Below are 72,089 nucleotides of genomic sequence, written 5' to 3'. Positions count from 1 at the left end.
GATAGAGGTATGTGTGATACAAATAACCAGCTTCTGGTCAGCCACACCGTACATCATCTTGTTGTTGGATGCAAAGAAGTTTGTCAAAGTGTAGATGCTTCCACGCTTGAGCTCATTTTCAAATCGGGTAACACGGTTTTGAGCAATGAACCCCTGGGCGACAGTGCCCCAGAGATCAGATAAAAAAAGATTAATCCAGCTGAATATTTAAAAGTATGATGTGATAATTCATATTGTTGTCTCTAACAAATATATATGCAGAAGACACAGTGATGCACATTGTATAGATAGATATTGAGCACGTTAATTAAAAGAGGTATGTTCTGTTAGTGATGAAATAAATAGTCAGAGAAAGTCGAAAGAAAGAAGGATGAGACAGTGACATATACTTGTTCATCAATCATCAGCATCTCAATCCCGATAAGGATGCCTCCTTTGGCATGTTTGCGAGCTTCCCAGAAATGGATTAGCCGAAACTGCAACTTTGAATCACCTGGTCCTGCTGAAACTTGAGTGAAGAAAAGTGGAGAAGGAGCTTGAGCGATGGTGACTGACGTTTGGTTTACCATGGTGCTAGGAATGGATTTAAGTATCTGAGCAGAGATTGTTGTGTTGGGGTATATATATAGTCTGAAGAGGGAACATAGAGAGTTGGGATGCGTTTCGTCTGAGTGAGTAATTAGGTAGGGTATCTTGAAGAGGCATCGATATCTTCAAGAGTATGCAAGGATGTGGAGAGTTAAACGCGTGTTGAATTGATGTTGTATTGAAGTGCATTGAAGTTCCACCATTGTCGCCGGAAGCGTATGACCTGAGGAGTTGGAAAGACGACAGAGATGACTTTAGGTGATTAGGTTAACGGGGATAGCGATAGAAGAACGTTGGGCCAATTAAGGCGAAAACATAATGAGCTCGGTAGTTTTATGAAGTTGGAGGGTTCAAGGCCCATAAAACAAAAACCCTTGATGCCATGTCTAAATGATTGGTTCTAAATATTTTGTCCTACGTGGCATGCCTAAGAAAGCTTCTAATTAGTTAATTTTATTTATAGTAGATTAGGTTAACGGGGATAGCGATAGAAGGAACGTTGGGCCACTTAAGGCGAAAACATAACAAATGAGTTCGGTATTTTTATGAAGTTGGATGGTTCAAGGCCCATAAAACAAAAACCCTTGGTGACATGTTTAAATGATTGGTTCTAAATATTTTTTTCTACGTGGCATGCTTAAAAAGGTTTCAAATTAGTTCCTTTTATCCCCTAGACTATATTTGCGAAGTGATTTTGCCACATGTCATTTTTACAATCAATTTCCCAAAACAAATATGACATGGCTACTGAAATTGATGACATGGCTTCCGAAAAAATATGACATGGATAATTTCATTTAATGTTGATTTATATTTTGGCAAACTTATTAGAATAGGGTAGTAATTCATATATTACATTTAATATCGATATTTCTTTTTGGTAAATTTTTTTAAAATATGGTAATAACTCATACATTATCTATAAAATAAATATATTCATATATAACATTTTAAATTTTGAAATATTATTATTTTTGTATAATTATACAATTTGTATTACTAAAACTTTCAAAAATTTATACTATTTTTTTAAAATTTAAATATCTAATCATAAGATCATTAGTTTTTTATATATCTACAAATTTTATAAATATTGTTTAGGCTAAATTTTTGATAATTATACAATTTTATATCATTTTTATTAGTTTTATACAAATTGATTTAATATATATCAAATCTATATTAAATATTAGTAAAAAAAATAGTATAATCTATAATATTTAATATTTAATAAAATTTATTTTTAAATATAAGTTAAGTTTAAAAAGTTAATTACTGCACTTGGTGCTGGAAAACATGTATGAATGGTGACCAGGGAACGACGAGGAATAATGCATTCCCTAACGTTCCTAAAAAAAATTACCATTCACAAGGAATAATAATTTCCTCTCATTCCCTTTCATTCCCTTTTTTGTAGAGAATTAAAGAACAAAATTATTCCTTGTCAAATTTGATAAGGAATAACCATTCCTTTTCATTCCTGGTATTTTATTCCCGTACATTCCTTTTTTATTCGTTCCTCTTATTTCCCGGATGGTCACCAGTCGGACCCCTAGTTTATAGTTGACGAATTCACTCGTTTCAATAACTGCATCGTTGCTATAGATCTATAATGGCATATATATATATATATATATATATGTCCTGTTTCTTACAATTAGAAAAAACAATAGATATAATAGTTTCTGACTTTATTAATCGTGAAACCTTACTGAATTACAATCCAAAATATAAAGTGGAAGGTTCGTTAGTTTGCGTAAATGGACTTGTATCCACCAACATGTATATATATATATATATATATATATTATACGGCAAATGTTTTTTTTTTGGCGTCTATTGTGCAGCAAATTAAAATGATGTATCTTCAGGTTCATGAACTATCCAACATGGAACCAAGAGCACCATTATCAAATAACAATGGTATTCGGTCATTGGAGGATTTCCAAATGGTTTTCAAGCTTAAAAGACTGGAATTTTTCTCCAACTGCGACTCTCTTCGGGTAGCTTGGCTCAGAAACAATATTTTCAAGAGGTGTTTCTGGTTAACTGCTGATTCTCCTTGGTTTTCAGCCACAATTATGAGTATGCTTCTATAGAGATAAGGACATTAGTTACAAATAAAAATAACTTCCATATTGTATTTATCCATCTTTACATATTCTCCTTAGTATTATAACTCTATTTCTTGTATTTATATGTTACTTTGTACATCAATACAACATACACTTTCATATTCATTACAACTTAAAGATGTGCTGCCTGATTTTTGGAGATGTCAGGTTAAGGATGGCCATTCTGGATCTTTCTGATTTGATTCTTGGACTGAGCTCGGGCCCTTAATATCTATGGTAGGAGAAAAGGGACCGAGATCACTTCGAATCAGGAAAAACGCTCATATTGTTGATGCCACAAGAAATGGTTCATGGTGTTTTCCACCTGCAAGAAGTCAGGAAATGATTATGTTCCAAGCTGATGTCTCTACTATTTCAATTCCCCTCTGCTTCCATCCAACGGCACGGACTGCTACTTATGGCTCCAAGTAGACGGGAACTATGGAACCTCTTTCTCCTCCAAGGTTACTTGGGATCATATCCGAGTTACATCTCCAAACGTATCATGGTATAAAGTGATATGGAAGGAGCACATTCCTAGAAACTCTGTTGTGTCTTGGTTGGCATTATTGAGAATGCTCCCAACAAAGGACAGACTCCGAAGATGTGGAATGAATGTCTCAGATATTTGTGTGCTTTGTAACAATGGGATTGAAACTCATCACCACTTTTTTTTTGAGTGGTGTACTACTCAGCCATATGGTTTTACCTGTGTTTTTTGAGTGGTGTACAATCTTGCTCAAGCTTCTCTTGCAATCAACAATTTATCTCCTGTGGAGGGAGAAAAATGCAAGAATTTTCACTACAACTGTCTCGTTTCCGGAAGCTCTTCGCGTATCACTCGACCGACTCATCAGAGACCGCTTGCTCTACATTCTCTCCATACCGGTAACCCCTTCATCTACTCGCTCTCTTCTGCAATTTTACTTCTCATGTTCTTTGTCTTTTTGCCTTAAGGGTTGTTGTCGTTTTTCTATATTTGCTGTAATAAGTTGCTGCTGCATCATTGTAAAATCTTTAACTGGTATAAATTTTAACATTTTACCAAGAGAAAAGAGCACCATTATAAGTAAGATACCCATTTAGTCTATCACTAATTTATAATCATCTAATCTATTAAAACTGAAGTACAATTAGTATTTAACCCTGATTTTTCCTTAATATTTACCATTCCATGCCATTGATTTAAACACAGCCGTTTTATATATTTTGTATTGATTCAATATTTATTTTATTAAGATTTTGACGAGAATAATCTAAACCAAACGATCTCAACGCAGTGAGAACAAAAAAAGACACACAAACAGAATCCGATCATAGGGGAGTTTCGAGAGAGAGAGAGAGAGGAAACAGACTTCCTCTTGATATCATGTTCATCTTCTGCATCCCTCTCCTCCATCTCTGCTTTCTCGCTTTCGCTTTGGGTCCTTCCTCTGCTTTGATTCCCATCGCAATACTCACTATGATATATTTCCATGGCACTTATCCAGTTATCTGATAACGTTAAAGAATGAAGCTTGGTTGACTTACATCACTTTCAACCACACGAAGGCTACTTCCACTTAGATCTCTTGGCCAACTCCATCCCTCCTTTCAAGTTCCATCTCCCTCTCTCTCTTCCTTTATCTTTCAGCCTTTAATTTCACATCTTTTTCTGAAAGTCAGCATCTTTGCTAGGTTATGTGAATTGTTTTTGTTCATGGGTCTGGTCAAAGCTTTGATTTTTTTGTTCAAAGCCATGTACTTTCCGTTAATTGATCTGAATGATTCACGTATTCATTGGTTTAGACCTCATGTTGTATTGTTTATGCAATATAATTCCTCATATTAATGGTTATAAAAACATAAGCTTCCAGTGTTCGAAAGCTGCTTCCTTTTTTTTTGCAGGAATCGAGCAAAGAGCGATGTATCGTTCCAGATGCTCCTGTTCGAGCTCAAAAGTTGCGCCAAGGTTCGTTTTGTGTGTTCTATGGGGTTTGCTTTGAATATCTTTTCATATTTTGTGAAGGATTCTTTGATTTATCTGCTGCAAAGAAGTGTTGTTTTAGTCAAAAGTACTGATATTGCATTTAATTTATCGGTTGGAACATCTCTAAGGTATCAGAGATTCTTGAGGAACTGAAGAAAGATCCAGAGAGGCATGGTGGGCCACCAGATTGCATTTGCAACTTAAAAAGCTCTTTCATTGATAGACTAAATTGCTTGTGTCGAGCTTTGTTGTTCATGGATATGTATTGATTGGTTCAAAGCTCATGTTGTGTTGAATCAAGTATTAACTGTGGTTGTCTATCATTGCAAGTCTATAGGAAGCAATCTAATTAATGATGCAACGAATATAAAAACATAAGCTTTCAATGTTCTAAAGCTTCTCCTTTTGTTGCAGTAATTGCGCAGAGAGTGATACAACTGTTCCAGATTCTCCTGCTCGAGCTGAAAAGTTTGCTGAAAGGTACATTATGTGTGTTCTATGGTTTGTTTTAGATGTTTTTTCATAGTTTCTGAAAGATACTTTGGTTTATCTGCTACAAAGAGGTAATGTTTAAGCAAAAAGCATTGATTTTTGCATTTATTTTTTTTAGTTGGAACCTCTTAAAATATGGGGAGATTCTTGAGGACTTGAAGAATGATCCGAAGAGCCATGGGGAGATTCTTGAGGACTTTTCTCTTACCAAGCTACCTAGATCTTTCTCTTAGCATTATCTCTTTAAAGTCTATCTTAAAAACACAAGCTATGTTACAAAAAAAAAAAAAAAAAAAAAAAACACAAGCTGATATTTGAGTGCTATCTTATTTCAACTTGTAACATGCATATTCCTTTTCACTGGAAGCAGCCAAATTCAGACTATGCACGCTCTGCCTCACAGGTTTCTGTATTAAATAGATGTAAAAACTAACACATTCTCAATATATTTTAGTGACAGCTGCTCCAAAAATTATTTAAATAACCTTGATTACATTTTGGATTGTATATATTTCTGTAAGAAGTTACTGCAAGTTTGTACCTTAAAGCAAGTACACATGAAAATTCTTCACGTCTATATAATACATTTATACTAAACTAAATTCAATGAAATAAATATATAATCAGAAACTACAAAAACTATAACAATTTGAAACAATTAGCTGGATGACAAACATGTAAACTATAACATTATTATGTTTGAGAAAGTCTTATTAACATTTGAAAACATGGTTAGTATTAAGAAAATATGTCGTTAATGATCTAGAAACAAAATTTCTATGTACATAAGAGTATAAATATAAATTAACCATTGAAACAGCATTTTAATTACAACCAATAGCACTCCTTTTTTCACTCTTAAACTTAATTAATTTTAAACATAATAAATATCAGTTTCCATAAAAATATATATTCAATATTTCTTAAAAATTTAGCTACCAAATTTATTTAAACGATTGCAACATTCTATTTACTAAAAAAATGTCTAAAATCTAAAATTCAACTTTGCATAAATGAATAAATTAGTGTATAAATAAATTTTAAAATAAAATGTATTTAAACTATAAAAGATTAAAATCATTTTTTACATTTTGAGGTAGATTTTAAAATTAATAATATTTAATCTAACTTATATCTTAAATTGTAATAATATATTTAAGAGTTTTTTATATAAATTAAATATGAATAATAGTTACGCGGAACACGGATCAAACTGTATAATACACACTATTTTGTTTCCCACTCTAGAGCTATAAAATTCATGTTCGTAAGAAATGAGAAATACAAATTGACAATTTAAACAAATAAATTAAATTTACAAATGCAAATAGTACTATTATTATGTTTAGAAATATCTAAATTTACAATTTGTTATATACTACTGTTAATTTATTCACTATTAGTTATATAAAAATGAATAAAAAATGAAACGTATACCCGTGCGGACGCACGGATCAGAATCTAGTTTTCTTTTAATTTGAGAAAGTAAGTAAACAATTTAACTCCATTAATAAGCTATCCACCCAAATTCTGATGATTATAGTATTCATATATTTCTATCATTGCTTTGACTTTCTCAATCTCTCATCATAGTTTCTTGTCGGAGCGACTATTTTCTTTTAAGATTTTAATTTTATTCCATTTTCAGTTTTTTGTTTAAAGTGGTGAAAAATTCTCTAAAAACTCTTCACTACAGATGCTCTAAGATATAATTCTGAAAACAAATATATTTTTTTCTTATAAAACCGTTTCTTAGATGTATAGTATGATGCATAAAATCAGAAAAGAAAATCATTAAAAGATTATAGATTCAACTCTAAAAAATTAAATTAGCATATAATTTTTTCATATTTCAGTTTAGATATGTATTCTTATCAGCCTAAACTAAAAAAAAAAAATATTTTTATATGTTTTACCAACTAAAATATATATAATATCAGTCAGTTCTGGTAATAACGTATTTAGTGCTATATAATAGATTTCTCTCCAAATGGTTGTTACATGGTTCACCTGAGTTTAAAATGTTTTTCGGCTAATATTAGGGATAGCAGTATCACCTGTTACCAAATTAATAAGTAAACTAGAGCTTGACCCGTGGTATTTTTTTTATTTTTTTTTTAAATATATATTTTTATCTTATATAAATGAAATATATATATTTAAAATTATCTGTATTAAATAATTTTTGTTTACCTTTTGAAACTTAGCTACACCGGTCCAACCTTCTATAAGTTCTTGGATAATCGTTTTTAGCATTTTAAACAAAATAATTTTATAGTTAATAATAAAAAAATTATTTTATTTTTTGATCCGTGAATTGTATCATCTATACTTTTAAAATATGACTCGTATGTTCGTGCGAATGTATTTTTTATGGATCAAAATTTTAGTGTAAAATAAAGTTGTTATATTTGGCTTTGGCAGTTTGTCAGAAACCTCCAATGGACCTGCATTCAGCATCTGCCTAGATTATTCAAGGATCACGGCAGTGGCATTCTCAGGCTACAAATCTTGCTCAAGCTTCTCTTGCAATCAGTGTTTTTAAACCCAGATCGAACCGGCGGTCAGACCGGGTTGAACCATGAACCGAAAATAATTTGGGTTGGGTTAATGCTGAAACCCAACTAAAATCGAACAAGTTAAAAAAACCCTATCAATCCGTCAAAACCCCGGGAACCGGCGACCCAATGAACTGGACGAACCCGGTTCATATATAAGCCAAAATTTTGTTAATCAAGCAATTAATTTTTCTTATTTTGTAAGTAAAAATAAGATTTATTAAATATTAATAAAGTATCGTCTCTCGTCTTTTTCTTTTGTCGTCTTTACAACTCATAAATTACAAGATTTATAAAGTTTAATATTCACGTCAAGATATTCTTTTTGTCTACTTCTCACTTTGTTTAAATTTTATTTCATGATCACTTGTTTTGAAGACTTTAAATAATTGATACGTTTGTGAAATTTGTATTTCATAATCTAATTTTTACCTAATGTGTATATAATTGTTTTTTAAAGGTGATGAAGATTTAGAGTGATAAGATTTTCGAATAAAGTTTAAATGTGCTTTTCATATTGATTTTAGATTTTAATTGTTATTTTTAATTTTTCTATACATTATGGCTATTTAAACATTTTATTTGTGATCTATTTTTTTTAAGAATATGCATATTATTTATAAAATATCATTAAATTTAGTTTAATCTAAGTAAATCTGATCGAATCTGGTTCAGACCCGGTCAAACCACAATGATCCATGACCCAAAAAAATTCCGGTTCACTAGCTAGCCGGTACGGTTTTAAAAACACTGCTTGCAATCAACAATTTATCTCATGTGGAGGGTGAAAAATGCAAGAATTTTCACTACAACTATCTCGTCTCCGGAAGCTCTTCGCGTATCACTCGACCGACTCATCAGAGAACGCCTGATCTACATTCTCTCCATACCGGTAACCCCTTCATCTACTCGCCCTCTTCTGCAGTTTTACTTCTCATGTTCTTTGTCTTTCTGTCTTAAGGGTTGTTGTCGTTTTCTATATTTGATGTAATAAGTTGCTGCTGCATCATTGTAAAATTTTCAAAACCGATATAAATTTTAACATTTTTCCAAGAAAAAAGAGCACCATTATAAGTAAGATACCCATTTAGTCTATCACTAATTTATAATCATTTTCTTTTAATTTGAGAAAGTAAGTAAACAATTTAACTCCATTAATAAGCTATCCACCCAAATTCTATGATTATAGTATATTAATATATTTAGTTATCGTTTATAAAATGAAAAATAAAAATTATATCATATTATTATCTATTATATAATCATAATCAAATTCAAAGAATCTATTATATTGAGCTAAATATGATAAAATTTTATTAAACTGATAAATTTTTATATTTTATTTTCATAAGTATAAAATATTATGTTCAAAAATATAAATATAATACATTGTTAAGAAGGGTAAAGATTAGCAAACTGTATAATACATGTATAAAAAATTAACATGTATTTCATTAAAGCTAATAATATAAAATCTTTATAACTACTTTAATCATGATATCTTTTCATTTTAAAATATAAATATAAATATATATATTATATATATTTATATGTTATATCTTAAAACTCTAATAAATCAGTTGAAAAATATTCTTAAAATATTCTTAATTTTCAAAAAATTTATGTAAATATTTTCACTAGTTTCCTAATTAGCAATGATATATTATTAAGCATTAATATATATTAAATTATCGTTTATAAAATGAAAAATTAAAATTATATCCTAATTTTATCTACTTTAATCATAATCATCATGCTAGAATACAATTATTATTTTGAACAAAATATGATAAAAATATATTAAATATATTAAATTTGATAAATTTATAAATGTTATTTTCATAAAGTTAAACTATATATGTTAAAAATATAATACGATGACGTAATGATTTAAAATTAGCAAACTATATAATACATGTCTAAAATTAATATCTTAGACTTTTGTATATCCAATAATATTTCTGACCAAAAAAATATATACAATAATATATTATCTAATATGAATAAGCATAAAAGATATTGGTAAAAATAAATCTCGTTTGAAGTGCGAGTTATAATTTAGCATAGATTATTTACAAAATAATTTTTAAATATGTTTTCTCATGAATATATTAATTTGTTTAATAACTAAACGCAAATACAATAAGATAAATATATAATAAGAAGTGATAAGTACATGTTAAATAATTTATTAATTATAAAATTAATGTGTTTCAAATAGTTATATAAACATTTAAGTATGTGATTAACATTAAAAATATATACTACTAATGATCTAAACAAATATCTATATATATAAAACTGAAAAAAAAAACCATACGGTCAAGATCTAGTTTTTGTTTTAAGAGAATTTCAAACTCTGAAAGAGTGTTTTAACTCATTTTCATGTCTCACCTACCAGTTACCACAACCACTGCGGTTTAACCCACCACTTAACCACTCGCCTACCACTTAGTTACACGGGCCGCTGAGAATTATTGATACATGTGGCTTCGCTTGTGCGTGTGGTATAATGATTAGCTTTAGTCTTTCTACCATTTATTTGTAATCCTTTAGACGTACGTGTTTGACTTTTGAGCAACAATTTAAGCATTTTATTCATTTCGGTTCTCAATTCAATCGGTTAAAAATGTTCAACTCACTTTATAATTAATTGTCAAACATTCAGCGATAATTTTGAGCAAATAAAACATGTATTCTCACTAAAATCAACAAAAGGAAAGTGTCAGTGATGAGATGAAAGCAAACTAGCTGGGGTCAATTTGGACACCAAGTAGGTCTCCGACATCTATCTAGGCTGTAAACGATTAGAGATATGCAAACAAAAAACTAGTTGTGTCGGGTCTCAGGCTCACCACACAATAAACAAGGCTGGACACAACCCCGATTCTTCATTCTGAGCTTGTGGACAGTCGATCTTTTACCCTTAACTAAGTGATGAAAAGCAAAAAAATGTGGCATACTTTGAAAGAACCATACAATCTTGCTACAAATCTCTTTAGTGTTACTTATACGAATTTGCTCCATGTCTTCAAAACCGTAAAATTATCCCAACATTCTGTAATAGAATGTCATAGGATTCTATAACTTTCATCAGTGGGCTCGCGAACGGAATGTTAGCAATCAATTTGTTTTTCTTTACTTGATGAGTTCAACAGGTCTATATTTGTAAAATATATGAACGTCAACATTTTGTCATGTACCAATATTTTGACTTACACCAACATTTTTCCGATTTTCTCATAATATCACGCATCCTCATGTGTGTGAGACTGTAACACTTCTACAGAAACTCTTAAAATATTAGTAAATTTCCACCCGTATGTGAATTGAACGCCCTACTAATTCCAGGTACGAACATGCTATTTGTAAAAGTTCTTCGCATTTTCACAACAAATAAAAACATCCAACCCAAACTTTGACACTTTAAACTGTCCAATAATAACATTTACGTTTCATGAGAAAAATATAACATAAAAAATGAGCTTACGTTCTACCCCAAATTAATTAATTACCACCAAGCTACGTTGTGTGATGAAAAATGGAGAGCTTCAACCATACCGAGAGTTCTTCACATTTTCACCACAAGCACTATTGACAAATCCATCAGGTGAATAACTTCTATCTAACTCTTCTCATGAGAATGATGCCATTTTCCTTTCTTCATATCAACAGCTCCACCACATTTTCGGATTTCTTTCCTTCATGGACTAGCGAAAATGGAAAATATTTTTTTATAGTTTTAAAGTTCTAAAATATCTCAAATTTAAATCTTAGAATATAAAATTAACGAAGCATCTTAATTCAGAATTAGTTTATGAATCATTTGGTTCACTTTAGATAACTGATCAACTAAATATAAGTATAGAACTTGCTCACCTATTCAAAATACAAACTTCATAAGATTTGAGTAGAGCTGAACTAATTCATGAGTTAAAAATCTCATTTTCATACTCATGTAGGACATTAATGCTTTTGGATATAGTTAGTGAAAGAAATATATTTCGAGTTTTGCGAACATTAAATTATGAGTATCTTAACAATAAAGTGCATACAAATATCCAATTTCAGGAGAAGGAACATAAATATCTTACTTTTCAAACCCTTTTTAGAGTGAGTCAACATTTCAATGTTATGCAAATCATCAAAATCAACGAATAGTAGATCGAAAATAAAATAATGTAAGGACTAGATACACGTGTCGACGTAGTCTGGTTTCACGTGTTGAGCTAATCACATCAGAGGTAATTAAATGTTTAAAATATGATTAACCTAAAGAACAATCAACACGTAACCTGCTAATTTTGGATGCTTTAGACACACAAGCGTCGTGTCACTTCCTCAGAGATTTGAAGTCCTCAAAAGCCGATAATGTTTGCACTAAGAGAACTATAAGAACGTATAATCATGTTCCCTAATTAAAAAATAGTCCATGTTTATGAATCAAGCTGTTGCCACGTGTTTTATTTGTACTTTATCACTTTTTATCAGATTTATCGTTATATGTATATTTTCTGGTAGGTTTTCGTTGTTCCCAATATATTAAATACAGTATATTTGCCGTCAAAAAAAAAAAAAATACAGTATATTTTAGATTTTTGCTGTAGCGTTAATTAGATTGTATAATTCGCTGATCGAGTATGATGATAAAACATTAATAGTTATCTTTATTTCAACCATTTTTAACGTCAAACTATATCTCGATCCGTGCAATCGCGCATGTTTTTGTTTTCATTTATTCTTATATAAATATTTTATTTTCAATTTTAAATTGGTATATATTATAATATATATTGTCTATCAATTTTTAAACATAATAAGTTTACTGTATATTTTTCATTGAATAGATGGTTTCAAATTTTCACATGTATTTATATCTTTTTCTATATATATATTTTCGGATTATTATTTCACTATTAAAATCATAACTGTATATATAAAGATTAGTAAAATATTTTTTTATTATCATATTCAAATATATTGTAACATTTCACAAATTTAGAAAGTTTTTAAAAATTAAACTTTTCGCTTCATAGATTTATATTATAGAGTAAATAATTAAATATTTACTTTTTATTTAATTTTTAAATTAAAGTATATAGTTTAAAATTTAAAATTTGTTTTCGTTGGTTTAAGGTAGTAAAGATTAATCATTGTTAGATATGATTTTTGTTATTTAAAAAAAAAATCTTTATAATTTTAAAAGTTAACATCGACAAATATTTAAATATTTAGCATATAGAGGTATAGTATTACAACATTAAATTATATCTATTTAATTTATACTATCTATAAATCCAATGGATCATCTACTGTTTAAATTTAATTGTTGATATCACAATTAAAATTTCTGGTATGCCCAAAATTTAAATGATAAGATTAGATATTAAATGTAATATGACTTTTTATAAATATGTTCATTAGATTTTTTTTTTTTAAATCACACATGAATCAAGGTTGTGACCAGGGGCGGACGCAGTAAGGGACGTACGGGGTCACGTGCCCCCGCCTCATTCTTAATTTTCTTTAAGCAATTAAAGTTAATCAAAGCCAGTGCCCCCATCTAACTATAAAATATAGTGAAAACAAATTATGTGCCCCCGGTTAAATGCAGTTCTAGATCCGCCACTGGTTGTGACTTCTGTTTTAATATATAACTAGATTTTGATCTGCTCTTAAAAGGGCGAGTATATTTTTTATTGAAATTTAATTTTTATATTTGTGTTTTTAGTTATATATATGTTTTTTTGTATAATATTTATCTTAAATGATTAATAAGATGTTTTAATAATTGTATTAAAATAGTTGGATCACTATGTCAATAAGTGACGTGGCTGTTTTAATATTATTGATATAAGATGGATACGTAAGATCGACAGTACATTTGTGCTATCAAAACGCGCTTCCAGTGTCGCGTACGTGTGTTACATATGGATGCGTAGTTTGGGATACAGTGTAAATATTCACGTTGTATTAATATATAGTAGGAGTTTGATTATTATATCCAAAAGGTTAACTAAAATGATGATTATACGGTCTAGTATAGTCTAAGTCTATGGTTTTCCAGGTTGGACTTGTTAAGTTGTCGGCCTGATAACAGGACACGATAGCAAAATTAGACACACATGTGAGATCTTGTTCATTAACAGAATTTTAGTTTAGATTTTTGGATAAATTTTATTCTTATTACTGATTTATCATGGTAAATAATACTGTCGTGGATTCGAAAAGTTAGTATATACTATTATAGTTTACAAGTTTCGAGTGTCTACACCAAAGCCATAACGAAATTATATAATACTCATAAATAAAATTAAATGATTATTGCGGTGGACATGAGAAGTGAAACCCATATCTTAAATGCACTGATATTGTGATTAGAAAATATTTATTTGAATAAAAATCTATATATATAAAAATATGTTTGTGTCTCTCAGATGATGCCAGCTCATTAAGTCATTTTACGACGTGCTGACATGTGTCGAAGTCATTCTCTATGCACCGTATCATTAAACAATGGCGTCATGTGCTTTTCTGTTTAATGTTTTATTGGGTCTGGAATTGTGATATTATCCGGCACGAAAACCCACAACGCTGTCACTACAAGAAAATATGGAGATTTTGATGGCCGAAATCGTCAGAAATTCGTCGGAATAGACAGATTCCGACGAATTTCCGACGAACCTGTCCGTCGGTATCGTTTTGTCGGAAAAAAAAAATCGTTGGAATTTCGTCAGAACTTCCGACGACTTTCTGACGAATACCGAGAAACGTCATTCTGACGAACTTCCGACGATATTACGATGCCGACACACGAGACCAGAGTTCATCGGAAAAACTAAGTACCGACGGAGAACGTTCCTCGGACAATTCCGACGTAGTGGATTCCTCGGTGTATTCCGACGGATATTTGTCCGTCGGAATATTCCGACGAATATTGGTTAGTCGGTAAATTCCGACGGATATTTGTCCGTCGGTATATTCCGACGACCATTGTCCGTCGGAATATACCGAATTATATAAATTTTAAAAACGAATTGATTTTGCAATTTTATATATTTTTTTATATTAATAAATTAAAAAAATCAGAAATTTAAAACTAATAATATTATATAATTTAAATTCATACAAACCGAAATAGAAAAAAACATTCAGAAAGTTTAAAATTCATACAAACCGAAATAGAAAAAAAAAACATTCCGAAAGTTTTAAAAAGCCGAAAAAAACTAAGATGAACTCGAAGACATCAAGCGATCTAGCTTCTGCATTATCTCGGTGTTGAACTTCTTCTGGGATGCCAACACAGCAAGGATAGTGGCATTCTCCGAACGGATCGTGCCATTCTCCGAAAGGATAGTGGTGTTCTGCTCCTCCAATGCCCCAATCCGTTCATCTTTGTCATGTAGCTCCTCGAGAATCATGGGATCGGCATACGGAGCTTGCGAAGAAGATGCCGGATACGAAGAAGCACGGCGGGCCAACCCAACTAAACGGCCTCCTTTCCTTTTAGGAACCGCCTACAAAAATATTTAAAGTAAGTAAATAGGGACAAGTTAGTAATCGACATTATAAAAAAAATATATTAATAAAAAAAAATTACCTTTTCAACCATCTCATTTATTTGCAATAGAGACAAGTTGGTTGAAGCTCCCGTAGAGTCGCCGTCATCAGAGAGAGGCTGAGATTGAGAAACTATTTCAGCTTCCATCAAATCAACGACACCTTTGATCTAAAAAAACCGCCATTATTAGCCAAGGAATATATAAAATATTTATTTAAAAAATATAAAGATAAATAATAATAAAAAACTTACAAGTTCATCCTCCTTAGTAGACATAGAGCAAGTGCCGAGGTTGTGCACATACATACCTTTCCCGCCACGATCGCTCTTCCGGTTCTTGGAGTTCCTAGAAGACGTCTCTGCAGTTTCTTCCTTCTCCCAATAAGCTATCAACTGCTCCCACACCGTCCCGTTGATGAACCGTAGCCTCTTGTTCTTCTGCCAAACTGTCTTCCACGCGTTTATCTGCTTTGTATAAGAGTCCATGGCCTTTTCGTTGAATTTCTTACGGACTGTTTCCGTAAGATCGGAGTGCCAGTTGAACTCTTGCTACAAAACAAACACAATTTAATAATTAAATATATTAAAAAAAATGTAAAAACTTAAAAAAAATAAAGAGTTACTATACCACAAACTGACGAAACCACAACTCTCGTTCGTCGGAAGGGATCACACTCCACTTTGGATATCCAAAACGGAGCATGGAGTACATCATCTGGTTGATGCTCCGGCTAATACCATTTTTCGACTTGGTGAACTTTAAAAAAAAATACAAGTTAGCAAGTTAATTAAAGGAAAAAAACATAACGGTACAAATAAAAAAAATACTAACCAAGTGCTATAGCCTCGTTGTGGGTTGGGTTGGAGAACTGGGAGATGCTCTCGACCTGGTTGTTGAACCAATAGATGAACCGGCATGACCCCCGGATCCTGTTGAGCAGCAGCGTGAGGGGCAGCGGGAGCTGGAACGGGAATATATGCGGGAACCGAGTCATGAGACGATCCCGATGCACGGGAACTGCTCACCGAACTACGTCGAAGACGGGCTGCGGGGCGGGGTTCATCCTCGGCCCTAAAAAAAAAATTAATACATCAAACATATTTTCAAATCATTTCTATTTTTAATGTTTTCATTTATATATTTACAAAAGACTTTATAAACTATTAAACCTTTTATTATACATAGTTTATTACAAGAAACTTATAAAAAATAAAAAAAAAATTTAAAATTTTTTATTATACATGATTTATATATATATCTATGTATACACAATTATAAAAAATTTATAAATGAAGAAAAATGTTGTTAAATATTTATAATTTTTTTAAAAAAACGTTTTATTATACATAGTTTATTAGTGGAAAATTATAAAAAATTATAAAAATTTTTAAAATTTTTATTATACATGATTTATATATATATATATTTATACAAAATTATAAAAAATTTATAAATATAGAAAAATGTTGTTAAATATTTTTAAAAAATTTTAAAAACGTTTTATTATTTATATTTCATTACTGGAAACTTGAAAAACGTTTTTAAAAATAAAAAAAACGTTTTAAAAAATCATAAAACGTTTTTAAAAATCAAAAAATGTTCCAAAAAAAACTAAAACAACAATCCTAACTTATATATCCTAAACTATCCATTCAATCCTAAAATTTTCAATCAAACAACCTAAAATCCGAGATCTAACTTCCAAAACCCTAAACAATTGATATAAAAGAAGGTTTGGGATGATTCTTACATGATCTGGGGCTTGGGGAAGAGATATGAGGGTGAGAAGAGGATTCGCCGGTGAAGAGAGGTGGAGAAGGGCTGGAATCGCCGGAGAGATGGAGAAATCGCCGGAGAGTGTTCGTTTTGAGAGAGAGGCCGCGGAGATAACGAAGAAGGAAGAAGGAGGGTTATTATATCCGAGGATTCCGACGGACACGGGTTCGTCGGTATTCCGTCGGTATAATTAAAATATACCAAATGCCGATTCGCGAAAATTTTCAAGCGGTTTGGTTCTCCCGGGCAAATTGAATTTCCGACGGAATGTGTCCGTCAGTATATTCCGACGGAATGTGTCCGTCAGTATATTCCGACGGAATGTGTCCTTCAGTATATTCCGACGGAATTCCGACGACTTAGTGTTTAGAGTGTTGATTTCAAGTTTCAAAATGCAAAATCCAAATCTTTGATAATATATATAGTATTCGCATAAAGATTTAACAATAAAAATGTTTTATAACACGATTTTACACAACAACATTTTTTGTAGTGTAAGCTTATATGAATATGATTGTATAAGTATATAATGTTAAGATGAGATGTTATGAAAACAATGATATGCATACATAAATATTTTAATGAGTTGTTATATTTGAACGGTTGCGATCTAATACTATACTAAACACTTATTATGTGTTATTTTCATAGTTTTGGCATCTAAATTTATAGATTTTTATGATTGAAAATTTATAGAAATACATGTCGTCGGTAATTCGTCGGAATATACCGACGACATTCCGACGAACTTGTCCAGTTCGTCGGAATGTCGTCGGTATATTCCGACGAATTACCGACGATCTTTCCAAATTTCAATGAAACCCAATATCGTCGCTATGTCGTCGGTATATTGCGAGGGATTTCCGACGGACCAATAAAAAAAAAAAAAAAAAAAAAAAAAAACTAATCAGAATCTTCTGAATCTTCATCAAACTCCCCAACCTCGGCTTCTGGCTCTGAATGTACGACAGCATCATGTCCAAACACAGTCAAATTCTCAACGAGTTGAACATTTTCCAAATCTTCAACTGCCTGGGCGTTGCTGGTAGACTCTGGTTGCAATGGTTCATCATCATCAGAAGTTCCATCCACTCGTCCTCTTGGGTTGATTTGCGTTACAGTAACCCATGGATCGTCTCTGTACGTCACCCGAGGGTAACTGATGTAGCACACCTATACATATCAATTATACAAGTATTAGTAAAATATATAACATTAATTAATTATATTGGTAAAAAATTATGAATAGATTGACATACCTGATCAGCTTGCGAACCAAGAATGAAGGGATCATAATATTGAAGTTTCCGCCGCGAATGAACTGATGTAACACCAAACGCATCAATCTTCACTCCTCTATCTGGGGTGGTGTCATACCAATCACAATAGAATACTACACAACGCAATCCAACCATTCCAGGAAATTGGATTTCCAATATTTCTTTTATGTTGCCGTAGTAGACATCGTAACCAGAAGAAGATGAAACACCAGCATCATATGTTTTCTTAGAATGACCTTTCCTTGTGAATGCATATCCTCGCGTACAAAATTTAGGATATGATTTGACCACATAGTTTGGTCTCTGCACAAATTCGCGTATCCAATCATCGAACACAAGACCTCTGGCCAAACCATCATTCACCTATAAATTAAAAACATATATGATTGAAAAGTTAATTAGTTTATATATATTAAATTTAAACTAATCATTTGCATAGGGTAATATGATATATGACTCACATAACTACGAAGCCACGCAGCAAATACGTTATCTCTAAGTTGTCGAAGCTCATCTTCTGTTGCATGCCAGTGAGTCATACGCAACTCCGCCATATATACACTATATACAAAAATATTATCAATATGAAATAAATTTATTGAATATTAATCTAACAATAAATGAATAAATATTTTTACCTCTCATATTGTAGAACATCTTCACAGTTGGTGAGCAAATATGTTTGCAAATGAGCGTGCTCAGTGTCCGTAAGTCTCCGCTTCGTGAATTTTCCACTAAGTCGTCCTATTTCCTTGAACATGCTTGGGACAGTAACATGATATGTTGCTCTCTCCCCTCTATCATCATGCCGAGCAGGTCTTCGGTGTTTTGTATGCACTTCTGGTGGAAAATAATTTTCAGCAAAGATTGCAGTTTCTTCATTGATCACCTGTGCCACTATAGATCCTTCCACCCTGCTTTGATTTTTGACCATCTTCTTCAGATGATGCATATAACGCTCAAAAATATACATCCATCTGTACTGCACAGGACCACCAAGTTCCAATTCTCTTGCGAGATGAATAGCAAGATGTTCCATTACATCAAAGAATGATGGAGGAAATATCTTCTCAAGGTTGCACATGCTGACTGGTGCGTTTGTCTTCAAATTATTAATACCCTCTTCAGTCACTACTCTGCTGCATAAGTCGCGGAAGAAAACACTAATCCCTACATAGATAAAAGACATAATTTTCGTAAGTATTAAGTTTTTATAAGCATAATTGTTAAATATAAAAATAAATTAAATTGTAAAAATATAATATACCTGCAATTGCTTCATGAACATTACGTGGCAATAATGCTGAAAAAGCAAACGGAAGGAGGCGCTGCATAATTACATGACAATCATGACTCTTCAAGCCAGTAAACTTTCCTTCGCTTCTATCAACGCAGTTCCCCAAATTTGATGCATATCCGTCCAGAAATTTCACTTTATCTGTAATCCAATCAAAGAACTCTTCTTTTCTAGCACCATCCAGCCGATAAATGGGAAAAGGGGCCGTACCGTTCTCATCAACGTGAAGTTCAGAACGATCACAAATATCGACTAAATCCAACCTTGACTTCAAATTATCCTTCGTTTTACCTTGGATGTTAAGGACTGTGTTCATCAGATTATCGAAGAAGTTCTTCTCAATATGCATGACATCTAAATTATGCCGCAATAGATGACTCTCCCAATATGGCAGATCCCAGAAAATACTCTTTTTGTGCCAGTTATGTAGCTCTCCAACCGCATTGACTCGAATGTTTTCATGTCCACCTACATCTGGCGTCCTTTCTGCATCAAAATACCTAAACTGCTTCAACAAATCTTTCCCACTAACTTCCTCAGGTGGACCATCAAACACCTGCTTGTTCTTCGTAAACGAAGTCTTACTCCTGCGGTATGGATGATCAGGTGGTAGAAATCGTCTGTGACAGTCAAACCAACACGTTTTCCTTCCGTTCTTTAGTTGGAAAGCATCTGTGTCATCTTGACAATATGGACATGATAGCTTCCCATGTGTTGTCCATCCAGATAACATACCATATGCTGGAAAGTCACTTATTGTCCACATAAGTACTGCCCGCATCTGAAAGTTTTCTTTGCACGAAACATCGTATGTCTCAAAACCATGCGCCCATAGTTGTTGCAACTCATATATTAGTGGTTGAAGAAACACATCTAGTGATCTTTTAGGATGATCTGGCCCGGGGACGAGAATTGAGAGAAAAAAAAACTCTCGTCGCATGCACAAGCTCTGCCGTAAGTTGTACGGTGTCACAATAACTGGCCATAGAGAATACTGTCTTCCATGCTTTCCAAATGGGCTGAAACCATCAGTAGATAATCCAAGATAAACATTTCTTCTCTCTTCCGCAAATTCTGGATATGTTGACTGGAAATGTTTCCAAGCCTTCGCATCTGAAGGATGTCTAATCTCACCATTTGTGGAATGCTCTGCATGCCATCTCATTGCTTTTGCTGTGCGCTCACACTGATACAACCTCTTCAATCTTTCCGTCAAAGGCAAATACCACATTCTTTTGAATGGGATCGGAACTCTTCCCCTCGTCTCCTGATAACGAGGTTTCCCACAAAATTTGCATACATTCCGTGTCTCATCCGCTCTCCAGTAGATCATGCAGTTGTCAATACATACATCTATCACTTCATACGGTAGTTGAAGACCTGCAACAAGTTTCTGAACCTCGTAGTATGAACCCGGTGCAAGGTTATCCTCAGGTAGAATACCTTTGACAAAATCAGTAATCGCATCCATACATTCTTCAGCCAAATTATAGTCTGTCTTAATACCCATTAATCTAGTTGCAGATGATAAGACTGAATGACCATCTCTACAATTTTGATACAAAGGTTGTTTTCCTGCATCCAACATGTCAAAAAATCTCCTAGATTCGGGATTTGGTTCTTCCCCTCTATAATGATCATGTACCATCTGCTCAGTACCTACACCATAATCTATATCCGTTCTAGATTCTTCTAACCTAATATCAGGCTGAAGTTCACTAACAGGCTGAGGTTCGCTAGTACTACCATATTCATAACCAGTTTCCCCATGAAGGTACCAAACTTTATAATTACGTGAAAACCCTTTCATATACAAATGAGTCCAAACATCAAATTCTTTTATAACCTTATTATTATTGCAAGAAGAGCAGGGACATCTTAACATACCACTTTTTGCATCCGGTTGCTGTTGAACAAGCCTCATGAATTCTCCAATCCCTTGAACGTATTCTTCCGTAAGCAAATTGGTGTTCGGATCCAAATGAGGTTTATCCATCCACGAACGATAATAAACTTCTGAAGACATGATTTTCACGGAATTGTTATGACTAAAGAGAATGAAGAGAGAATGAAGTGTGAATGAGTTGAATGAGGAGGGGTTGTATTTATAGGAAATTGCTTACGGCCCTCCGACGACTTTCCGACGAAATTCCGACGGATGTAAAGCAGTCCGTCGGAATTCCGTCGGTATTGTCCAATCTCAAACGGCTATACAACGGTCATATATATTTGTCGGCAACGGTCACATGGTTCGTCGGAAATTCGTCGGAAAATACCGACGGAATTCCGACGACTTTACTGTTAATCGGAATGTCGTCGGAAATTCGTCGGAATATACCGACGAACTTCCGACGACTACAACGGTTACATATTTTATCGGAATGTCGTCAAAAAGTCGTCGGAAAATTCCGACGACCCTTGTTTCGTCGGAATTCCGTCGGAATTCAGAAATGGCCGACGGAATTCCGACGACTTCATTTTTTTGGATTTGGTCGGAAATTGGTCAGTAATCCGTCACAAATGTCCGACGACATTGATGTCCGTCGGAACCTCCGTCGGAATTCGGCGTGTTTTCTTGTAGTGTGTCTCCCTCCTAACCCTAATATAACATAGACGAAAACACCAATTTCCTCTCTCCTCTTCGTACGGCAGGAGGCTGTGACGACGCTTCTTCTCATGACTGAAAAAGACTGTTGGTGCAACAGTAAAATGGTGTGTTGAGAGATGGGTTAGAGCATGCGCAATGGTGAGATTCATTGGAGTCTTTAGCGACAAGGGCATTTCGGATTAATCCTGGATATTTTGGATTTAAAAAAAAAAAAAAAAAAAAAAAAGATGACCATTCACGGACCGCCACATAGTCCTGGGGACCCGTAAATAGTGTAAAGATTCACTAAGAAAGAGTCCTTAGACCATCCGCAATGGTGAGACTCATTGGAGTCCTTAGCACAAGGGCATTTCGGATTAATCTTGGATATTTTGGATTTAAAAAAAAAAAAAAAAAAAAAAGATGACCATTCACGGGTCGCCACGTAGTCATTGGGACCCGTGAACAGTGTAAGGATCAATCCTTATCAAAGGATTTTAAGGATTCTTTTTTGCACAAATTCTAAGAAAGTGGGCTCAACACCCTCTAAGGATTCTCTTAAGAGCTCCCATTGTGGATGCTCTTATTTAGGAATTTTAAGGGTTGAATCCTTAGCTTTTGGTGGGGTCCACTAATTATTTAATTATTTTTTCCCTAAGGACTCTCACTTAAGGATTTCCGTTGCGCATGCTCTTAGAGCATGATTAACCCAGGGTTTTTAGGATGAGGTTTTTAGCGGAAGTTAAGAAACTGTTTTAACTTTTAACTAAAAAAGCTAAGAACCGGTTTTTAAAATTCTTAAGAATCTCACTCTAAGAACTCCGGATTAATCATGGTCTTAGTAATAAAGACGTCTGCGCTGGATAATAAAACTACTAATGAAATTTGGTTTATGAATGCATTGGATGAACTAATAGAAATGTTCAGAGTGTTCGATGTGACAGTTTCATATCTGCACTTGAGGTAATATTATTTTCAAATTCTTCTTTTTAAGTGTCATACCATGTATATGTAGTTCCTTATTATTTTTAACCAGGGAAGCTTGAAGATCATCAACCACCATCCCTATTTCAAATGGAGTTACAGACAGACAGATTCTCAGGTGTTGATTGCTTAAACCTCCTCTTTAATTCATTTTCATTCATTTTTATTAGCTGTGAATTTTTATTTGTTTTGTTCTTATGTGTCAGAAAGTAGTCGTCACACGTGCATTAGGAGGTCAGAGGTCGAGAGATCAGCTGGAAAAGAAAGAGCGAGATCCAGGTTTGTCGAGTCAGAGTGAGAGGAGACAGCCTGTTGTGAAGAGAGGTTATTTTTTTTCTGATGAAACAACAATTGTAGCTATATTTTGTTTGCTAATGGGTTTGGTCTGAAATTTTAAATAATACTAGAGGCACTGTCAAATTAAGTTATCCTTTGAAATGGGTTGCTTTAAGCTCCTATTATTGTTTCGTTATGTATTCCTCTGTTCTTGAGACATCAAGAAAGTACATGATGCAACTTCCAGACATTGTAATTCATTTTGCCCGTCATTAATCAATGTTAGTTGGCGAGTCATTCCTTGCATGTCATCAGGAAAGAGAACACATTCTCAAATTCCTTTTAGGCTGGTCATTGGTGCATTTGAGTGAGATCCTTAGACTTTGGAAGCAATGCAGCAAAGTTTGAGCAAAAACAGAGGAATTATCAAGAAGTGATTTAATATTTTTTTCTTAACCTTTCTGTTTTGTTTAATTTTTTTTTTTACTTTTGTCATATTTTAAGTGAGGGACATTTACGAGGATCATTGTACCTTCAGGTTTGAGGAATATATTTAATTTTCTTTTTGATTGAAATTCAAACCTAAATATGCCAGAAGTAACACAAGGTGAAAGTAACACGATTTTCACAGATAAGCACTGGTAATACCATTTAATCTACATATGTACTAACAAAGATCACACATTAGATCAAATGTAAGTAAACAAACTGAGCACATTAGCTCCTCGCACAAAATAAGATCACACTATAGACACATTAGTCTCATTTCAACCACTATATAGGAAAAATGGTTAGACGCGTACGATAATGACTATGTGTTTCTATTTAAAAAGAAAACACAACAGAACGGATGACAATATTTAAAAAAAAAAGAAGTATCACAAACATATTTGATAACAAATAAAAGCTAAATCATGTAATATCCAAAATATGTAGTATTTAGATATAAAAATAAATATATTAAATATATAATCAAAATTAATCTTTACAAAGAAACTTCGGGAGTAGCCCGGTCCTACCTAGTTGATTATATATGAAATTGATAAGTCAAATGAAAAAGATAAACAGTGGTTTTACAGGATCAATACACAGAAATTATACTAATTAACAAACTAGAGTTTCTAGAACCTTGAAAATGTTTCAAAATTTTTCTTTATAAAATTTCTAAAGTTAATTATCATTGACGAAACTACGTTGGATAAAATATACAATAATCAGTTCGGGTTCATTGATTTTTGACTAGATTAAAATTTTAGGATTTTAGGTATAATATTTATGTCATGTTTTAGGGGTCGGGATCAGATTCAGTCCCTTTCAAATTTCAATCAACCCAGGTTCTTCAAGTTTCAGATACTTAAACTCATATAGATATTTATATTTTTGTTCGGTTTTATATTGGTTTGTGTCCAAGTTTTTAGAACAGTAAAAATACACTGAATTCTCAATTATACTCTAGGTCAGGTATTCAATACCCAAATTGTATCTAAAAATATCTGAATACCAAAAAAACAGAAACAAATATTTGTAAAATCTGAAATTTAACCCGAGAACCTAAAAATATATTTTAAACCTCGAATCTAAAACTTAAAAATATATCAAAAATAACTAAAAGATTTAATATATACAAAAAAGAAATCTGGTTATTGGGACATCTGATTGGATCTTGGTTAAGACTAAGATTTAAATCAGAACCCAAACCTGTGGATTCAACATAAAAATAACAAATAGATTTTGGCCTGGATTCGAACCAAACATGTATCTTTGGGTCAGTACCATTTTGGATTTTCGGATCAACAAAATACCAAAACTAGTTATAGATTACAAGGAACACTTTACACAATTTTTTTTTTTTGAATAGAGGGAGAAGAATGGAAGAAATCATGGAGAACATGCGATTTTCTAGTAATGATGATGTACATAAATATTTGAGATTGTATAATTTATTTTTGGGAAACAGGAAAAGCCAGATATATAGATGAATCTATGGATAGCTGGAAAATTTAAGGGAAAGGACAGAATGAAGACAGCATTTTCTATATCTTGTAAAATATTTGAAAAAAATCATGATCTGAAAGAAGTTTTTATAAAACCGTTCAAAAAAAACATTCATTCCAAAAAATGAAAAAAACTAAATGCATGTTTTCATTCTTCAAAAATATGTCAACAATTCCAGTAGCAAACTTTTATATAGTCAAATTTCTTTATGAACATGATCTTTACTACTCCGCGATTAATACTTGTACATTTTCTTTCTTGAGTGTGTGTATGTATAGCGTCGCTTTCCAATAGTTTCTGCCAAAAGGATATATTTGTGTAAACTAAGAAGGGTCTTGACGAGTGTATACATGCATTAGTACTTATTATCAACCAATCAGAAGAGAACACGAGTATATATTAATTAGTGGCTATTAAACAAAGTCATTGTATATTTTAATAAGAAAAATATGTAGTGTGACTCATTACCTATAGTAGAGAAAATAACTCAGGATTTGCTTTTGGCTCCACCATGTCAAACTATCTAGATGCCAACACAAAGCGCAAATTAAACAATAATTAACCTAACAATAAAGAAATTGGAATTGTTTTTTAGCTAAACAAAAGAGGAAGGAATCCATCATCAAAGTTAATAAAACTGGAATATAGTACAAAACCCTTTTGCCTCCTTGCCTCTCATTGCCTTCTCTCTTCTCCATATATACTTCATTTTCACACCCCCAAAACTCCACAGTCAAAATCTCTCTCTGCATAATTCTCCAAAGTTTAAACATCTCAGTAACCATTTCTCTAATCCAAATCACATTTTCCTCTATTGCAAATTCAAACTCAGTGATATCAAGTGAAATTAAACCCACAAAATTTATTTAAATTGAAACCACATGGATCCTCCATATAGATTCATAAAAGAGGAGTTTCCTACAGGATTCAATGATTCTCCATCACCACCATCTTCTAATCTCTACACAACCTCCATGGCCCCAAATGATCCAACAACAACCCTGAGCTCTCCACAACCAATAGAAGGTCTCCACGAATCAGGCCCACCTCCATTTCTTACAAAGACATATGATTTGGTAGAAGATTCAAGAACCAATCATGTCGTCTCTTGGAGCCAAGCCAATAACAGCTTCATCGTCTGGGATCAAGAATATTTTTCCATGACTCTCCTTCCCATCTTCTTCAAGCATAATAACTTATCTAGCTTTGTTCGCCAGCTCAACACATATGTAAGTACTAATCTCAATACATATGTGTGTGTGTGATTATGTTTAAAGAGATATACTTATTAACTCACAATCAAATGGTGACTGCAACTATATTAGGTCAATGCTTAATTTTGTGGATTTTTCCATATGGTGCAGTCAAAATTTAAATCGAGTTCTTGACACTTTGGTTTCCGATTGGTGTTTTTCAGCGTTTTTGAGATCATCAGAGTGGTTAATTAGTGTTAATTATAATATACATGATTGCTTGACGGATTCGTGAGTTTACATATATAAATGCAAGTGGGCATCACTGTTCTCAGAAAACTCTCGAGATTTTATTATACTTTACATCCACTTGTATATTTTGTGTCTTTTTGTTTCTAGATCTCTTGAAACGGAGCTCATTAAAATGTTCAACATTTGTTTGTTAGAAGTCTCCAAGGACAAATCTCTACAACATTGATTGAATGATATGATATGCAACTAATTTGTTTCTCTCTCTATAGTCTATAACGTATAATATATACAGAAATGAAGTATAACTATAAGAAAACTCTCATCTCTATATAAAATGCACAAATTAGAAAATGAGATGGCTAGAGTATGTATGGAATGTTTTGGGCTTTAATATTACGTAAGTTGATTAATTAATCCGCGTTTGGAGTTGAATCTGATCATAAAATTATATAAATAGGGTTTCAGAAAGGTGAATCCGGATAGATGGGAGTTTGCAAATGAAGGGTTTCTTAGAGGGCAAAAGCATCTCCTCAAGACAATAAGGAGAAGAAAGACGAGTAACAATAATCAAATACAACCCCCTCAATCATCCTCTCAACAACAATCTCTAGACAATTGTTGCATAGAAGTTGGTAGGTATGTTCTACATGGAGAGATGGATAGCCTAAGGCGAGACAAACAAGTTCTGATGATGGAGCTGGTAAAGGTGAGACAGCAACAACAAAGCACCAAAATGGATCTCACACTGTTAGAAGATAAGCTCAAGAAGACTGAATCAAAACAAAAACAAATGATGAGGTTCCTAGCCCGCGCAATGCAGAATCCAGATTTCCTTCAGCAACTCATTGAGCAGAAAGAGAAGAGTAAGGATACAGAAGAAGCAATCGACAAGAAGAGACAAAGACCGATCGATCAAGGGAAAAGACATGTGGTTTGTGTGGAAGATTATGATGATGGTGGTGGTGGTTATGGAAGGTATGGAAAGGATGCTGGATCCTCCTCGGCGTTTTTTGACATGAAACAAGAAACATATGGAGACATGTCAGAGTTAGACAGACTTGCTATGCACATTCAGGGACTTGGAGATCAGTGCAATAAGAAAGATGTGGTATTGGATGTGGGAAAAGGAAATGAAGAACAACAGCATAAAGAAAGGTACCAGGATGAGAACAACGAGATTTATGGTGAAGGTTTTTGGGAAGATTTGTTAAATGAAGGTCAAAATTTTGATCTTCAAGGAGATGATGAAGAAAATGTTGATGTGCTAATTGAGCAGCTTGGTTATTTGGGTTCTAGTGGACACTAATTTTAAAAAAAGGTACTTTGGCATTTAAATCATCTTGTTTACTATTGAATCTTTGGCTTTGTTTCAGATAGGTGTTTCATGGGATAACTTATTGAACTCGGGTGTTAAGTCATGTTCTTGTTTCTTTTGATGGTTTTAGTTCTTGGAAATAAAATCGTTTCTTTATTTCTTAGGGATTTATTATAACTAGTTTTATGTCACGCACAGTTATCCCACAAGTTTTATAACATCTCGCTGATTCTGGAAGTGATTCAAATCTATATGCACCATTAAAAATCACATTTGTTTGGACAGATGAAGCCCTGCTAAATGTGGTCATCGTAGGCGCAAAAAAAATAGATTTGTGTCAAGATGGACATCTAGGGAATACTATATACCTTTTACGATTAAGAAAATTATGTTTAATGAGATAAAGATGTACTCTTACAGGAAAATAAATATCAGGTTTTGAGGCTAGTATAAATATGAATCTGAAGAACTATAAATTGTTCATTTATATAATCTATATATACAAACCATAAACAGCGTATTTGTCTCAGTTGTGTTGGGATGATTGGAAGGAGCTGTAGCTTTATATTTTTGCTTTAGAAATAAATCTGTAGATTTTTTTTTGCTGTGGCTGTAGATAATTTTGCTGTAGAATATTAGCTGTAAGTTTAAGAAGATTCAAAGACTTACATATAAATTTTCTAAAGCAAAAAATAAGTGCTCTAAATTTATGGCTTTCCACAGCTAAAAATAAATAAAAAAGAAAGAAAAATCTGTAGTTTTAAAAAATCTTTACAAAGCATGATTAGCAACATTTTGGGCTGTATAAATAATTTAGGTTGTAGAAAGATCTTACATCACTTCTAAAGCACTTGCCAATCAATCCCTTACTCTCTTAAATTTTGTCTTTTTTTAAAGTTAATTCGCGTTTGTTCACTACGTATCTAATTTTCCCAATAAAATTATCACAATTGTAGACGCGATACATTTTAAGTTAAAATTTCTTATATATTTACACTATGTTAAGTATAGTGCATTAGATCAAACGTCAATTCTTTTGAAAGATAAATAAAAATGCAGAATCTCTAAGATTGGTTGTTTTTTTTACTGGTGATAAGTAAGTCAACCTTCTCTGTGAAAAAAATAGATTGGGAATTTAAGTGGGACTACTAATTATTATGATGAGAATATGCCAGCATTGAAAATTGGCTTGACTTAAATTTCATTAAAATCATTTATCATAAAATCAGAGTCCAAACACAGCTACTAAATCTAAATTGTTCTTACCTTATTGAATAACTAACTCCTGCTTAGATAACCATACTCCTAACCGTTTCTCGTGGATGCCATATATATATTTTAAAGTAATTCCACGAAATTCAAATCTCGCAGGTCTAATAGTTTAGAAAACAACAACTGGTTGTTTAAACCTTTATTGATTCATAAATTATTTATCCATTTATTAATTCGCTCTACTTGTTAAGAAAATGTAATACAACACTGAAACACGGCTCGAGCTTTTAATTTTAACACTTTATTTAGTGTTACTTTATACTCCCATTTCGTGGAATATGATAGTGCACCTTAAACCGCTCCATATATTCTTTTGCTATTTCTTTAGAAGCAATTGTTTTTTCTCTCGTGCTGCGGAAATAGCAAGTTCTCTACTGGCTTTTGATCTTGTCATAATAATCATTGTCTGAATATTTCCCGAAATAGATAAACCATCAGTTCAATTTTCATTATATCTTAGTTTTACGGATGTAGTTATCAAAATTTTAGCAATATAGAATATAGCGGTAGATAAATAGACAATGGCAACATATCATTTCAAAACGAAGTAAAATAGAGTTTCAGTTGCAACACAATAAAAGATAGCAGTACGATAATAATAGTAACTACTAATTAGTCGAACAGTTGGACTAGTAATACAATTTTATTTAATTAAGAAATTAAAAGAAAATTGAAACGAAATTCTTCAAAACAAAGAGATTATATTCAATTAAGAAATGTTAGTTATTTTATTTTTGAAGCAGTATAAACGTCTCTAAGGCATTATTTGGGGTATCTAAATTGTATTTCTCAAAATATGAACACAAATTATCTATCTATATATAAAAAAAGTTTGTTCTCTCCTGGTGAAGCCACCTAGGATTTCAGGTCATGAAGTCGGTTTTTCTGAGCACGACATGTGTCCCTCTCCCTAATACTATGTGTTTCATTAAGTCATATATTTCGTGTGTTTGGGCTTATTTCGTTTAGTATAATTCGATGTGTTTTTGGGCTCTGTATACCGGTTGGGCTTATGGTTTGATTGTGGAGACAGCCCTAATTGTGTTTTCACGAAACATGAAACTTTACGGTTTGTCTCTCCTCTTTGTTCTGCTGCGACTTCTGAGTTATGACCACCAAGAAGTGATCGTCTGCGTTCTCTGTCACTTTCAATGGTGTTTCGAGAGGTTGTTTGACTCATATCAATCTTCAGTCGCGTCTCTTTGACTTCGCTTTTAGTAACTGAAATGCTCAGAGCTACAGATTCTTCCCTTTATGGCCTTCTTAACTCCATAGACCGACGTGACTGACATTGAATGCTACGAGCTATTCCTCTGCAAGGCGGTGTATCAACAGCTATATAAAGGTGAGCCTTCTTCACTTCAACATCAGCCTCTCAATCTGTGAAAACACCAAAATTAATCTATTTTCTGTGAAATGGCTAGAATCACTATACTGCCTACTGATGGAGGAAGAGTTAGTAGCGAACCAAGAGGTGTTCGAGGAGAAAGCCTAGGAAGATATCCGTTGGTAACTTGAGGAGTTAATTGATGAGAATTATGTCGATTAAGATCAGCTTGAACCTAGATGCTCGATCTTAAGGTATGTTTATTTGGGTTTTAAAGACTAGATCTTTGTTGTGGTTGTGGTATGTCTTACAATGGGTTTTGCGCTAGGTTCCATCAGTTGTTGGGATTTTACAAGATGAGGTGGATCTGATTGTGTATGTGATGAAAATTGAGAATGCTCCTTTGGATTCTTATGCTGACAATGGAGGTTTAGAAGCTCAGAGTCATGACATTAAGGAAGCTGTTGAGTTGCTTTTAACTCATCCTGAGTTTTATGCAAATATTGGTATTAAAGCCACCCAAGGGTGTGATTTTTTATGGTGAGCGAAGAACTGGGAAGACAGTGCTTGCTAAGGTTTGCCTTCCTACCTACTGCTTATTAAGTGATATTGTCCCAACCCTTTGAATAAGCGGGAACCACATCAGATGACTGAGCATGCAGGTGAGAATCGAAACAAACTTTTTGTTATTCTATTATCTTTCATGTTGTATACTTTATCAGATTCTGATTTGCTGGTCTGGATTTTATGCTTGTATGTTTTATAGGTCGCTCTAATTATCATTAATTCGATTGAAAGTTACTGTCATCTTCTCAATATCATGTATACGGAGTTTCTCATTCTGTTGAACCATGGAAGCTTGAAGATTATCAACCACCATGCCGTTTTCAAATGGAGTCACAAAACAGAGACATATTCTCAGGTATTGATTGTTTAAACTTCTTCTTTCTTCATTAATTTCTATTAGCTGATGATTTTATATTTGTGGGAAGTTATATTTTATTTCAACACTTGGTGTTGCAAGAATTTTCCACTACAAGGACTTTGACGTTAGGAGGTGCAACTGCATTAAGAGCTTTGCCTTGCTCAGCAATTATATGTCCATTAAGAGCTTTGCCTTGCTCAGCAACTATATGTCCACTGATGTCCAACACGGCAGAATGTTCCATTACAGGGCCTCAGATATTTCACCAATCAGAAGAGCTCATTCCACATCTTGGAACACTTCATAAGGATATGTTCCCATATCAACTTCTCTAAACCAAGGGACAAGCAATCCTCGAGTTCCATTGCAATACCATCGAGAGCTTGGGTTGATCTCTCTGTTCCAAGAAGTATCAAAACAATGGTTTGGTCTGGTCCAAAGACTGCATCAGAAGCAAGCTACACCCGGGAAACCAAGTTCATAACTCTCTCTCACTGTAACAGTATTGGAAAAGGAGTAACTTACTCTGATGAGCAGCACCTCTCTCACTGTGATTTAAAAAGGACAAGTGTTCGTGACAGATTTCATAACTCTCTTCAATCGTTTCTTTATTGTAATAAATTCTGCACAATTGGATTTTTTTTTTCCATATAAGCCATAACATCTTAACATTTATTTTAATATTTTATTTATATCAACATATTAAATAAATGAAATAAATATATATAAACAAAAACAGTTTTCATCATTTCTAACAACTAATAAATTTAATTCTACTAATATAATTATAATTTAAATATTAAAAAATATTATGCTTAAAAATAGCTTTATGAATGTCTTCATCGTCCGCATGTATACCATATCACTATAATATTTATTTTACATAATTTATATATATATATATATATATATATTGAAAACTAATCAAATTTTTTTCATTTTTTTAATAATTTAATATTTTTGAATAAATTGAAAAAAAACAAATACTCATTTTCATTTTACTATAGATCATATATTTAAAATATATAGTAAACAAATTTTCTTATACTAATATATTTACTTTCTAATCATTTAAGTTTAAAAACTTCTTATTTAAAAGAATACATCTGATTAAATAAATATTATATAATCCAAAATTATAATAAAAATACTTTAGCATATTATATATAAATACTTTATTTTAAATGAAATCAGAATATATAATAAAAAGTTATTAGTTAATATATAATGAGTTAGTTATATATATAATAAAGTGTAAGAATTATATATGCTAATTTTCGAGTACCATTTATATTTAAAACTCTAATCATGATTTACTTAGATTATTGGATTTATTTTATTTTCAAACATCATAATAATACATTTAAGATTCAAACAAAAATGCATAATTTTAAACAGTAGTGATCACTTTTAAATTTTTATGTAGTCTAAACTTTGCAGTACTTATTAGTTATTACTTATAACTTCACTAAACTCATCGACCAATTTTTAAAAACTAATTTTAACTATTACAATAGTTAAATTAAAAAACATTTAAAAACAAAATAGTAATTTCTGTAAAAACTTTAATAATTAACAAGTTTACTTTTAAAATAAATAGTCAACTAAATACATAAATTGTTTTAATAAAAAAAACATTAAAATTAATTGCAATTTCGGTTAAAAATAAGTTAAGCATTTTTTTTTTACAAACAAGTTAAGAATTTTAAGTATTTATATTATTTATTTATGTGTTAACCCGCTGCCCTAGTATTATTATAGGCTAGAATTGACATAAGGTTTTAAAAACTTCTTAATTAAATATAATGACAATCTAGTAATGTTTTGGAACCGAAATGACATGAGTTTATTCTAAGAGATATCAAACAATTGTGAGCCTGTTTGAAAGACATATCTAGAACAACATATGATATGGACAATGTAATCAATAATGACATTCGACAGTGCACATAATAACGCTTTACAGGATAAGATTCTGACTAGTGTCCCGACTCCACTAGAGTGACCGGTAAACTGGCTAGCTAGCCAGCAACAACTTGTAGACCAATTATTGAATACCCTCGATCCGCAATAACATGAATTAGGTTATGTGTTCGAAGGGAATGCTGAGAGAAAGGCAGATCTCCCGCACAAACAGTCTCCCACATTTAAGTCACCATTCACATTTTTTTGTTTTTAAAAGCAGTTCAAACGGAAGATCTGCATGCAGTTCAATATTTTTATCTTTTTTTGTGGAAAAAACGGGAGATCTGCATACAAATTTTCCCCACTAACATTTGGTGGTGTTTATCTGCTTTTTTTCTTTTTTTTGGCCAATAAATAATTTTGTTACAAACATTTAACTTAAAATATATTTATCTGATTTTATAAATAATGTACAATGATTATAATTAACTCAAACTATATAGCTCACATTAATACTATTTTGTCATTTTTAAATTATAAACATGATGTCCAATCGCCGACAAACACACATTTTCTAAAGAAAAAGATATAAATCTTTCTACATAAATATCGGCACGGATAAGTAATTAATCATTTTTTATGTTTTAAAATAGTCAATATATAGCTAAATGATTGAAATTTTGTAAATCTACTGAAAGAAGACAATTTTAAATGGACTCTTAACCGAGAACAAGTATTTATTGAGTTGTACGATCAACTAATTTTTATGACCAGTTACCGTTTTAAAGATTCTACACCCACATGTTTTACGGTGATAACTTCAACCAAGAGTTTAATATTAGTGTAACCTTCCAGTTCTCCAAAGAAAAATTCGATCAACTAGAATGAAAATAGAAGAAGTAAAAGTATCTTATGAAAAAATCTACAGGCATTTCAGTCGATTTTACAACATTTGAGATATTTGTTTTGATATTTTAGTGTAGTTTTTATTGTTTCAATATGTAATTTATAGTTTTGAACTGTTTTTGTTATTCATAATTTATAATAAATTACTTTATATGTTTGATTTGCATTTTTCCTGCATAATCCACTTGTTCTACACTTATCTTGCTTAATCTGCACTTGCCTCGCTTGATCTGCGTGATTTACAACGCTTGAACTCCTTTTATACCAATATATGTTAAATACATATTTATATTTTTTATAAGTAATACAGATATATTATATGTATGGTTGAAAAGAATAAAATCTAGCTACCACACAGATCACGAATCTAATATTTTAAATCCTTTGAATCTAAAATGGATTAACAAACAATACCAAAATGGTAAATCGGGGGATGAATCATGATTATTATTAATATTAAGGAATGGACAAAAAGGGAAAAGGAAACGACAATGATAAGTGGAAGTCACGTAAAATATGTTTCATTAGTTGTCTGTTGAATTTAAGATTGCGTATGCACGTGCTCTACTGTTTTTCTCATGACTTACTGGTCAGTTTGCTCCATATGTCGCCGCCCTTCATTGCTACAAAAATAGAGATAACATTTAGTCTTTTTAACTTGATTTTGCCCATAACAGATTCGCACACTTCTTTTGAAATAGATGAATTTTACAGATCATGTAACAAACTCTTTATTGGTCTCACGTGAAACATATAAACTATCAAAATCATTAGTAAAGAAATTAAACTGATAATTATTGTCATACATAATGAGGACAATCCAGAAGACCATAACTAAAACAGTTTCAAAAAAAAAAGACCATAACTAATCCTTCTTTTCCAATACGCATTATCGCTTAAAACAGAACAAAAAAATCAAGACTTTTTCTCCCTTCAAACGACTTCTTAAATTTTGTGGAATCACGATAGCCTACTGGTTAAAGTTTAAAGATTTCTACACTCAAATCTGAAATTACAGAAGAAAAATTTACAAAAGATCTTCGACATATTGCAAGTAAATCTGGTCAGGCGTGGATTATCATAGGACGGCTCAGATGATGCATAAGACATATAGTATTGTCGGTTGTAAATCTAGTCAGACGTAGTTCTTCATAAAACATGTAATATTGTCGGTTGTCGAATCGTCTATGTGATATTTTTCATAATTGTAATATTTTTCATAATTATAATATCAAAGCCTCCAAAGCCATGCATACTTTTTCTTTCATAGTTTAGATTTACCCTACCAAATTTCAACATTCAAAATACACAAACTAAAAGAACAAGTTTTTTAGATAATTTATTTTTTATTTTTCGGCGGAACTTTACTTGATCTATATTGTTGTGCCTTAACCTTATAGACTTAGATAAGATGTTGCCATAGTTCGTTTTGGTGATGGGTTTGTCGATCCTATAGTGGTTTCTTGATCCATCGTGTTCTCTTCTCAATATGATGATGTAGTTGTAATTGAAATTACATCAATGATGTCAGTTAACAAACCGGTTCATACATCATTTAAGAAAAAATTAAAACCGAAAGGGTTTAACTTTACACCAATCATTACAAGTCGTTGGTAATGGTGACTCGATTAGAAGCAACTTCTGTAGGTTTTGTTCCTCGTTTTTTTTATATTGGTTCAGTAGAAGTGTTATGTCCTAAAGAAAAAAAGAAGTGTTATGTCTTTCATAGTAGATTATTTGAATCCGTGTTGACAAAAAAAAAAAGATTATTTGAATCCGTTGACTTTCATTTCAACTGGTGGGACTGCCGTTTTAAAACTGTGATTGTTCTCCTATCCCATGTCATTTGGATTTTGATCCTTAAATTATCGATATATAAACGATCTACTAAAAGTGATTTGTGTACATCTCTTCTCTTCGTACATCATCTCTAGAGAATAAAGTTTCAAGTTTACATTAAATCATAACTAAAGAGGTCGTATCAGTTAAACAAAACTTTATATAAGTTTTTGTATATATTACATTTGATTTTTTTTTTAATAATATTGTTGCATAGTGGTTGGTTTCAGTATCAGTTTGTGTATTCTTCAAAATTTTCAACTAAATCAACTTATTTTGTAATGTGATGTGATAAAAATGTACATGAAAAAATTAGTTTATTTAAATTTTCGCGAAATGCAGACGAGCTGGCATGCAGTGTTACGAGTCACCTACAGCTATGACTTCTATTAATCCAATTCCACCATTGGAAATGGTGTCGTTTTTCATTTTTATTCATTTTAAGCTATATGTCGGATAAAATAACTAATCATTTTTTCTTTCATTTTCCTTATACACTAACCAAAAATATTTCCAAGTGGATTCAGAAAATAGGCTTTCTAATGGAAGTTGACGGCCCAATTGGCTCATGTATTGCATTATATATTTACTTTTTTCTTAGACTATCTCCATTGTATATATCCAATTAATATATTCATTTTTTACTTCATTATAGAGTAACTCCAAAATAGAATTGAATTTTACTTCAATGAATTACTACATTTTCTACTTAAAAAATAGAATATTCTATTATGCTATTAATACCTTCTAATTAATTATAAAATTTACAATTGAGCCCGTTTATTTTATTTTAAAAACTTCCATAAATTATGAAATTAATTTAACTAAATATTCATCAAATAAAAAATTTACATTACATCACAAAAAAATAGTATTTTTCATGTAACCATCACCATAAATGTATTTTTTCTATCGATTAGTCTATTTCAAAGTGAAAAATGAGATTTTTTATATTTAATATCTCTAAAACAACCAAGAAACTTTTGGAACCAAATTTTATTATCATATTATATTTGGAAATATGAGGGTGGAGTTGAACTTCCATATCTCAAGAATAAAACTCCAAAACACCAGCCAATAAAAATCAACACAATTTGTTTCCCGACCTTATAGTGGACTCCCTTATTGACTCCACTTCGCGAAGATGGAACTCGCAGGTTCTTCGGACTTTTGTGGATCCACAGGATGTGAAAATCATAGAAAGTATTCCATTGAGCAGAAACCAGATGGCAGATAGGTATGGATGGCATTTTACAAATAATGGAAAATTCACGGTAAAATCAGGTTATCAAGTGGAGAGGATTTACCCGGATAGGGATAGATTACCGTTATTCATTGGCCCTACAGTTGATGTTATAAAGGCTTTTTACTGGAAAATAAGGTGTCCACCAAAGATAAAACATTTTCTTTGGCAACTAATCTAAGGATGTGTAGCAGTTAAGAAGAATTTGCAGGCACGAGGGATGCAAGGGGATATAAGCTGTGCAAGATGTGGAGCGGTCGAGGAATCGATTAACCATGTGTTTTTTGAGTGTCCTCCAGCTATTCAGGTGTGGGCTATGTCCAAGATTCCAACAAATCCAGCTATTTTCCCGACAGACTCTTTATTTACAAATATGGATCATCTATTCTGGAGAGTCGCTCCACCGATGGAGGATCATCAATTTTCTTGGATACTTTGGTACATTTGGAAAGGAAGAAATAATAAAGTTTTTAGTAATCTGGATATAGATCCTAGGGATACTCTTAATTTGGCTGAGATGGAATCAATCATATGGGCTGAGGCACAATTGATGAAGGATCAGAAGATGGGAACAGAGACTCAGGATACGCTTCCTCAGTCAATCACAGGCAGATGGTGTTTTACAGATGGATCATGGAAAGAGGAGGATATGTTCTCTGGACAGGGCTGGTTCAGTACCTTACCTGGATTTGAGGGCCTAATGGGAGCTAGGAACGTAAGAGCGTCTCTCTCTCCTTTACATGCAGAGTTCGAAGCGTTACTATGGGCAATGGAATGTATGAGGAACTTAAGACAATTCCAAGTTACGTTTGCAACGGATTGTTCTCAATTGGTGAAGATGGTTTCGGAACCAGAAGAATGACCGGCTTTTGCAAGTTATTTGGAAGATATCAGGATTCTGAAAGAGAGTTTTACACGTTCATAAATTATACACGTACCAAGGACGCAAAATACAAAGGCGGATAAACTAGCACGCAGTGCCAGAACACAGCCGTCTTTCGTCGTCCACATGGATCAATATCCCCCGGGGTGGTTTACAGAGTCTATATGAATCTGTAATGTTGTTGACAAAAAAAAAAAAAAAAAAAAAGAATAAAACTCCAAAACACAATTGCTAAAAGATTCAAAACCAAACTTAAAAAGTTCAATAATCAAATTAGTTTGGTCCTCATAGTTTATGTATATTTTCCTAAAATATGTATATATAAAATAACAAAATGAAAATTTTGAAGCAAAAATATTTTCGGCATTGTTTTATTTAATTTTTACAAGTTGTTACATATGTTATATCTAACAAGAATATGTTATATATTATAGTTAATTACATTTTGAATAAACACATAATAAATTTATAACAAAAATATATAGTTATAAAAATGTACGCCTTAAAACTTGGAACGTTATATTAAACTTTAACAAAAGTACGTTTACACTAAGTTTTCGTCATTGATAAAGCAATACTTAAAATTTTGAAGGTTATATCCAAAAATAATAATTATTGTTATATTAAAATGTATAGAGTAAAAAAAATAATATTCAAAACATTTTTTATAAATAAAAAAATTCCAACTCTAAAATAGAGTAAAAATAAAGTTACTATGAATATAGAATAATCTCACCTATTATTCCATTTTAAAGTGAAAACTAGAGCGGGCCAAAAATTTTTTTTATTACAAAATAGAATTTATAGTTGAAAATAGAGTGGAGCTGGAAATACTATTTAGACCATTAATATTTTCTTGTTGTGGTTGACTCTCGCATCTTTTGGGCCTATTGTCAGTTGTGCTACTTGAAAATTAGAATTTGATGACAATAAGTTATTATCTCAACTTATATATATATAAATATATTATTTTTTTTCTTATTTTTTTTTTAGCTCAACAGGTACTCTTCATTAACAAGCTTAAATCATCCTTCGTATATCAGCTTCCAACAGTGATCTTAACCAAACAGGCTGAATAGAATACAATTTGGGAACATGAGACATAAATGTCAAAGACTCATTTGCTATGATATGGAGTACTTTATTGCTACTCCTATTACAAAACTCCACCTTGTACGTTGGGTTCAAAGCCTAAGAGTTGGAGATGTCTTGTATGATAGGCTTTAGCTTGGGCCAAGGAGCATCCTCTCCATTAATCATTTTGGATATCTCCAAAAAAGATGTCTCTATTATCATCTGTCGATATCCAAAACTTGCGATAGTACGTAAGCCCCATCTTATAGCTTCAGCTTCCACTTCAATCGGTGATCCCAACATTAATATCCTCTTAGCCCCAACCCACAAGAGTTTTCCATGTATGAGATAACAAACTAAGTCCACATTGGAGAATTAGACAAAAAAAGTCTAATATATTAAGAGATGTCCAACTCTAATTAGTACGAGGTCTTTTAGGATGGAAACCAAAAGTAAATATATGCGGACTTGTTTATTAAGCCCAAAGTAGACAATATCGTACTAATCGAAGAATATAGAGTTGGACATGAGATTTAACAATCCCAACAATTGGTATCAGAGCCAGGTTGACGAGAAATCTGCAAGAAGACCGAAATACCCTTCGAGAGATGAATCATATCCTATGAGTTAGGAATGAGCGGTGTGTGGCGAAGATCAAGTCAGAAGATCCTGGAAGTTCAGTTGTGAGACACGAGATGAATGTGATTCTTAGTTTGAGGGGGAAAATATGAGATAACAAACTAAGTGTCACATTGGAGAATTAGACAAAGAGAGTAATATATAAAGAGATGTCCAACTCTAATTAGTACGATACCTTTTGGGATGGAAACCAAAAGTAAATCCCTGAGGGCATGTCTATTAAGCCCAAAGTGGACAATATCGTACTAATCGGAGAATATAGAGTTGGACATGAGATTTAACAATCCCAACACCATGGTGATCTCTACTCACCCATCCCACACCGTATAATTCATTATCTTTCTTCCACGCCCCATCAGTATTACACTTGATCTAGTCATGCGGCGGAGGCTTCGATCTATCAGCAGTAGACGCTTTTGTTAGGTTTTTAACCACACTAACTTCCACCTATTGTTGGGACTTCCATTCCTCCATGTCCTCTCTCGTTTTTTTCACTGTACTTAAAGCATTATAATCCTTGCCTTTGAACAAAAACTCATTTTTATTCTTCCAAATTCTCCATAAAAGCCAGGGCACTAGGAGATCATGAGCTTCTTCCTTTGGATATTCATAGTTCAAATTCATTAACAAATGAAGATTAGAGTAGAGAGAATCTGACATTTCACCACCAAAAGGTGCATGGATAGGAGATATCGCACACACCAGTCTCGCATAAGGACACTTGAAGAGGAGATGATTCACTGTTTCATCAGCCATTGCGCAGCGACCACAACTTCCTTCTCTTGACATATGGCGATTTCTCATATTATCAGCCACCGGTAAGGAGTTGCTGAGACATCTCCACAGAAAATGTTGCACTTTTGGGCTTGTATCCAGCTTCCGTACTTGTTGGTATAAACCATCGAGGCTTGGCTGATTCATTTCCTTTCGTCTTTCTGCTGCATTCAGTATGTTCATTTGGACCCAGTACCTGGATTTGACTGTTTAATACCCATGTCTAGTGTAGTCCCAACTTATATTTAGTGTTTGTATATTAAGTTTCGAGTTTTATATGTTCTTTGTGTTTTCAAACAATTATAAAATGAAAATGGATACACAAAATAATATTTTGTGTATACCCAATTATATATACACTTCGCTATTCAAGGAATACTAAATGTAAACTGTTGGTGAAATAGTGTATACTAGGTAGTAATTCGCGCGGTGCGTGGAATAAAATAGTTTATTAAATTATTTATTGTATGTTGTACTAAGATATCTGTTGTATAGCTTTTTCTGTGGATCATTCATATACATGTTCTGATTCAGTTGATTTATTCGGATTTTGGGTTTCTAGAGTTAGAAATTTAAATCGTATTCGGATATTTACACAATTTGGTTTGGATTTGATTTGTATCATTGCAGGTTTGGTTCGGATTCTAGTTACCATTTTAATCATGTATTTTAAAAAATAATCCAAATATACTTAAATCTTCAAAATCTAAAAATAAAATAATACAAAACATAAAATTTTGAATAATGTAAGACTAAATATTTGGATGGAGAACAAATAAATATTTTCAGGATTTTGAACATTTTATGTTATCTGTAGATATTTACTTGTGACTATGTTGATAATTTTTAGATATTTTCATACTTTTGAATATTTAATAGATATAAAATTTGAAATAGTTAACATATTTAAGTATATAATTGTGATTTAGATATTTTTGGTATCCAAAATATTTTAGTTTGGATCAGATTTGGGTCTTGTTATCTGGATATTAAACTTTTAGATCCATCTGAGTACTTAATCAATTTTAGTTTGTCTTTAGTATTAGTTTCAAATCTAGTTCAGTTTGATTCGGTTCTTCGGATCCATATATTTTAACAAGACTTACTTTCTTCTACTAATATAAAAGAAAATAAAATAAATATAAAACAAATATTTTGGGCTTATTAACATACATAATTATTGGACTATACTTTAAGAATATCAATAAAAATGGTTAGGCGCCGTGTCCATATTATTGAGAATGTTAAAAAACTGATGACTATAACCAATAAAGTGTATTTTCTTATAAAAAATTCTTGGTCAATATAATAAAACATGATACAATAGAGGGTAAATATAATAAAAACACGATACAATCGAGTAAAAAGTTTTAGAGTTGCATGGAATATAATGTGATCTCTTCATTTGGCACCTGAATTCTTTTTTCAATTGATTTCAAGAATTTTCTTTTCTTTAAAAACTGTTCGGATTTCTGATTTTTCTTAGCAATCTGATTATGTTTCTAATTATTGGTCTGATATAAAACTCCGTAAATAAAAGCAATATTCGGCTAAACTAATGATCCGATTTTGTGTGTGGTGTTTTTCTTAATTCATAACCAATCACAATTATTTATTGTCTTCGTGTACAAAAATCTCAACCATGGCTAAGATCGGCAAGATACAAAACTTTCAATTTCTAAAAATATTCTCATTTAGTTGATGTGAATCTTAGTGATTTTGTAATAACTTACTTTTAAAATGATATTATTCAGTAGTTGTACGAAGAATTTCAATTCACTAATACAAAGATTAAAAATGCATGAACTACAAATGAGATGATTAAAAAATATTAGTGTGAACACATTACATTATCTGGGGCGGAGTTAAAAAAAATTAGTATGTGAACGCATTAATTGTTAAAAGATTGAGAGGCCGACACGTCAGTAAACTCAAATCAAAATCGATGTGAGGCTTCCACGTGATGCGTATAGTGTGAACACATTAATGACAAATGTTTCTCTTTTAATATATACTAGGTAGTAATCTGCGCTGAGCGTGGAGCGAAATAGTTTATTAGATTATTTATTGTATGTTGTACTAATTACTAAGAGATTTGTAGTATAGCTTTTTCTGGGGATGAACATTCATATATCCGTTCGGATTTAGTTGATCTATTCGGATTTTTACAAATTTTGGTTTGGATTTGGTTCGAATCATTGCGGGTTTGGATTCGAGTTCAGGTACCTATTTTAATTATGTATATTTAACAAAATCCAAATATATTTAAATCCTCAAAATCCAAAAATAAAATAATATAAAACATAAAATTTTGAATAATATAAGACTAAATATTTAAATTTACATAAAAATTAGTTCAATTTAAATATCTAGATGGAGAACAAATAAATATTTTTCAGTATTTTGAACATTTTTATGTTATTTTTAGATATTTACTTGTGACTATGTTGATAATTTTTAGATATTTTCATAATTTTGAATATCTAATAGATACAATATTTAAAATAATTAACTTATTTATGTATATAATTGTGATTTAGATATTTTTGGTATCCAAAATATTTTAGTTTGGATCAGATTCAGGTTTTGTTATCTGGATATTAAACTTTTAGATCCATCTGAGTACTTAATCAGTTTGTGTTTAGTATTACTTTCAAATCTAGTTTGGTTCGATTCTTCGGATCCAAATGTTTTACCCAGACTTACTTTCTTCTACTAATATAAAGCAAAATAAAATAAATGTAAAACAAACATTTTGGGCTTATTTAACATACATAGTTATTGGAAATACTTTAAGAATACCAATAAAAATGGTTGGACGTAGTGCCAATATTGTTGGGTATATTACAAAATTGGTACTATTGCTAAGTTCAGCATGATACGAAACTTTCAATATATTTGGGCATGTTCCAATATAGTCTACAACCAAGAACGTGTATTTTCTTATAAAGTTTCTTTATAAATATAATAAAACGCAATACAATCGAGTGAAAAGTGTTAGAGTTGCGTGGAAAATAATGTGATTTATTCACTCGGCACCTAAATTTTGTTTTCCAATCGATTTCACAAATTTTCTTTTCTATTAAAGCTTTTTGATTTCTTTTCCAGCAATTTGATTATGTTTATAATTTTTGGTCTGATATGAAAACTTAGCAAAAAAGTAATATTTGGCTAAACTAAAGATCCAACTTTTTGTGGGATGTTTTTTACCTTAGTTTCCTTAATTCATAACCAATCACAATTATTTATTGTCTTCGTGTACAGAAGCATCAACCATGGCTAAATTCGGCAATATATGAAACTTTCAATTTCTAAAACATTCTCATTCCAGCATTTTAGTTGATGTGAATCTTAATGATTTGTAATTATTTTTCTTTCAAAATGATATTATTTGGTAGTTGTACAGAGATAATATTAGTTCACAAATACAAAGATTAAAAACACATGAACTAAAAATGAGTTGATTAAAAAAATTTAGTGTGAACACATTAAATTATCTACGGTGAAATTAAAAAAATTAGTATGTAAACGTATTAATTGTCTAATGATTGTGAAGGCGACACGTCACTATATTTAAATTAAAATTGATTTGAAACTGCCACGTGTCAAATATAACGTGAACATATTAATGACAAATGATTTATTTTAATATACAGGGGATATGTGATTATTATGTTGCAAGGTTCGCAATAATGATGACAGACCATAAAATATTGGTAGCGTTGGAAAAAATGGTTGGAGTGAAAGTGAGAGAGATTCACATATTGAACTCCTTTTCTTCCACATTTAATCGTTGTAGTTACTCAAATTATTGGATCTGTTCATCTGAAAGATTTTAGAAAAACATCACTACTTTTACTGATATAGTGCTTTACCACAAAGTCTCATGTCACTAATACATATGTAAAGAAACACACCATAGGCTTAAACACATATCATACCAGATAACTTTACAAGGGCAAAACTGTAATATAACATTCTCCCCAATAAGAAATTTTCTTTCCTCAGACAAGGGTCCCACCCTTGACAAACTCAGTGAACGCCAACGCGACCAAACCAAGCATCGCGAAACGTCCGTTCCAAAGCTCAGCGTCGGACGTCATGAAACCTTTGGACTTAGACTCGGCGGTGATACCCTTGAAAAGGGGTACAAGCGACGCAAGCGTCAAGATCGCAGTCGTACCAAGGAACCACGAGACGCCGCCGTCCGAGATCTGAGCCAAAACGTTTTCACCCTTGGAAAGTTCAACCGCCAAGGCCGCCACGAATCCAACCATCGCTAAACGCCCGTTTATTCTTTCTGGTGCTGGACCGCTAAACGCTAGCAAGTCGCTAAACTTCGTGCTCACCTATGTTTCACCAACCAAAAATTGTTAGTTATTGCAATTGTTATTTTTGTCCTCATTCGTTTCATGTATGTAACGTTTCTATAACCCTAATCTTTTTTCCGTCTTATTTTTTTATTTATTTTTTATTGTTTAACGGCTACTAGTGCTTCGTTTCATGTATGTAACGTTTCTATAACCCTAATCTTTTTTCCGTCTTATTTTTTTATTTATTTTTTATTGTTTAACGGCTACTAGTGCTATGTTTACGTATATACATAACTTAGTAATGTTCTTTCTCTTTCTTAATGTCTGGTACTGCCTATTTAATGATACCTTAGGTTTAGTAGGAGGTGGAGGAGGTGGCGGCGATGATGAGCTAGACAAAGGCTTAGCCGCGGAGGTCGAAGGTGCGGACTCGTCCTTCATGGGTTCTCCCTGCAAAAAGTCAATCAGACGGTCAGGATTTCATTTTAATATCATGACGGTTGGATAAAGTAACCGGAGGAAATTATAATATATATGCACCTCAGCCATGCACTTCACTCCCACCGGATAGTTCCTCTTGAGATTTGGGAAGTTTCCGGCGAAGAAGAGCTTGTTTGTGTTGATCTTGCGAGTGGCCAACCCACAGGCGAAGACTGACTGCATGTTAACCGATGCTGTTGCCATTTCTAAAACTTTGGTGTTTGGATGAAATAGAGGAGAAAGTATGAAATAAAGGTTATTAAACTGTGAGGTAGATCTTAACTGTAGAGTTGGTATGATGTTACGAAGGATCAACGTATGTATTTATAGAACGGAGTGATGATAAATGATAGGTTAAGCTGTTTCCTGAACTTTCTTTAGTTTTTACATATTTAGCCTCCCATTTGCTTGTTTATTCTTCAAAATAATATAACAAATCGTCAAAAAGATAACATGGAAAATAACCTCAACCGTTGCTTTGTTCGAGGAAAAAAAAACATTACTTGCGTTAGTGTTAAAGTGTAGGCTCTTGTATTGACGTACGTTCAGCATACTGACATACAATAGTTTGGTATCGTATTCATGTTGTGTCATGAGCGAATTACAAGTAAAACATGTCATCATGCTTGTTGTGGACAAAACATTTACGAGTAATAATGAAACTTAGCATACAAAATGTTTTTTTGAGTGTGTTATATGAGTCCTAGTCTCTTTTACATGTTTACTACAATATACGTTTCACCAAAAAATGTTTTATATGCAAACTTGGTATAATTTACAAGTCATCTATGTTCCATTTACAAAAAAGAAAACAATTGAAACATGCTAATTATTTTATTCGGATCTTCTAAAACTCCAACATTTTTTGGACGTTCAAAATATTTGTTTACTTTTGTAAGACAAAGCTCAATATTATTTGGCTGCTCCAAAACGAAACACGTAGGCTAGAAAAGTGAAAAAGAGGAAGTTGCGATATTCAAAGAACCACGTTGCTTTAGATTGCCCCACGCATAAAATGAAAAAGAGCCAACGACGTGGCCTTCTTCTTCGTCACAGCTTCTTCTGCCAAGTGGGTTTGGTAAAACACGTAAAAAAGATTCTTCATCTCTCCCAGAATTCATGTGGCTCACATCAAATTAAACTTTTAAACGTAAGATCGTTAATTATTTTGGATCGTTAACAGAATATAAGAACCCGGCTCTTAGCTTTTTTAGTTAAAAGTTAAGAGACAAGTTCTTATATTCCTCTAAGAATCCCATTCTAAGAACCTCCCGTTAATCATGCTCTAACTTTCGTTTTCAGAAGAGCTTTTCTCATTCATTTTTTTTTTGACGGCAAACACCATGTTTTATTAATTCATGACGAACAGATTAGCTTATGAGACTAACCACGTCGGAATCAAAGAGTTTACATGAGATAGAATAGAATTTTGGAGACGAGCTCCTTTAGCAAGGAGATCGGTTCTTACATTGCGAGTACGAACAATAAAAGAAATAGAGAAAGCATTAAACTCAGAGACTAAAAAGATGAATTCATTCCATTATGAAGCCAAACTTGGCCAATCTTCTTCTTCGTTTATCAGCTTTACAAGCTGTAGACAGTCCGATTCGAAGGACATTGAAGTATAACCCAATTGCAAGGAGTTTCTCATTGCACAAAGCAAGATATTAAACTCCGCATGAAGTGGAGATGAAACCTGGTTCATCCCAACAGAACCATAGGTATGGGACCCTGGTTCGAGATCAAAAACGAAACCACCTCCAAAGACACTTGAATTTCTCACCCAAAATGCATCCACTTGGCATCGAGGAAATGGTGAGACATTCGAGACTTCTTCGTTTGCTACTGTCGTTGGTGCTTTAAGTGATGATTGTATTTGTGCCACTCGCCATTCTTCTTCTTCTCTGGTTGCATGGCAGACCGTGTCCGGAGAAAGTATTTCCTTACCATTTAAGACTTTATCATTTTGTGCTTTCCAGATGAACCACATGATCCATGGAAAACGAGCCAGCACGTTGGTAGGAGTCCCCAGGTTCTTTGCTCGGAGAAGTAAATAGTCAAAGTTTTCCACTAAAGATTCACTCGGGAAAGATCCCGGAGATGACGGGATATCCGATAGGGCCCAGGTCTGTAGTGCGGGTGGACACATGAACAAGCAATGGTTGATTGTTTCCTCTTCAGTACCACATCTTGGGCAAAGGCGTTCAGTCTCACAGTGTCTATCTACAAGCCGACTGCAGGTTGCGAGACAGTCGGACAGAGCTTGCCATAAAAAGTGTTTGATCTTGCGGGTTGTCTTCAACTTCCATATCATAGCCTTGAGGGAGTTCGTACTTGGTTTTGTAGCCTGTTGTATGTTCTTTTCTTTCTTTAAGCGCGAAGCCAGCTCATACCCCGACTTGACGGTATAAAGACCTGATTTCGTAAAGATCCAACAGATGCCATCTGATATCTTCGTGATTTGCATTGTTTTAACCATTCATTCTTGCATATTCTGATCATTTAGGATAACATTTAGAGATGTTTAGGTTGCATTGCACTACATATGTCCTTATCAGGTGATGGAGATGTCAAATGGTGACTTTGGAGCATTTAGAGATGGGTTGGAGGCAAGATTGGTGATTTTCGAGCATGAGACGAGATGATCAAGTGTCCCAGCGGCTTTGTGATGTCCCAGCGGCCTTATGACCCCATCGAGAAGCCGCTGCAAGCGCTCGAGGAACGGAGACTAAGTGTGGGAGCGGCCTTGCGCAGCGGTGTGCTGAAGCCGCTGGGAAAACGCCCCACTCCCTGCCACATATGTACTTGTTGCAGCGGCCTGATGACGAAGACTGCAAGAAGCCGCTGTGAGAGCCTTAGCGGCCTGGTGGAGCGGTTTTCCTTAGCCGCTGCGAGTCCAGAAAGTCAACATTTCCGAGTTTGACCAGATATTTACCCATTTGTGTTTGGGTTAATCCAAGTTTGTTGGGTTAACCCGGTTCGATTTTAAGCTACTATAAATGTTTCTCAGACCTAATCTTAGGATCTTATCTTATTTTCTATCTAATAAATAAAGCCACCTTTAGGTGATAAAGATCTAATCTTGATCAATTTCTCTTGTGCTTACTTGATTGCTTTGATCATCAATCATGTTTAGACTTAGATCAACTAATGATTTAGTGTCTACCATGATAATGAGTGAGTAGTCATCTTTGAATTCATGGACTAGGATGATTAGGATGATTAAGTGATGATCTAGAATGTTTTAGAGTAGATTAATATGTTTCCTTGCTTGATTGAGTGATCTTAATGCTAATCTAGAGTTGGCCACTTCAGATTAGAACTCTAGACATTTCATTGCCCGGAAGGTGTTCGATGAAATGTCTGAGCCAACTCAACATGCTCTTAACTTACCCTACCAAAGGGATTTGATGTTAAGGGAGTTTAGAAAGTTGAATGATCTGTTCTTAATGATTGCTTGATTGACACAAACCAAAGGAATTTGATGTTTGATCAATGAGAGTAAATGAGCTTTTGTCTTGGAAAAGAATTTGCTTAGAATTGCAATCTAGACTTAGGGGAATGTGTTGATTGAAACCTTGCAATTTTAGATTAAATCTTAGTCACGTGAAATCAAAATCGTATGCCTATGATTCTTCCTTTATCCATTTGATTGAAAGCTGGTAGTTAGTTGTGTTAGAACCTTGTTAGTTTAATCAAACCACTTCATTGAAATGAATGCACTTAGATTAAGTTTGAACATGCATTCTCTTTGCATCAAAACTCTTAGAAATGGATTGGCATCTTAATTACTACATGATTTGAATTAGGACCCTTGAAAAGTCCATTTTACCATCTTCTTTGCCAAAGTAACTGGGACGTAAACTCCGTATCAACGGGATGTCTCATGGGTCTATCAGCACCTCAAGTATATCAGTTCTCCATTGTTTTGAAGTCTCATTAATGAGATGACTAACAAATAGATCTTTGTCACGATACACGCCAGCATCTAGGGCAGATCTTGCCGGGGACGTTGGGATCCACAGGTCTAGCCATACGCGTGTGCTACAGCCTGACCCTATCGTCTTCCGTAGTCCTTCGCGGAGGAGGTCTTGTGCAGCAAGAATACTTCTCCATCCGTAGGATGGGGAGTTTGACGATTTGACCTCCATAGGGTTTGAGTGCCTGAAATATCTTCGTTTCAAGACATGGGAAAGTAAGGAATTTGGATGATGCAGAAGCCTCCATAGTTGTTTGGCCAATAAGGCCAGAATAAAATCGTGGAGATCTCTGAAGCCTAAACCCCCTTTATCAAAAGGCAAGCAGATTTTCTCCCAGGCTATCCAGTGGAGTCCTCTATTATTAGCTTTCGTACTCCACTAAACCTTCGCTATTGCACCTTGAAGCTTGTTTAGTATCTCTTTTGGTAGGAGAAAGCATGACATTACGTAAGTAGGCAGGGCTTGGGCTACTGATTTTAAAAGAACTTCTTTACCTCCTTTAGATAAAAGTCTTGCCGACCAGGAATTGATCCGATCATTTAGGCGGTCCCTGATGAAAGCAAAAACTTGCCGTTTGGATCCACATATTTTCTCGGATAGCCCTAGATACATTCCCATGCCACCTTCCTGCTGAACGCCTAGAGTTTGCTTAATAGCTCTTTTAATATCTTGATCCACTTTGCTGCCAAACAAAATTGATGATTTTCCGGGGTTTAATTGTTGCTCTGAAGCCCTTTCATACACAGTAATGATTCTCATCAGCTCAGCACATTGCTGGACATCGGCTTTACAGAAAAAGAGGCTGTCATCTGCGAAGAGAAGATGTGATACTGCTGGGCTAGCTCTAGCGATTTTTAAACCAGTTATCCTTCCCTCTTCCTCTGCACCTTTCAGCTGTGAGATAAGCGCTTCAGTCAATAGGATAAAAAGAAAATGTGACAAAGGATCTCCCTGGCGTAATCCTCGAGATGGTTGTATATTGCCCTTTGGTTCGCCATTTAGCAGAATTTGATATGAAACCGAGGAGACACATCACCGTATCCAGGAGACCCATGTCTCAGCAAAGCCCATTTTTAATAAGAGTGCTTCAAGGAAATCTCATTCAACCCGGTTGTAGGCTTTACTCATGTATGTCTTGATCGCCACAAATTTCGCCTTACACATTGGGTTAGTACGCAAGGCATGGAATGCTTCTTGTGCCAACAGAATATTATCTGTTATGAGTCGTTTCGCCACAAAAACGGATTGGGTCTCCGAAATCAGCTTCGGGAGGAGTTTTTTCAGCCGAGAACATAAGATTTTTGAAATAATCTTATAGCTAACATTGCGGAGACTAATGGGCCGAAATTCTGCCATATCATTCGGCCTCTCTGTCTTGGGAATCAAGCAAATGTTCGTCTGGTTTATTCGTGGGTCAAAGGCACTTGAGTCAAAGAAATTTTTAACCATCGCTATTATTTCTTTTGCCGTAACCTCCCAAAACCGGTGGTAGAACAGGCTTGTCATCCCATCCGGGCCCGGCGCCTTGTCGGGGTTAATGTTGTCGATGGCTTTCTTAATTTCTCCATCCGTTGGGATACATGTTAAGGTCTCATTCATGGATGGAGTGACTTTCACGGTAATGTACCGGAGGGCTTCCCCAAAATCACATGTCCCCGAGGAAGTAAAAAGATTTTGAAAGTATTCGGCGGCAACCTTCTCAATGCTTTCTTCACTTTCTGCCCAACCACCGCCAGGCTTTTTCAGTTTTGTGATGCGGTTGCGGATTCGTCTTTGTTTAGTGATAGCATGAAAGAGCCGGTTCTTAGCTTTTTTAGTTAAAAGTTAAGAGACGAGTTAAGAACCCCATCCTAGGAACTCCATCCTAAGAGCATCTTTATCCAGATATTTTAGTGGGGTTTTTAGTGTCATTGGCCCCACTAAAATGATAAAACCGTCCCTTGTGTTTGCCAAATAGGAACCGTTCTTTGTTTGATTCTTGCAATGTTTGCGGGTCCCACTGACACGTAGCGATCCGCGATTGGTTAGCCTTTTAACTTTTTTTTTTTCAGAAAAGAAAAAATTTAAAAAAAAATAAGAATCCCACTTTTGGGTCGGTGGGATAAAGATGCTCTAAGATTCTCCCGTTAATGATGCTCTAACGTCCCTTTCGAGAAGAGTTTTTCTCATTCATTACATATCTCTTTTTGCTTTTGGAAGCTAGCAAAGTTGGGATCTAGATAGGCCCATGCTTACTCTGTCCGAGTCCGTGATTTCTCTCTTTGTCTCCTACTAGCGTGGCCCATCTTAGCTGCTTCAATTTATTTCACTGTCGTTAGATAAGGAGATAAATAAGTAAATAATTTGTTGTAAGGTCATAAAATTTCTCTCCACTATGTTAATATACTGAGATATTATAAAGTTGTTGGAAACCTTATAGTCTGGTTAGTCTTAAGTCTTAACCAAAAAAATATTCATGAGAAATCTATCAATGTTTACGTTACGATTTTAGGTCCATTGTAAACTTAAGGGGACATTATTATAGAATAAACTTTTTTTTATCGATAGATCATATTAACATGCCGTAGATCACGCGCTGACTCATCCTGGTTCAATAAATTCTTTCGAGAACTGTTAAATTGACTGATCAACCGATATGAAAAGAAAAATAAGATAAAATAAAAGCTGGGAAGAAGGGGCAATAGGAACTTCAAATTCCTTCTGTCCAAATGGTTAAGCTGAGTATCATTTGTTTACTTTGATCGGTTGTAGTAATGTTTCCATGTTTTATTTTTTTGCCTAGGAAACATTCCCTTAAAACTTTCTTTTTGTAAGTTTTTTTTTCATTTTAATGATATTAACAATTTAGCAAACAAAAAAAGCTGGGTCTAAAATCATTCTTTTTTTTTTGATCAAATTATTCTTTTTCTATCTTAAATGAATTGTGAACAAATTTGTTTGTTTGCATGTTACCTGATGCAAATCAACAAACAAAAAGGCTAAAAACATTTGTAATTGGACGTCTGGTTGCAATGTTGAGTGGTTTACAGGTAACTCTTACCAAAAGTTGTAATGGGCCGCAAAGGACTCATTCGGCCCAGGTTACTTAACCTTAAATAACTCCTTTACCCTTACATTTTTCTATTATTTATAGAATCTCGCCAAATTAACAAATAGTCACATTTGGTATTTTGTCTTGATTAGTTATGTGATATATATTCTATTTTTTTTTATCAAATTTTGTGATATATATTCATACATATAAATTGCCACTTCATTTTATATGTTAACACAATCAAAGGCAATCTGAAAAAAGTAAATACTTTTTGCCTAACAAAAATGTTTCATTAAAGTGAAATGTACTTTCTTTTATCAAAAATGAAAATGAAAAGTACTTTGAAATCTTTTGTCACTTTTGACATCAAATTTTTGATTGTTACTAATTTAATTCTAAGCTTTTTTGTCAACATTTTAATTTATTTTAGTTAACATTCAACCTTTAATTATCTTAAAGTGGCTTAAATGCCTTTAGACCAGAAGCAACCCGTTGACCAGCACCACAATCTCACACGTTTCGTCATAAACCGGTTTTAGTTTCCGGTTTAATCAGCCAAGCGCAATTAAATCATCCTCTCGTCTTCATCGGCGGAGAGAGTTAAGATCTACGAAAGGAAGAAGATGGAGAGCAGAGAAGCGATGAGGAACACGAAGATCAATGTCTTTGCATTGGTTGGTCTGATACTATTGAAGTCAATCAATCCAATCTCCTCGCTCTCGGTTACGGTTGAGGAAGATGAATGCGTCCAAGAGTATGTCCTCTACGAAGGAGACACCGTCTCTGGAAACTTCGTCGTCGTCGACCATGACGTCTTCTGGGGACCAGATCATCCTGGTATTGATTTCACGGTAAGAGAGATCTCCTGATCGGATCTTCCAAAGGATGTTACGTTTTCTTGATTGTGGGTTTGATTGATTGGGATCAAAGTTGTGGAATTTACTTTTGATTGATTGGGATATGCAATTCGTGTATAGGTGACGTCTCCTGCTGGGAACATTGTACAGACGATGAAGGGGACATCAGGAGACAAGTTTGAGTTTAAGGCACCAAGAAGTGGGATGTACAAGTTTTGTTTCCACAACCCTTACTCTACTCCTGAGACTGTCTCCTTCTACATTCATGTTGGTCATATCCCCAACGAGCATGACTTAGCCAAAGACGGTTTGTTGGAGTTCCATTTATATTAAGCATTTTAGCGTTGCTTCCGTGCTTGTGTTAGCTACTTGTTGATGCTAATGGGTTTGTGTTAGCTCCTGCTTATTGTTTGATTTCATTTTCTTCTGTTCTTTTTAGAGCACTTGGACCCAGTAAATGTGAAGATAGCTGAGCTGAGAGAGTCTTTGGAATCTGTTGTTGCTGAGCAGAAGTATTTGAAAGCACGTGATACCCGTCACCGTCATAGTGAGTTTTTCTTCTCCCTTTAGATATGTTTGACCCCACATGATACAGCCTTTGGGACGTTGAATACGCTTGTAGGGACCAAAAAGATGGAACCTTTTACCGTTCTAACGTTCCCTTTTGTTTTGGATTTTGAAACTTGGGTGCAGCTAATGAGAGCACCAGAAAGCGAGTGATATTCTACACTGTAGGAGAGTACATTTTCCTAGCAGCAGCAAGTGGTCTCCAGATTCTCTACATTCGCAAGCTCTTCAGCAAGTCTGTTGCATACAACAGAGTTTGAACATAATTGAAACCCCAGCATAGTTTTGTCTCTCTTTATGTTTTGAATTGGTGAACACAATCATAAAAAGTGTTAGTTGATTATGACCTTAACAACGAAAGACTCCTTTTGTTTCCGCTTTCGGTATCTACAATTTTCAGTAACTTCAGCTTATTTATGTTTTAAACAATGGAGAACTTGAGATGCTTATATTCTGATTCTTTAATCTCACCTCCTCTCGGTCATCATTCACTCGTTTATTGCATACACGCTCGCCATAACCACCGTTTTAGCAAACAGAACAAGCTATTTAATTTACCCGTCTGTGTGAAGATAAAATTATCCTAAAACAAATCCATTTCCATTTGAGCGGTCTTGTTTTGAAGAATGCTCATAGTCAAAAAAACAAGGCTATTCCGTTCCACAGATCTAAGATTGCATCATTTCACTCTTTTTCATGATTATCTCTCACTAGAGCCATTCTAAGGACTCACTGGCGCTCTATTATTGCTTTGCAGGATGTATTTGGTAAAAAGAAGAACAATAAACTTCTGCTTCAGTCCATACATATGACGGTCAAAAGTAATATAAAACTACCCAGGTAAAGTCTTGTGGGTAAAAAAGCATATAATAGATATAAGCAGGTAAAAACAGAGAGTACGTGTAACAAGACATAAAGAGCTCCTTTACGCTGGTTTTAGTCCTTCGCGTCTGCAACGCCCCCTGGTGTAATCTGGAAAATGTGATTCTTTTGTTAAGGGAAAAAGGAGTCATACATTGTGGATAAATAATCGAAATCAATCAAGTGAACTTTCAATGTTATCTGTTTGCTAAAAGGATATAGCTTCGCCTTCAGGGAGATTTGGTGCGTCAAAGACTTTGCAGACACGTTGCTCTCCTTTGCCTTTCCTGAAACTGAGCCTGATGGTCACCGCGTGAGCTAGAACATGCCCACCAGCTGGCTTTTTTGGGTCTGATATGAACATTCCACCGCCTGGATCCGATATCACTGCAATTAACAGATGCAAAATAGATGATTCCCTTAATTATCAGGTTAGTGTAACCAATAAAAGAATCGCGTCCCTTCTAGTGTTAAAAGCAAACCTTGGTTGGTCATGTAGACTGCAACATTGAACTCCTCTGCGATTTTGATTATCCTTGATAGCATCTGAGCTAGTTTTTGCTGTAACACAGAAACTAACCTTTTTGAGAAAAGCCAGATTTTGTTAATGACTATGTTAGTAGTAATGTGTGGAAGTCAAAGGTAACCTGGCGGTCTGCGAGTTCTCCTCTTCCAGTGAAATCCACTCGGAATAAAGCAATGATTGAGTCAACAATCTGGAAACAACGGTAAACTCCGCTAAATGAGCTCATTGATTCGAAACGAACAATGAAATAAGCAGACATGCTTACCAGAATCTTAAATGGTTCCTCGGACATTTTTGCAGCAAGGCCAAGAAGCAAGTTGTGCTGATGCTCATAGGTGTAAGCACGAGCATAAATGATCTGCAACATCAAGAATTGTGAATGTCAGTTTTAGTCCTGAGAGATAAGGTCTGAGCTTAATAATAATTCTTACATTGTCAAGCACAGCTCCGGGATCCATTCCAAATCTTTCAGCAATTTGGACAATCCGATCAGGGCGGCTATAAGTTTCAGGGTTTAGGAAAAATCATGATATATAAACCAACTAATGAAGCTACAAGATCTAGACCATAGATTTGCTCAAATATGTTAAGGATACAAGGTTCCCTCAGTGTCAATGTAAGCCACTTTCCCATTCCCACCTTTCATGCTTGTAGGCAGCTGCATAACATAAATACAGAAATGAGCACTAGCGGCATTGAGAGACAGAGACCCCAAAGGTAAATATCTCATCTCATGCCTTTTCACAGTAACAAGTAATACATATTGAGACATCAAGAAAGAAACCAACCTGCGTGGTGACACAAAGGGTATGTGCTAATTGAGTTTTCCCAGACCTGAAGTGAAATTAAACTCTGTTATGTTACAAGCTATTGACAGGAAACTTAAAGGAGCAGGGCTACGCTTCTTACCTAAACTCCCCAAACGCCTCTGTGATGGCTGCAGTCTCAATCCCACCTAGCAAGCATTGTGGAGAAATGAAATAAGAACTTTCAAGTAGTATGACATATACTGGAAAACAGTAAAAGCAAAACTTAGTATACCTCCCAAGAGATCATCAAGAGCTTGGGAACCTGTAGTGATACGCACAACTGATTTTCTCTATAAACAAAAACAATGCTTCAGTATCTAAATGCTGAATAAGCCATCACACATCTCAAGAAACAGGACTTATTTGCAAGACAGACATCTAAACCTTAGTAAAATCAATGAGACTAACCTTGAGAAGAGCATCACTTCCAGTCATATACCCAAAGTTCTGAAGGAAAAAATTGTTGTCACGGTTAGAATGACAAAACACACTGAAATGCAGCAACAAAGAGTTAGAAATGTTTTTAAGCTAACCACTATTTTCTCAGCGGCTTCACAGATTTTGTCAACTTTCGCCTCTGACAATCCTTTGATTCCAGTGAGGTTCTACATCAAATCAAAAGATTCAAAACAAAGCAGATTGATCCAATCAATGATTCATCCAATCAGAATCCTATGAAGGACGCTACAGTGCTACACAAGCTTAATCTATACCTTTTTGGTATGCATCATGAGACCATTACAGGTATGGATCCCAGCATCTTGTAGCTTTTTCACATCTCCTGCGTTAATACCCTGAGCAATCACTGGCACAAGGAAACAGAAGTTCACAAGATCAAATCAGATAGAGAGCTTAATGCAAGATTTAGTACTCGATCTGTACCAAATACAGATTTGTACTTGACCATAAGCTATTCGCTAAAGAGTGAAATCTATGCTCAGACGAAGTTAATAACTATCCTAGATTCATTACTAAGATCGAAATCAAGTACCGCTGCGAGAATACGTTGCGAAATTAGAGTAACGATTCTAGATCTGATAACTAAGACTCAGAAATTCAGCAGGAATGAAGTCTAGACTAGATACTAAAAATCGATTTCGATCTTACGTTTGTCAATCGCTTCAAATAAATCATCCTCTTCGTCGATTTCTTCTCGCTCGACGAGCTGCATGCTCGCTTCTTCCGATCTGTTATCCGGCAAATCGGAGAGAAAAAAAATCAAAAGCGATGCGATTCAAAATTTCAGATACACGAAAACGAAGAAGATTTCATTTCAGAATATAGCTGAGAGAGAGAGGGGGGGAGGAGAGATCACTTACTTGAGAGCAGAAAGCATTTTCGGTGTACGCTTGAAACGAGAGAGTATGAGAGAGATAATCCGAAAGTTGAGAGGACTTGCGTGGATCTTAGGGTTTTATATGGCGGGAGTCGGAACTGAACCGCACGCAAAATTCCGTTGAATTTTGAAAAAAATTGAAATCCGGATTCTGTTTTTGTTTCAGTCACTGTTTTCTTAAGGTTGACGGGTACGATGACGCCACGTCAGATTGACTAACAACTTATCGACGGCCAGAGAGTAAAACTTGTTTGAAAAATATCTACCACTTGCGCGGCGCACGTTATTCATTTATTGACTGCTGCTACTATTGTTAACCATGTTGTCGAAATAATTGAGAGTCAAAGCCCAAAACCTTCCTTTGATAATTGGACATTCTTTAAGCGAGTCCATTCCAGGCCCGATCCATTAAAAAATTTATCGGCCTCTTTTATATGACCCAAGTAAAATATTTTTTCGGCCTTTTCTCTTGGTAAATACATTTTTCAGTCATATCATGGTTCTACTTTTCAGTCGGATACTGGTATAGACCATGTTTATCGCTGGTCTTTAACAAGGTTCTTAAAGCAATAATCTGATTTAATTAAATCTAAACAAAATAAAAAGCATATTATCGATCTTTAAGTAAGGAATTTGGCAACCGGTTTTTATAGATGGGTTTTATACCACGTGTCAGTACACAAATATCTTTATTTTATTTTTTCTTATTTTCTTTTCTCACTTTCTTTTCTTTTTTGTGGTCAGTTCGTTGTCTCGTTTTCTCCGCAAGAAGGACGATCGACGACTCTCAGCGTCTCCTCCTTCTTCGTTAGTCTTCACCGTCAGAGGGACGATGGGAACTCACCACGGAGGACGACGCTCCCGGTCCTCACGGCGTCTCCTCGGTCTTCGCTCGTCTTCGCCGTCAGAGGAACGATGGAAACTCACCATAGAGGACGACTCTCCCGGTCTTCACGGCGTCTCCTCGGTCTTCGCTCGTCTTTGCCGTCAGAGGAACGATGGAAACTCACCACAGACGACCACTCTGTCAGTCCTCAGGACGTCTCCTTCATCGGTCTTTCAGATGTCACTCACGTCTCTTCAACTTCGAAATCAACTACCCAATTATTTAACTTTATCACCTCATTCTTCTATGTATTTTGATTGATCTAGTGTCTAAAATTCAAAGCTGAATCCTTTTTTTTTTTTTTTTTTTGTTATCAGGAAATCGTAGAGGCCAGTAATGATGATAACTCTGTTGTATCTCTACAACCCGCGACCATGGAGAAGCTCAAGCTCTTCCGTGGTGATACCATTCTCATCAAGGTTGGGTCTTTTTCCTTCTTTTCACTCTATTGAAAGGGATTTTAATTAGGGTTTTGTAGGTAATTGAAATCAGTGATTTATATGATCATATGAATATGAATATGAAGAGAGTTGTTTTTTGATTATAGGGTTGTTTGTGAATGCTAATTTGGTTTGCATTGATGGACATTGTGTGTATTGCTAACATGGTAAGGACAAGGATGGACACTGTGTGCATTGCTCGCGCCGATGAATGATGTGAGGAGCAAAAGATCAGAGTAAACAAAGTAGTGAGAACCTGAGGAGCCAAAGACAGATTCCAGAACTTGAGACTCTCGGTTAGGTAATTTCACTTTCCTTGATATCATTTTCTTGCTTTTTTCTTAATTGCATTGTAGTTAGGTTAATAAATGCTTGTTAGAGTTAGGTTATGGTTAGTGAATAGGCTTGAACGAGTTAGGTTGTGGTTGTGATGAATGCTTCTGATCAATGCTTCTGATCAATGCATGTATTAGAGAATGTGCTTGTGATGAATGCGTGTTAAGACTGTGTGCAAATAAAAATGTATGTTTAAAATGTTATCTTTATTAATTTAAAAATGTATGTTTAAAATGTTATCTTTATTATGTTTTATTTCATAAATAAATTTTATCTTTAGTAAAAAAAAATATGAAAAAAAAATATTTTTTTTCCAAGAAACCCAAATTAAGAAACCACCATTGTAGCTCAAAAATTAGGTGATTCTTAACTTAGGTCTTTAGCTATAATTTATTAATTTAATAGTCATTAAAGTATATACTTAAGAAACCATGTGGGATCTTAGGGATAAACATGCTCTTATAGTTCTACGTCTAGCTAATTTTGACGAACTCTTTTCCCAATATCATAGATCTCTTGGTAAATATTTTTTCAGCCATATCATAGTTCTACTTTTAGTTAATTCTAGCTAATTTTGACAAATTTGAGATTCATATATGTCCAAAACCGAAGTGAAACTGTAAATGTTCTGATTTTACCAGCAAGGATTATATATTTTGTATTTTGAGGAAAAATATTATTAACCTGCTAAAATAACATTGCTTTTGTTACGCCAAATAAATAACCTTGTATGATAATTAAATTTGATCTATAGGTATGTATATTACTATGATCATATTTTCTTTTACCTCAATTTTGTGCTTATATTAAAAACGCATTGTAGAAGCTCTACTTTGTAAGGGTACATTTGGAATCTTGTTGGCTAGATACATAGACATGATAGGGTCGACTGAAAGAGCACATGGATACTCAATGAATCTCTCATATCAAAAGAAGTGGATTACAAAAGAACAATTAAAAAAAAATCCTCTGTCTCGCGTGAAGACATCGTCGTTCTCATCTCCCTCTGGCCGTGACGGCGCGTGCGTCGGTTACGGCTCCGTTGGTCTTTGTTTCTTTGCATCCTACCAGATCTCCTCTCCTTCGGTGATATGCTTGATGCCCTGGTTACGGAAGTAGACGGAGTCGCTCAGATCTGGTCGTCAGATCTCACTTTAAAGCTTCTCTCTTTCGATCTGGAGTGAAGGTGAGTTGTAGGAGCTTTGGAGGGTCTGTAGGGGGTCGGATTTAGTTGGCTTAGGGTTTCGTGTCCCAATTTTCTCTGTCCGGTGAGGCCCAAACCCTAACTGAGATTGTGTTGGTGGCCATTGTGGAGGGTGCGTGAAGTTTGGTTGCGGTTGTAGTTTGGATTCTTGCTTGGATTTGGGAGTGCTGTATATGTTCATTGGAGTCATCTCCGGTGGTTGTTGATCTCTGATGGTCAGTGCCTGTGCGTGCTCGTCTTTAGTTTTGAGAGGATCGAAAGGAGATAACTGTTTAGCGGAGCGAATGCTTCATTGTTGGTCGATTGCCGCCGAGTTGATCGTGTTAGTCCTGGATTTGGAGTGGTTTTTATTCAGTTACCGGCTGTGTGAATAAATTGTGTTCGGGAAGCTTTTATAGGCTTCGCCGTGGGGTGTTGGTGCGTATGAGGTGCGTGGAGAGCTCACTCAAGGTCCAATGGCGAGTCTTAGTTGGGATTGAAGGGTGTTTACAGCGACGATTAAGGATTCTAACCTCTCTCGATCCAGGTTATGTGTTGGTGATGTTCATGTGTTTCCAGTCTATCTCATCGTTCTTCTCAACATGTGTTAATTGTTGATGAGTTCTCGTTAGTTCTATGTGTGGTGTTAGAGCGGGTTTCACGGATGGAAGCGCTCTTGGTTACGTTCTATTTTTGTTAATTGTTGATGAGTTCTCGTTAGTTCTATGTGTGGTGTTGGAGCGGGTTTTACGGATGGAAGCGCTCTTGGTTACTATCTTGCAACTCAAATAATTAGGTGTGCACTGCTCTCACTCTCATATCTTCGTCTGGTTCCAATCAGCTTCACCATTGTTGCAGTCCTTCATGTATCTCCACCATCATTCTTAACTTTGCTTTCATCTTTTAGTCTAGTTTTTAGTTTCAATGTTAACTGTTGATGAGTTCTCGTTAGTTCTATGTGTGGTGTTGGAGCGGGTTTCACGGATGGAAGCGCTCTTCTCAACCTGTGTTAATTGTTGATGAGTTCTCGTTAGTTCTATGTGTGGTGTTGGAGCGTGTTTCACGGATGGAAGCGCTCTTCTCAACATGTGTTAATTGTTGATGAGTTCTCGTTAGTTCTATGTGTGGTGTTGGAGCGGGTTTCACAAATGGAAACACTCTTGGTTCCTATCTTGCAACTCAAATAATTAGGTGTGCACTGCTCTCACTCTCATATATTAGTCTGGTTCCAATCAGCTTCACCATTGTTGCAGTCCTTCATGTATCTCCACCATCATTCTCAACTTTGCTTTCGTCTTTTAGTCTAGTTTCTAGTTTCAATGTTTGTACCAATCTGTGTCTCCGGATGGTGTCCATCACTTCACCGCCTTATGGCTCCAAAAATGTTTGATCACTTTTGCTGGCTTTGTGTATTCTCTTGTTCAAGTTAATATTAATCTACCGGATCACAAAAAAAAACAAAACAACAATTTTTATGTAATTTATTTTATAAAATAATACTCTCTATATGATTTATTTATGTAAATTTCATTTTCCTCTCTCACATGACATGCAATTCTTTTATATACCTCCATCGCCTTTGCTATAACTTCAAAAACAAACTTTTCTAATGAACTCTACCGTCTGATTAGAGAGTGTACGATTTGGCTATGCACATGCACACATGAAGATTTGACATGGGCTTATAAACCAATACGTGAAATATCAAAGTATGAGAATTGTACAGTGCTCTATGTTTAGAAGATTAGTCAAATTAGGGTTTATGAATTTTCCATGAGTACTCTTAACAGCACACATTTGTTTATGTACAGTACATTTCTCAATATCAAAATATTCTCGATGTAATATCATGAAACAAAAGAGAAGCTTGCATTTTATGGTTCTGAATCTATAAATGAGATGTTTCCTTCTCAGTAAACACTAACTTCATTTTATAAGAAAAAACAGAAGGATACCATTTTCATGTTGCATCTAGCTCCTATTACACATAGACTCAGCCCCACTTGCAAATTCACTAAACCCGCTACGACCCACCAAACGTCGCGTTTTAGTAAACGTCATGTTCTACGTACGTACACAGTTACAAAGACACCAATATGTATGTGTATAATAAATCGATGGTCCTAGCTAGCTAGCTGTTGGGTCCCTCCTAGATGGAGAGAACCAAGTGGGCATGAGACATAATAATAATTCTCATGACCCTTTGCACTGTAGACACACAATAATAGAGTTTAGAGAGAGAGACAAAAGAGAGAAAGAAGAGAGAAGGAGGAGAAAACTCGTCAGGCTATTTCAAGACTGGTTTTGGAGGATCAAACGGAACTTGATCGGGCTGATATTTTGTGGGAAGCTTCTTCAGTCAGTGGGTTAAAGATTCACCGAAGGGATTTGGATTTCAACGGTTGGATCTTCTGTTGTCTGGGTTTTAGTGAAGCTGGTCGTCACAGTTCTTCAGCGGGACAGTCTTGGGTGTTTGGTAAATCCGACGGTGAGATCTTCTATTCTTGAGCTGAAATTTGGCGGAGGTATTGTTGACTTGCTTATCTTGGATTTGTACGGTTGGATTAGTCTCTGGATGCCGGAATCCTTGTGAGCTGAGATCGGTTGGTTGCTGCCGGTTTTGAAGCTTTGTGTTGCTCTCTTGTTGTTGTTGTTTGTGTTGGAGATAGCTCTTTGTAGCTAGACTCTCTGTTCTGTTCAGGCTGTTGAACAGGGAGGACGTGGTTGTACTCATACCATTTATATAGTGGATTTTTGAGTGGACTACGGTCCCGTGGTTTTTCCTTCTCACATCGAGGAGGTTTTCCACGTAAAAATTGTGTGTCTCATTTAGTTATCGCAACTTTGATATCTTGCCATCGTCGAAGTATTTTCCTCACAGGTTCGCACAAGGTCAGGGGAACACGACCGTGACATTCCGCTGCGCCGTGTGACTTTCCCCAACAGAGTGGTATCAGAGCTTCTGGTTTTAGAGCTTAGGTTTTTTGATAACTTTGGGTTGTTATTTGCTTGTGTGAAAGATGGAAAATATGAGCAGGATGATAAGCTTGAATGGTGCTAACTATCATCTATGGAAGGGCAAGATGGAGGATTTGCTCTTTGTTAAAGAATTCCATGTTCCAGTCTTCGAGGAGCAGAAACCTGAGAAGAAGACGGATGAAGAGTGGAAGCTGCAGCATCGCCAAGTGTGTGGGTTGATAAGGCAGTGGGTAGATGATAATGTGTTGCATCATATTGAGACTGAGACGGATGCTCGTTCTTTGTGGAAGAAGCTGGAGCAGTTATATGCTAGGAAGACCGGAAACAACAAGATGTACATGATCAAGAAGTTGATTGAGCTGAGGTATCAGGAGGGGACTCCGATGACAGATCACTTGAATGCGTTTCAGGGATTGCTCAACAAGTTGTCTGATATGGGCATCAAGTTTGATGATGAGATTCACGGTCTGTGGCTTCTCGGTACTTTACCGGACTCTTGGGAGGTTTTCAGGATGTCTCTTTGTAACTCCGCGTCGGAAGGTGTTATTTCGATGGATTCAGTGAAGAACAGTGTTCTTAATGAGGAAGCAAGAAGGCAGTCGAATGCTAGCAGTTCGCGTTCAGATGTCTTTGTTACTGAGTCAAGGGGGAGAAGTACAAGTAGAGATCCCAAGAGAGACAAGAACAGGAGCAGGAGCAAGTCTAATAGATTTGCTAATATGGAGTGCTACTTCTGTCATAAGAAAGGGCACATGAAGAAGGATTGCTGGAAGTTGAAAAACAAGCAGCAAGGAAATCAAGAAGAAAAGGTGGATCGGGTGACTCTCACCGAAGATCAGTTTCTCATTCTTCTTGAGGGTGATGCCATTAATGTCGCATGCCAGGACACCAGTTGGGTGATTGACAGTGGAGCTACTACTCATGCTACATCACAGCGGGATTTGTTTTCTACCTATACTACGGGTAATTATGGTTCTGTGAAGATGGGGAATGATGCGATGGCTCAGGTTGCTGGCATTGGTGATGTTTGCTTGGAGACTAGTCTTGGTACTAGGCTGGTGCTTAAGGATGTTAAGCATGTTCCTGATATTAGGATGAATCTGATATCGACGGGAAGACTTGATGATGAGGGCTATTTCAGTTTGCACGGTGGTGGTAAATGGAAGCTCTCTCGCGGTTCTTTGATTGTGGCTCGAGGTGAGAAGTCTTCATCTTTCTATTGGATGCAGGCTAAGGTCTCCAAAGATGTTGTTAATGCGGTGGAGAATGATAATGCCATGGAGTTATGGCATAAGAGACTCGGTCACATGAGTGAGAAGGGAATGGTTGTGTTGTCTAAGAATGAGGTGATTCCAGGAATCTCTGGTTTGCACCTACAGAAGTGTTCGCATTGCTTTGCGGGAAAACAACACAGGGTATCTTTCAAGTCTTCCGCACCTTCTAGGAAACCCGAGGTACTGGATTTGGTACACTCAGATGTGTGTGGTCCAATGAAGACAAGATCTCTTGGTGGCGCATCATATTTTGTGACTTTTATTGATGATCATTCAAGGAAGTCGTGGGTATTTCCTATGAGGACGAAGGATCAGGTGCTGGGATATTTCAAGCATTTGTGGCATTGGTTGAGAGACAAACGGGGAAGAAGCTGAAGTGTATCCGCAGTGATAATGGTGGAGAGTATCTTGGACCATTTGATGCTTATTGCAAAGAGCATGGAATAAGGCATCAGTTCACGCCACCTCATACTCCACAGTTGAATGGGTTGGCTGAAAGGATGAATCGGACGATTGTCGAGAGGATGAGATGTTTGATCTCACAGTCAGGCTTATCGATGACTTTCTGGGCAGAAGCTTTGAACACGGTGGTTCATGTGCTGAATTTGTCACCAAGTGCTCCATTGGATGGTGATGTTCCAGAGAGGGTTTGGACTGGTAAGGATGTTTCTTACAGTCACTTGAGGGTCTTTGGGTGTAAGGCATTTGTTCATATTCCCAAGGTTGATAGATCGAAGCTTGAGATGAAGTCGCGGCAGTGTGTGTTCATCGGTTATGGTCATGATGAGTTCGGGTACAGATTTTATGATCCCGTTGAGAGGAAGCTCGTAAGGAGCAGAGATGTTGTGTTTATGGAAGATCAAACGATTAAGGACATTGACAAGTCCAAAAACCCAACTCAGATTTTTGAGGGTTTGATCGATACAGAGGCTACTCCTTCTACATCGGTTCACGGTGAGGTTGAGGTTGAGGTTCAGGATAATACACCCAGTGCAGATGCTCCCGCACATGAAGATGGTAGTGGTGATCATGGTGACGATCATGGTGAGACACCAGCTGCTGAGAACCAACCTACTATTGTTAGAAGATCCGAGAGAGGTCTTAAACCGTCGACAAGGTATGATCCTAGTGAGTATGTATTACTTACTGATGGGGGAGAGCCTGAAAGCTATGATGAAGCTTTGGAGGATGAACACAAGGATAAGTGGTTTGGAGCCATGGATGAGGAGATGGATTCTTTTGAGGAGAACCATACTTTTGAGTTGGTGGAATTGCCTAAGGGCAAGAAGGCTCTGCTTAATAAGTGGGTGTACAGAATTAAGCATGAGGATGATAATTTGCCACCTCGACACAAGGCTAGATTGGTTGTGAAAGGCTACAGCCAAAAGAAGGGAATTGATTATGATGAAATCTTTTCTCCTGTTGTGAAGATGTCATCCATTCGGGTTGTACTTGGATTGGCAGCGAGCCTTGATCTAGAGGTTGAGCAAATGGACGTGAAGACTGCTTTCCTTCATGGTAATTTGGAGGAAGAGATCTACATGGAACAACCGGAAGGCTATGTGCAAAAGGGCAAAGAAAATTTGGTTTGCCGCTTGAAGAAAAGCCTTTATGGATTGAAGCAAGCACCAAGGCAGTGGTACATGAAGTTCAAGTCTGTTATGGGGGAGCATGGTTATGCAGAGACTGATTCAGACCATTGTGTATTTGTGAAGGTGTTCGGTGAGGATGATTTTATCATCTTGTTGCTGTATGTCGATGATATGTTGATTGTGGGCAGGAACATGGACAGAATTAAGGAGCTGAAAGAGCAGCTCAGTGAGTCCTTTGCCATGAAAGATATGGGTCCAGCGAAACAGATTCTTGGTATGAGAATTATTCGAGATAGAGGTGAGAAGCTGATTCACTTATCTCAGGAGAAGTACATTGAAAAAGTACTTAAGCGGTTTCACATGGACAAGTCTAAAGTGTTGAGTACTCCTCTTGCTCCACACTTAAGACTGAGCAGTCAACAAAGTCCGAAGACATATGCGGAGAAGGAAGATATGGCGAAGGTTCCATATGCTTCTGCAGTGGGTAGTTTGATGTATGCCATGGTCTGTACAAGACCGGATTTAGCCTACGCCGTTGGAGTTGTCAGCAGGTTTCTCTCCAATCCGGGAAGAGAACATTGGAATGCTGTGAAGTGGATTTTGAGATATCTCAGAGGGACTTCTAATTTGAAGATTACATTTGGAGGTAAGAAGTCATTGCTTGTCAGTTACACTGATTCTGACATGTCGGGAGATGCTGATTCTAGCAAATCTACTTCGGGTTACTTGGTAACATTTGCGGGTGGAGCTGTGGCATGGCAGTCAAGGTTGCAAAAGTGTGTTGCACTATCTACCACTGAGGCAGAGTTCATTGCCGCAACTGAAGCTTGTAAAGAGTTGTTGTGGATGAAGAACTTCTGTGAAGAGATCGGTTTCAAGCAAGAAAAGTATGTGTTGCTTTGTGATAGTCAAAGCGCTATATGTCTCGGGAAGAATTCTACATTTCATTCGAAGTCAAAACACATTCAGAGGAGGTATCATTGGATACGTGATGTGGTTGCTTCTAAGGAAGTGGAACTTGAGAAAGTTCATACGGATGATAATGGAGCTGATATGATGACGAAGTCATTGCCGAGGGGGAAGCTTGAGGTATGCCGAGAGATAGCCGGAATGGCTGTTTCTTCCATCTAGTCGGAGGGGGAGTTTGTTGGGTCCCTCCTAGATGGAGAGAACCAAGTGGGCATGAGACATAATAATAATTCTCATGACCCTTTGCACTGTAGACACACAATAATAGAGTTTAGAGAGAGAGACAAAAGAGAGAAAGAAGAGAGAAGGAGGAGAAAACTCGTCAGGCTATTTCAAGACTGGTTTTGGAGGATCAAACGGAACTTGATCGGGCTGATATTTTGTGGGAAGCTTCTTCAGTCAGTGGGTTAAAGATTCACCGAAGGGATTTGGATTTCAACGGTTGGATCTTCTGTTGTCTGGGTTTTAGTGAAGCTGGTCGTCACAGTTCTTCAGCGGGACAGTCTTGGGTGTTTGGTAAATCCGACGGTGAGATCTTCTCTTCTTGAGCTGAAATTTGGCAGAGGTATTGTTGACTTGTTTATCTTGGATTTGTACGGTTGGATTAGTTTCTTGAAGCCGGAATCCTTGTGAGCTGAGGTCGTTTGGTTGCTGCCGGTTTTGAAGCTTTGTGTTGCTCTCTTGTTGTTGTTGTTTGTGTTGGAGATAGCTCTTTGTAGCTAGACTCTCTGTTCTGTTCAGGCTGTTGAACAGGGAGGACGTGGTTGTACTCATACCATTTATATAGTGGATTTTTGAGTGGACTACGGTCCCGTGGTTTTTCCTTCTCACATCGAGGAGGTTTTCCACGTAAAAATTGTGTGTCTCATTTAGTTATCGCAACTTTGATATCTTGCCATCGTCGAAGTATTTTCCTCACAGGTTCGCACAAGGTCAGGGGAACACGACCATGATTTCCGCTGCGCCGTGTGACTTTCCCCAACAGAGTGGTATCAGAGCTTCTGGTTTTAGAGCTTTGGTTTTGATAACTTTGGGTTGTTATTTGCTTGTGTGAAAGATGGAAAATATGAGCAGGATGATAAGCTTGAATGGTGCTAACTATCATCTATGGAAGGGCAAGATGGAGGATTTGCTCTTTGTTAAAGAATTCCATGTTCCAGTCTTCGAGGAGCAGAAACCTGAGAAGAAGACGGATGAAGAGTGGAAGCTGCAGCATCGCCAAGTGTGTGGGTTGATAAGGCAGTGGGTAGATGATAATGTGTTGCATCATATTGAGACTGAGACGGATGCTCGTTCTTTGTGGAAGAAGCTGGAGCAGTTATATGCTAGGAAGACCGGAAACAACAAGATGTACATGATCAAGAAGTTGATTGAGCTGAGGTATCAGGAGGGGACTCCGATGACAGATCACTTGAATGCGTTTCAGGGATTGCTCAACAAGTTGTCTGATATGGGCATCAAGTTTGATGATGAGATTCACGGTCTGTGGCTTCTCGGTACTTTACCGGACTCTTGGGAGGTTTTCAGGATGTCTCTTTGTAACTCCGCGTCGGAAGGTGTTATTTCGATGGATTCAGTGAAGAACAGTGTTCTTAATGAGGAAGCAAGAAGGCAGTCGAATGCTAGCAGTTCGCGTTCAGATGTCTTTGTTACTGAGTCAAGGGGGAGAAGTACAAGTAGAGATCCCAAGAGAGACAAGAACAGGAGCAGGAGCAAGTCTAATAGATTTGCTAATATGGAGTGCTACTTCTGTCATAAGAAAGGGCACATGAAGAAGGATTGCTGGAAGTTGAAAAACAAGCAGCAAGGAAATCAAGAAGAAAAGGTGGATCGGGTGACTCTCACCGAAGATCAGTTTCTCATTCTTCTTGAGGGTGATGCCATTAATGTCGCATGCCAGGACACCAGTTGGGTGATTGACAGTGGAGCTACTACTCATGCTACATCACAGCGGGATTTGTTTTCTACCTATACTACGGGTAATTATGGTTCTGTGAAGATGGGGAATGATGCGATGGCTCAGGTTGCTGGCATTGGTGATGTTTGCTTGGAGACTAGTCTTGGTACTAGGCTGGTGCTTAAGGATGTTAAGCATGTTCCTGATATTAGGATGAATCTGATATCGACGGGAAGACTTGATGATGAGGGCTATTTCAGTTTGCACGGTGGTGGTAAATGGAAGCTCTCTCGCGGTTCTTTGATTGTGGCTCGAGGTGAGAAGTCTTCATCTTTCTATTGGATGCAGGCTAAGGTCTCCAAAGATGTTGTTAATGCGGTGGAGAATGATAATGCCATGGAGTTATGGCATAAGAGACTCGGTCACATGAGTGAGAAGGGAATGGTTGTGTTGTCTAAGAATGAGGTGATTCCAGGAATCTCTGGTTTGCACCTACAGAAGTGTTCGCATTGCTTTGCGGGAAAACAACACAGGGTATCTTTCAAGTCTTCCGCACCTTCTAGGAAACCCGAGGTACTGGATTTGGTACACTCAGATGTGTGTGGTCCAATGAAGACAAGATCTCTTGGCGGCGCATCATATTTTGTGACTTTTATTGATGATCATTCAAGGAAGTCGTGGGTATTTCCTATGAGGACGAAGGATCAGGTGCTGGGATATTTCAAGCATTTTGTGGCATTGGTTGAGAGACAAACGGGGAAGAAGCTGAAGTGTATCCGCAGTGATAATGGTGGAGAGTATCTTGGACCATTTGATGCTTATTGCAAAGAGCATGGAATAAGGCATCAGTTCACGCCACCTCATACTCCACAGTTGAATGGGTTGGCTGAAAGGATGAATCGGACGATTGTCGAGAGGATGAGATGTTTGATCTCACAGTCAGGCTTATCGATGACTTTCTGGGCAGAAGCTTTGAACACGGTGGTTCATGTGCTGAATTTGTCACCAAGTGCTCCATTGGATGGTGATGTTCCAGAGAGGGTTTGGACTGGTAAGGATGTTTCTTACAGTCACTTGAGGGTCTTTGGGTGTAAGGCATTTGTTCATATTCCCAAGGTTGATAGATCGAAGCTTGAGATGAAGTCGCGGCAGTGTGTGTTCATCGGTTATGGTCATGATGAGTTCGGGTACAGATTTTATGATCCCGTTGAGAGGAAGCTCGTAAGGAGCAGAGATGTTGTGTTTATGGAAGATCAAACGATTAAGGACATTGACAAGTCCAAAAACCCAACTCAGATTTTTGAGGGTTTGATCGATACAGAGGCTACTCCTTCTACATCGGTTCACGGTGAGGTTGAGGTTGAGGTTCAGGATAATGCACCCAGTGCAGATGCTCCCGCACATGAAGATGGTAGTGGTGATCATGGTGACGATCATGGTGAGACACCAGCTGCTGAGAACCAACCTACTATTGTTAGAAGATCCGAGAGAGGTCTTAAACCGTCGACAAGGTATGATCCTAGTGAGTATGTATTACTTACTGATGGGGGAGAGCCTGAAAGCTATGATGAAGCTTTGGAGGATGAACACAAGGATAAGTGGTTTGGAGCCATGGATGAGGAGATGGATTCTTTTGAGGAGAACCATACTTTTGAGTTGGTGGAATTGCCTAAGGGCAAGAAGGCTCTGCTTAATAAGTGGGTGTACAGAATTAAGCATGAGGATGATAATTTGCCACCTCGACACAAGGCTAGATTGGTTGTGAAAGGCTACAGCCAAAAGAAGGGAATTGATTATGATGAAATCTTTTCTCCTGTTGTGAAGATGTCATCCATTCGGGTTGTACTTGGATTGGCAGCGAGCCTTGATCTAGAGGTTGAGCAAATGGACGTGAAGACTGCTTTCCTTCATGGTAATTTGGAGGAAGAGATCTACATGGAACAACCGGAAGGCTATGTGCAAAAGGGCAAAGAAAATTTGGTTTGCCGCTTGAAGAAAAGCCTTTATGGATTGAAGCAAGCACCAAGGCAGTGGTACATGAAGTTCAAGTCTGTTATGGGGGAGCATGGTTATGCAGAGACTGATTCAGACCATTGTGTATTTGTGAAGGTGTTCGGTGAGGATGATTTTATCATCTTGTTGCTGTATGTCGATGATATGTTGATTGTGGGCAGGAACATGGACAGAATTAAGGAGCTGAAAGAGCAGCTCAGTGAGTCCTTTGCCATGAAAGATATGGGTCCAGCGAAACAGATTCTTGGTATGAGAATTGTTCGAGATAGAGGTGAGAAGCTGATTCACTTATCTCAGGAGAAGTACATTGAAAAAGTACTTAAGCGGTTTCACATGGACAAGTCTAAAGTGTTGAGTACTCCTCTTGCTCCACACTTAAGACTGAGCAGTCAACAAAGTCCGAAGACATATGCGGAGAAGGAAGATATGGCGAAGGTTCCATATGCTTCTGCAGTGGGTAGTTTGATGTATGCCATGGTCTGTACAAGACCGGATTTAGCCTACGCCGTTGGAGTTGTCAGCAGGTTTCTCTCCAATCCGGGAAGAGAACATTGGAATGCTGTGAAGTGGATTTTGAGATATCTCAGAGGGACTTCTAATTTGAAGATTACATTTGGAGGTAAGAAGTCATTGCTTGTCAGTTACACTGATTCTGACATGTCGGGAGATGCTGATTCTAGCAAATCTACTTCGGGTTACTTGGTAACATTTGCGGGTGGAGCTGTGGCATGG

The 72,089-nt window shown here is 35.3% G+C and overlaps 5 protein-coding genes across 20 annotated transcripts in view; 3 read left to right on the top strand and 2 right to left on the bottom strand.

Annotated features, from left to right (window-relative positions):
- The window catches only part of LOC106367697, an 18,656-nt gene extending 12,998 nt beyond the window's left edge, over positions 1–5,658 (top strand). For 8 of the 14 annotated variants that reach the window (XR_007317952.1, XR_007317950.1, XR_007317949.1 and 5 more), the window contains 4 exons: positions 2,460–2,673; positions 2,871–4,653; positions 5,086–5,151; positions 5,282–5,658. Coding sequence is in view for 1 of the 14 variants with exons in the window: in XM_013807525.3 (XP_013662979.3) it covers positions 4,466–4,653; positions 5,086–5,151; positions 5,282–5,396 (369 nt within the window). In the remaining 13 variants the exon portion in view is untranslated. Of the gene's footprint in view, positions 1–2,459; positions 4,654–4,799; positions 4,846–5,085; positions 5,152–5,281 lie in introns of those variants that run through there. The other 6 variants (XR_007317947.1, XR_007317944.1, XR_007317943.1 and 3 more) reach the window with 6 other exon arrangements.
- Positions 5,659–25,211: 19,553 nt separating this feature from the next.
- On the top strand, positions 25,212–32,437 carry LOC106367695 (heat stress transcription factor A-6b-like). Of its 3 annotated transcripts, none has more exons than XM_048744394.1 (6): positions 25,212–26,707; positions 27,381–30,855; positions 30,935–31,091; positions 31,176–31,499; positions 31,604–31,759; positions 31,862–32,437. In XM_048744394.1, exons 1-2 carry the CDS (start codon positions 26,360–26,362, stop codon positions 28,227–28,229), a joined length of 1,197 nt encoding a protein of 398 aa, XP_048600351.1. In that variant the 5' UTR covers positions 25,212–26,359; the 3' UTR covers positions 28,230–30,855; positions 30,935–31,091; positions 31,176–31,499; positions 31,604–31,759; positions 31,862–32,437. The 3 variants fall into 3 exon arrangements, with proteins under 3 accessions (XP_048600351.1, XP_048600349.1, XP_048600350.1); XM_048744392.1 differs by having other exon boundaries at positions 31,166–31,499; XM_048744393.1 differs by having other exon boundaries at positions 31,166–31,499; positions 31,830–32,437.
- A 12,421-nt stretch (positions 32,438–44,858) lies between these two features.
- On the bottom strand, positions 44,859–46,134 carry LOC106367694 (early light-induced protein 1, chloroplastic). The gene is made up of 3 exons (XM_013807524.3): positions 45,879–46,134; positions 45,687–45,788; positions 44,859–45,374 (listed from the first exon to the last, which is right to left on the bottom strand). The coding sequence occupies exons 1-3, from the start codon at positions 46,020–46,022 to the stop codon at positions 45,030–45,032; spliced, it is 591 nt and encodes a 196-aa protein (XP_013662978.1). The 5' UTR covers positions 46,023–46,134; the 3' UTR covers positions 44,859–45,029.
- A 7,199-nt stretch (positions 46,135–53,333) lies between these two features.
- LOC106367693 (transmembrane emp24 domain-containing protein p24beta3) lies at positions 53,334–54,705 on the top strand. The gene is made up of 4 exons (XM_013807523.3): positions 53,334–53,683; positions 53,810–53,996; positions 54,129–54,236; positions 54,383–54,705. The coding sequence occupies exons 1-4, from the start codon at positions 53,456–53,458 to the stop codon at positions 54,514–54,516; spliced, it is 657 nt and encodes a 218-aa protein (XP_013662977.2). The 5' UTR covers positions 53,334–53,455; the 3' UTR covers positions 54,517–54,705.
- A 314-nt stretch (positions 54,706–55,019) lies between these two features.
- On the bottom strand, positions 55,020–57,923 carry LOC106363427 (meiotic recombination protein DMC1 homolog). Its single transcript, XM_048744391.1, has 15 exons — positions 57,772–57,923; positions 57,560–57,639; positions 57,166–57,257; positions 56,986–57,057; positions 56,861–56,899; positions 56,685–56,742; positions 56,553–56,598; positions 56,432–56,477; positions 56,240–56,301; positions 56,075–56,141; positions 55,909–56,001; positions 55,765–55,833; positions 55,600–55,678; positions 55,338–55,504; positions 55,020–55,237 (listed from the first exon to the last, which is right to left on the bottom strand). Exons 1-15 carry the CDS (start codon positions 57,786–57,788, stop codon positions 55,193–55,195), a joined length of 1,032 nt encoding a protein of 343 aa, XP_048600348.1. The 5' UTR covers positions 57,789–57,923; the 3' UTR covers positions 55,020–55,192.
- Between the last annotated feature and the right edge of the window lie 14,166 nt (positions 57,924–72,089).

This window comes from Brassica napus, chromosome C1, assembly GCF_020379485.1.
Source record: "Brassica napus cultivar Da-Ae chromosome C1, Da-Ae, whole genome shotgun sequence".
In the NCBI taxonomy this organism is placed as follows: Eukaryota; Viridiplantae; Streptophyta; class Magnoliopsida; order Brassicales; family Brassicaceae; genus Brassica; species Brassica napus.
Note: the sequence above shows the minus strand (reverse complement) of the source record. Positions and strands in the feature narration are given on the sequence as shown.

Coding starts and splice junctions, on each gene's coding strand:
- LOC106367693 (XM_013807523.3), top strand. CDS start 53,456: ATGGAGAGCAGAGAAGCGATGAGGAACACGAAGATCAATGTCTTTGCA. Junction 53,684..53,809: donor ATCCTGGTATTGATTTCACG/GTAAGAGAGATC, acceptor ATTCGTGTATAG/GTGACGTCTCCTGCTGGGAA. Junction 53,997..54,128: donor GCATGACTTAGCCAAAGACG/GTTTGTTGGAGT, acceptor TGTTCTTTTTAG/AGCACTTGGACCCAGTAAAT.
- LOC106367695 (XM_048744394.1), top strand. CDS start 26,360: ATGGATCCTCCATATAGATTCATAAAAGAGGAGTTTCCTACAGGATTC. Junction 26,708..27,380: donor TTCGCCAGCTCAACACATAT/GTAAGTACTAAT, acceptor TTATATAAATAG/GGTTTCAGAAAGGTGAATCC.
- LOC106363427 (XM_048744391.1), bottom strand. Junction 56,743..56,860: donor GAAGTGATGCTCTTCTCAAG/GTTAGTCTCATT, acceptor TTTTGTTTATAG/AGAAAATCAGTTGTGCGTAT. Junction 55,679..55,764: donor GAGAACTCGCAGACCGCCAG/GTTACCTTTGAC, acceptor TCTGTGTTACAG/CAAAAACTAGCTCAGATGCT.
- LOC106367694 (XM_013807524.3), bottom strand. CDS start 46,022: ATGGCAACAGCATCGGTTAACATGCAGTCAGTCTTCGCCTGTGGGTTG. Junction 45,789..45,878: donor GAGTGAAGTGCATGGCTGAG/GTGCATATATAT, acceptor GACTTTTTGCAG/GGAGAACCCATGAAGGACGA. Junction 45,375..45,686: donor CACCTCCTACTAAACCTAAG/GTATCATTAAAT, acceptor GGTGAAACATAG/GTGAGCACGAAGTTTAGCGA.